General features: G+C 39.8%; 1 protein-coding gene and 1 pseudogene across 1 annotated transcript; one reads left to right on the top strand and one right to left on the bottom strand.

Annotated features, from left to right (window-relative positions):
* Positions 1–18,676: 18,676 nt before the first annotated feature.
* LOC137241764 (putative nuclease HARBI1) lies at positions 18,677–29,252 on the top strand (annotated as a pseudogene).
* A 26,094-nt stretch (positions 29,253–55,346) lies between these two features.
* LOC137242465 (uncharacterized) lies at positions 55,347–56,372 on the bottom strand. Its single transcript, XM_067769748.1, has 5 exons — positions 56,312–56,372; positions 56,065–56,243; positions 55,840–56,009; positions 55,630–55,780; positions 55,347–55,566 (listed from the first exon to the last, which is right to left on the bottom strand). The coding sequence occupies exons 2-5, from the start codon at positions 56,069–56,071 to the stop codon at positions 55,448–55,450; spliced, it is 447 nt and encodes a 148-aa protein (XP_067625849.1). The 5' UTR covers positions 56,072–56,243; positions 56,312–56,372; the 3' UTR covers positions 55,347–55,447.
* Between the last annotated feature and the right edge of the window lie 15,717 nt (positions 56,373–72,089).

Below are 72,089 nucleotides of genomic sequence, written 5' to 3'. Positions count from 1 at the left end.
AAAAGAAGGTAATTTAAAATTTTGCAAGCTGTAATTTGGCAGTCGTTGAAGGTATCATGATGAAATTTGGCAGGAACGTTACTTCTATTACTATATGTACGCTTAATAAAAATTAGCAAAATCGGAGAAGGACCACGCCCACTTTAAAAAAAAATTTTTTTAAAGTTAAATTTTAACAAAAAATTTAATATCTTTACAGTATATAAGTAAATTATGTCAACATTCAACTCCGGTAATGATATAGTGCAACAAAATACAAAAATAAAAGAAAATTTCAAAATGGGCGTGGCTCCGCCCTTTTTCATTTAATTTGTCTAGGATACTTTTAACAAAAATCAACGTATCTTTAATGAACTTAGTTCACGTGCTTACTTGAACTCACTTTATCTTGGTATGAAAAATGAACGAAATCCGACTATGACCACGCCCACTTTTTCGATATCGAAAATTACGAAAAATGAAAAAAATGCCATAATTCCAAATACGAAAAAGGGATGAAACATGGTAAGATAATTGGATTGTTTTATTGAAGCGAAATATAACTTTAGAAAAAACTTTATAAAATGGTTGTGACACCTACCATATTAAGTAGAAGAAAATGAAAAAGTTCTGCAGGGCGAAATAAAAAACCCTTAAAATCTTGGCAGGTATTACATATGTAAATAAATTAGCGGTATCCAACAGATGATGTTCTGGGTCACCCTGGTCCACATTTTGGTCGATATCTGGAAAACGCCTTCACATATACAACTACCACCACTCTCCTTTAAAACTCTCATTAATACGTTTAATTTGATACCCATATCGCACAAACTCATTCTAGAGTCACCCCTGGTACACCTTTATGGCGATATCTCGAAAAGGCGTCCACCTATAGAACTAAGGTCCACTCCCTTTTAAAATACTCATTAACACCTTTCGTTTGATACCCATATTGCACAAACGAATTCTAGAGTCACCCCTGGTCCACCTTTATGGCGATATCTCGAAACGGTGTCCACCTATGGAACTAAGGATTACTCCCTTTTAAAATACTCAATAACACCTTTCTTTTGATACCCATATTGTAGAAACAAATTCCAGAGTTACCCCTGGTCCACCTTTATGGCGATATTTCGAAAATGCGACCACCTATACAACAACCACCACTCCCTTTTAAAACCATCATTAATACCTTTAATTTGATACCCATATCGTACAAACACATTCTAGAGTCACCCCTGGTCCACCTTTATGGCGATATTTCGAAAATGCGACCACCTATACAACAACCACCACTCCCTTTTAAAACCATCATTAATACCTTTAATTGGATACCCATATCGTACAAACACATTCTAGAGTCACCCCTGGTCCACCTTTATGGCGATATCTCGAAACGGCGTCCACCTATGGAACTAAGGATTACTCCCTTTTAAAATACTCATTAACACCTTTCTTTTGATACCCATATTGTACAAACAAATTCCAGAGTTACCCCTGGTCCACCTTTATGGCGATATTTCGAAAATGCGACCACCTATACAACAACCACCACTCCCTTTTAAAACCATCATTAATACCTTTAATTTGATACCCATATCGTACAAACACATTCTAGAGTCACCCCTGGTCCACCTTTATGGCGATATCTCGAAAAGGCGTCCACCTATAGAACTAAGGTCCACTCCCTTTTAAAATACTCATTAACACCTTTCGTTTTATACCCATATCGCACAAACGAATTCTAGAGTCACCCCTGGCCCACCTTTATGGCGATATCTCGAAACGGCGTCCACCTATGGAACTAAGGATTACTCCCTTTTAAAATACTCATTAACACCTTTCTTTTGATACCCATATTGTACAAACAAATTCTAGATTCACCCCTGGTCCACCTTTATGGCGATATTTCGAAAATGCGACCACCCATACAACAACCACCACTCCCTTTTAAAACCCTCATTAATACCTTTAATTTGATACCCATATCGTACAAACACATTCTAGAGTCACCCCTGGTCCACCTTTCTGGCGATATTCGGAACGGCGTCCACCTATAGAACTAAGGCCCACTCCCTTTTAAAATACTCATTAACACCTTTCATTTGATAACCATATCGTACAAACATATTCTAAAGTCACCCCTGGTCCACCTTTATGGCGATATCTCGAAAAGGCGAACACCTATAGAACGAAGGTCCACTCCCTTTTAAAAATACTCATTAACACCTTTCATTTGATACCCATATCGTACTAACAAAGTCTAGAGTCACCCCTGGTCCACCTTTATTGCGATAACTCGAAAAGGCGTCCACCTATAGAACTAAGGCCCACTCCCTTTTAAAATACTCATTAACTTCTTTCGTTTGATACCCATATTGCACAAACGAATTCTAGAGTCACCCCTGGTCCACCTTTATGGCGATATTTCGAAAATGCGACAACCTATACAACAACCACCACTCCCTTTTAAAACCCTCATTAATACCATTAATTTGATACCCATATCGTACAAACACATTATAGAGTCACCCCTGGTCCACCTTATGGCGATATTTCGAAACGGCGTCCACCTATAGACTAAAAATACTCATTAACACCTTTCGTTTGATGCCCATATTGTACAAACAAATTCTAGGGTCCCCCTGGTCCACCTTTATGGCGATATCTCGAAATGGCGTCCACCTATGGGACTAAGGATTACTCCATTTTAAAATACTCATTAACACCTTTAATTTGATACCCATATCGTACAAACGCATTCTAGAGTCAACCCTGATCCACCTTTATGGCTATATCCCTAAATGGCGTCCACCTATAGAACTATGGCCCACTCCCTCATAAAATACTCTTTAATGCCTTTCATTTGATACACATGTCATACAAACACATTCCAGGGTTTCCCTCGGTTCATTTTCCTACATGGTTATTTTCCCTTATGTTTTCACCATAGCTCTCAACTGAGTATGTAATGTTCGGTTACACCCGAACTTAACCTTCCTTACTTGTTTGTTCCTAAAGTTAAAAATATAGGGAAAAAATACCTTTTCTTCTTAATAACGGAATGTTAAATATATTAAAAATACTCTAATTATGAAAGAATTACTATTAAAAAATTTTACTTACCTTCGAGCTTAGAATCCATCAAAAAAATTATGTAAAAGTGTTCACTTAAAAGAAATATGAATCTTAATATTCAACAAGAATTTTGCAAATTAATCAATGCATTTTACGGCCACTCCTGCCTTCTTACTTCAATTACTCAATATATATGAGCAAAAATCTCAAAAAAAAGCAAAAATCCCGTTATTTTGTTTGTTTTCTTTCATTTCTCATTACACTTTTCTTGGAATAAGAACTTTGTTTTTGTCCAGATAGCTTTTTCTACACGAAACACTGTGCGGCGTCACTAACAAAAAAAAAGACAGAGAATTGGGGTTTGTGCATCCATAATTTCACTATCAGGTATTGAGATCGCTGACGTTTGATGTTGTTGCATATGCAGTTGTAATTGCATTTGTTGTTGTTGATCTTGCCTAATTTGAAGCTGTTCCAATTCTAATACTTCATCCAATTGTTTCATTAATCAATCCTTATTGGCATGTCAATACTTGACGGGAATGCGTAGCGTCGTGTTTAAACTTTAAAGTATCGTATGTTCTTCAAGTGAATTTGGGGCAAGATCGTATGCACATTTGCTGAAACCAGAGATAGTTTAGCTGCACTTCTATTTTGGTATTGTATTGGTCAGTAGCTCTGCGATACGTAAAGCGCCACATTCAGCAATTGTATCACATATAGACTTATATAAATTTAGGTCCGTTGGTAGAATCGCCAATATAGAAAATAATAATTTTCTATTTAATTTTGATTAATATATTTTAAAGTTTATTTTTTTAAAAGATATTTTTGATGACTTAAAATATTTTCATTTTTTGATAATAAAAAATAAATAATATAATAAGAATAAATTTAAAATATAACAAGTATATTTGTTACAAGTAGATAACTCTACACATCTACTGTTAAAGATAATTTAGCATCTTTGTTAATTAGATCATAAATTTTGTTTGTAAATTCTGCTAGTTTTGGAATGTGTCTATGATAATAATTTACTATACCAATAAATGTCTGTGCCTACTTAACTGAGTTTGGACGTTCGAAATTGCGAATAGCTGATACCTTTTCATCGGAAGGTCGAATACCTGTTCCAGAAATGTTATATCCTAAAAAATTTATATTTGTTACACCAAAAGTACAATTACTTGGTTTAATGTTTATACCGTACTCTGTAAGGCGTTGAAAAAGGATACGTAAATCTTTTAAATGCTTTTCGTCTTTACTTGCAATAAGTAAGTCGTCGATGTAAACATATACAAAATCTAAGTCACCTACTACCTCATTTATGAATCGTTGAAAAGTTTGTGCAGAATTTCTAAGTCCGAAAGGCATTCGCATAAACTCAAACATACCGAAAGGAGTTGTAATTGCCGTTTTATAAATGTCTTCCTCAGCCATAGCAATTTGGTGATATGCTCTTACTAAGTCTAATTTTGAAAAAAATTTTTATTACGAATATTCATATTAAAATCCTGAATTTGAGGTAAGGGATAACGATCGGGAACAGTTACAATATTTAATCTTCTAAAATCACCACATGGACGCCAATCATTCAACTTTTTTTTAGTTACAAGGTGAAGTGGTGATGCTACTGAAGAATTCGAAGGCCGACAAATTCCTGTTTTAACTAAGAAATCAAACTCGGTTTTCGCAACTTTGTATTTTACCGGATCTAAGCGCCTGGGCTTAGAAAGTGGAAGACTATCTTCTGTTACAAGTCGATGTACTTTTGTATGTTTAATAGGTTTAGTATAATCTGGCTCTGAAATAAGTGACGGAAACTCTTCTTAATAATTTTGTAAATTTATTGTCAACCACAAATAATTTAGGTAATGGAATATCACAAAAGTAGGATACTGTATTAACTGAGAGATTGGTTAATGGATCTACTAAACGTTTATGTTTAATGTCTATAAGAAGACCATATTTACAAAGAAAATCAGCGCCAATTATTGGCTTGGCTATATCCGCAATCAAAAATGTAAAGGGAAATTCACGCCTTAAACCTAAATTTACGTTTAAAAGCCTTTCCCCGTAAGTGGCAACTGTTGAGCCATTAGCTGCAGTGAGAATTATGTCTGAACGTTTCGTATGAGGAAATTTAGACGCGGGTAATACCGAAATTTCTGCTCCACTATCAATTAAAAAATTTTGTTTGTTTTCTCTATCAAAAATAAATAAGCGACGCGTCGAAAATTCTAAATTTCCGTTGTTCGTCGCTGCAACAACGGAAGAATTTAGTTTGTTGAATCTTTGTTTTTGTTATACGAACACGGTTGTTCACACTTCCTGGCATTACTTCCATAATTGTAATGGAATCTACACAACCAATTTGGATTATTACGCGAGTTAGAACGATGCCTAAAAGAATTTCTAAAATTATTCCTAGAATTAGAACGCGACCTAGATTGATTCCGATACACTTCTGTTTTAATTTCTGCTAACTCCAAAGAAAGTTTCTGAAAACTTTCACACATTAAAGAAGTGGTTTTAACTAAATTTTCAACAATTTTTAACTTTTGTATCTGAATTTGTAGTTACTGAGAAAACTTCGTTTTTATTCATAACTTCAAAAATGTTATCTGCTAATTTTGTTAACTCATTAATATTATCACAACTTGAGCTAGCCAAAATGATATTTAAATTTTTGGGAAGTTTTCTCAACCAAATTTTCTTTAAAATATTTTCACTAAAATTTGAAACCGCTAACAAAATTAATGACCGATAAAATTCAGAGGGCTTTCGATCACCCATTTCTGAGTCACTTAAAATTTTGTCTAGTTTTGAATTTTCACTAAGTGGATGTCTTTCTATCAAAACTTTTTTAAGTTCACTAAACTTGTTAGTGAGGGGAGGATTTTGGATAAAATCTAAAATTGTTACTATTACTTCTTGTGGAAGTGCTGTTATAATATGTTCGTATTTTGTGTTCTCTTGTGTTATATTTTTGGTACTAAATTGTGTTTTAGCATGTATAAACCACGCTTCTGGACAACTAGTCCAAAATTGTGGAAATTTTACGAAGTTGCTGAAATTTCATTTTGATTATAATTATCATACTGGTTTGTAATATTTTGTTATAAAGTGTCATTTGGTATATTTATAAATGGATCATTTAAATTATTATTATAGAAAGTGTATTATGTTGTGGTGAACGAAACCTTTTGCATTAAATAAAAAGAGAGTTCACTAACAAAACAGTAAAATAAACTAGTAATTCTATAAAAAAGGAGTTTACAATATTAATAATATATTTATATTTTAATATACATACATACATAAAAGATGATATTATTATTCAAATACTTGCGAATATTTATTTTGTTGTCATAATTGATATTTATGCAATGGCTTTTGATGGTGTTGTGTTTGTAGTTGTTGCTGTTGCTGCTGCTTCCAGCTCTTTCGGCTGATATTTGTTTAATGATTGCTGCCTCTATTGTAGTTTTTGTATACGCTCTGACAGAGAATTTATACACAATGAGAAGGAGTTTTTGCTAGATTGCAACTTTTTTGGATGTGCACACTTCTTTCACTTCACCACACACGATCCAATTTCAATGTTAACCTGTTAACAGCAGAAAATTCTCTGTCAACTGTTTCAACTGGTGTTCATTTTCTCTTAAGATGATTTCTTTGTGGGAATATAGGTATTTAGTAGGATTAATTATATTTAAATTTTATTATGTGTAGTAACATATTTGCATGTTTTATGTTTTAATATGAATTTGAATTTAATTAAAATAATTCAGAAATTTTAAAAAAGGTAAAAAAAGCTTAATTTCAATGGTAAATGGAGGGTTGAAAATGGCCTTGCGGCGTTGCAACTACGTATACGCGGTCTAAGTAGCAGATAAGACCACAGGGAAATTGTAGTACGTTTGGCGCACGTGTTTTGCACTTGTTTGGAACTGCAAATGCTTCAGGTTCGAGCCTCAATAAAGCTTTTTTTTGTGTGTTTTTTTTTTTGATGGATTAAAATATCGAGTTATGAATTTTCGATAAGCAAAAGCCGAAAAGTCGATGTCATTTTGCTTATTATATTTGTTAATTATATTTATTAAGTGTGGATTTTTTTCTGTAGTTTGAAATAATATATCAAGTATACAGTTGTATAGCCTTTTTAATTCACATTAGTATATTCTTGCAAAAATTTTTGCTTTGATATTGCATTGTAAGAAAACGCGCGTATCGGCAAAATTTTGCTATTTTGGCGCATCCAGCATTTTTCTAATTTCAGCTAAAAAAAAAAAAATTTTATTTAACTCGAGAGGGATTCGAACCTATGAGAGCTACAACAATTCATTAGCCTATACAGCTGTGCCACAATAGCTTACAACGAATTATGGCCTAACAGGCAGTTATAAGTATGAGTTTCAATGAAGTGAGTGGAGAGTGGTGAGTTAATGCGTGGGACATATATATAACTAACGGACTTGGAAACATATTTATATATTGTACAAAGGAGATAGCTCTATTATCCTCTATGGTTTGTATAGTACTTTTTACTTAAGCGCCAAATACACGACACGAACATTTCCGCGAACATTCCGCAATCTTGTTCACAGCTTTGGCCATACACCATACGAACTTTTGGCCGAACATTAGTTCTCTTTCAGACAGCGATGAATACGGACAACAATTGTGCTGCAGCAATATTGCTCGCTGTGGCAATTAAGCGTAAAAATCTTTGCTTTTTACTTGCCACAATGATGGCAAAGATTTATACATTTCAATAAATTCACTCAGACATTTTTTATTGTCCATTTTACTTTTCCGCGCACGTCTGTTCCGTTCAGAAATTACTACCATTATGAGCTATTTCGCCATACACGCACGAACAGTTCGCGCAAATGTTCGCCAAAAATTAAAATATTTTGATTTTTGGCGAAGATTTGCGCGAACTGGCAAACACCACCATACACGACAGAAAAGGTCGCAGAAACATGACATAACGGGAATGTTCGCGGAAATGTTCGTGTCGTGTATTTGGCGCTTTAGCAGCATTCATTAGAGATGCGAAATGCAATTTATATTAACCAGTAACCCTACAAATTTTTATGATGGCCTGGTGAATCGGGCTCTTTTTCAAATTTTCTGCCTTCCTCTGTAGCTTATAAAAAGAAACTTTTTATTGATTTTTGATTTATTTTCAACCACCAAAGCAGAAAAAATATAAAAATAAATAAATATCATGGAGTCGACGCGGTAGTCGAACTCAGAGTTTATAAAAGTTGTGCGCGCAGCATAAAGCTGGAGACATTGGTGCTTTATCGGTAACCGTATCGGTAACCTTATAACAGCTGATTCGACCAATCTTATGAGAATCAATGCAATCGATTATTGGTGCCGCTAAGGTCGTAACCGTATCGTAGCCAACCAATTGGGTTTTGGTTTACCGTCGTAACGATAAACAGCTGAATACGTTAGGGATACGGATACAGCAATACGACATACGGCACCAATGACTCCGGCTTAAGGCATATGATTTCGTTAAATAATACGGAAGATGCGTTAGGGAGGAAGAGGGAAAGTAAAATTGTATGCAGATGAGGAAGATGAAAAGACAATATGGAAATGAGGAAATTCGATATGAATAAAATTGTGTCAGATTGTATGCAAATGAGTAAGACGGTAACATGAATTGTCTGCAGGTGAGGAAGATGACAATATGGAAATTCGATATTCGAAAGTTAGTTGAGGATGGGGAATTTGTAGTAATATTATTCGATCAAATATGTTGTTCCCTTTTTCTGATGGCCTGTTAAAATCGGCTCTTTTGGGAAAAATGGGCACCTTTCCTGATTCATGGTAATGAATGGATGGGACCAATCAACGAGCGGCATTTGAACCACAAGTTGAAGAAATAAAAAATAAATTGATACAAGTGCTTTACATCTGCACCAAATGATAAGTGTTTTTGTTTATTTGTTCCACTTTCCTCACGCTGCGTTTCTACACACCAACAGACTTCAAAATAATACGTCGTAGAGTTGCAGCACAAATAGCACCGATAATAGGCAGCGTTGGGTGACACACCTGCCGCAAAGACTTTGTTATTTTATTTTTTTTTTACGCTCACGCCGAAGCGTTATTGTTTAATTGTCTGTCTGTGGACCTCAACGCTATCAGATTGACTTTGTCACCCAGACACTGACAATATTAAATATTATTTTTTAAATTTACGTATTTGATTTGATGTTTGACTGATATTTAGTCTATATGAACCGACATTGTGGTGAGATCTCTGTTTGTTTTACCAGTTCTTTATGTATATGCTTGTAATATATAAAATTTTTGTAGATGGTTATGTTTTTTTTTTTTTGAGTAGTTTATTAATAACAATTTAGTCACTTGTAGCGTTAATTTAATTAGAAAGCAAGTAGCGAACGAATTGCAAATTGATGTCTACCTTCTCTCACTACTTATATATATAATATGCAGCTTCACACAATACTAAACAAATATTTCCAACTGACAAATACAGGAAAACCCAGCAGATACCACTCTGTTTATAGATCAATAACCAATAGTTCCAGCGACTTGATTTGCATTACAATCTGATTGGTTTGATTATGTCAGATTTTTATTTATCGTTGTTGTTATTGGATTCTCTTGCATATGTATTTACTTCTTCACTTTCTACTTCTGTTAAATTGCAATTGGGTTAGAATTTATGAAAAATCGTCAAATCGTTCAATATTTAATTTTTTTTTAAATTAGCCAAATTTTCGACGTTTGATTTGGGTTTCATCAAGTTGTTTCTACCGATTTTTTTATTCTTTCGCTCATCAATTTCACATTATTTTTAAATTCGTCCTTTCTTTTTTTTGGTTGATTGGAAATAATTCCTTGGTTTGATACTTAATTGCATTAAGCTGTAAAATTTATTATGCGTACAAATCAGCGTTCAATATTGCGACACAAAGCTCCTGGCAGGATCGCCAGTGTGGTGATTGAAACCACGTTTTAATTTATAAAAACTTTAAACTATATTTTTCAATACGCCTAAATGTATGCGTCTGTTTTGTTTTAAAATTTTCACAATAATGAAAATTTTTGAATTGAAATTTGAATTGAAAAATCAATATTGAAAATTAAAATATGGATAAAATATTTTAAAATTACAAAGTTCAAAGTAACTAAAATACAAAGTTAAATAAAAACAAGTAAGGAAGGTTAAGTTCGGGTGTAACCGAACATTACATACTCAGTTGAGAGCTATGGTGGCAACATAAGGGAAAATAACCATGTAGGAAAATGAACCGAGGGTAACCCTGGAATGTGTTTGTATGACATGTGTATCAAATGAAAGGCATTAAGAGTATTTTATGAGGGAGTGGGCCACAGTTCTATAGGTGGACGCCATTTAGGGATATAGCCATAAAGGTGGATCAGGGTTGACTCTAGAATGCGTTTGTACGTTATGGGTATCAAATGAAAGGTGTTAATGAGTATTTTAAAAGGGAGTAATCCTTAGTTCCATAGGTGGACGCTGTTTCGAGATATCGCCACAAAGGTGGACCAGGGGTGACCCTAGAATTTGTTTGTACAATATAGGCATCAAACGAAAAGTGTTAATGAGAGTTTTAAAAGGGAGTGGTGGTTGTTGTATAGGTGGTCGTATTTTCGAGATATCGCCATAAAGGTGGACCAGGGGTGGCCCTAGAATTTGTTTGTACAATATGGGTATCAAACGAAAGGTGTTAGTGAGTATTTTAAAAGGGAGTGGGCCTTAGTTCTATAGGTGGACGCTGTTTCGAAATATCGCCATAAAGGTGGACCAGTGGTGACTCTAGAATGTGTTTGTACGATATGGGTATCAAATTAAAGGTATTAATGAGGGTTTTGAAAGGGAGTGGTGGTTGTTGTATAAGTGGACGCCATTTCGAGATATCGCCATAAAGGTGGACCAGGGGTGACCCTAGAATTTGTTTGTACAATATGGGCATCAAACGAAAGGTGTTAATGAGTATTTTAAAAGGGAGTGGGCCTTAGTTCTATAGGTGGACGCCGTTTCGAAATATCGCCATAAAGGTGGACCAGGGGTGACTCTAGAATGTGTTTGTACGATATGGGTATCAAATTAAAGGTATTAATGAGGGTTTTAAAAGGGAGTGGTGGTTGTTGTATAGGTGGTCGTATTTTCGAGATATCGCCATAAAGGTGGACCAGGGGAGACCCTAGAATTTGTTTGTACAATATGGGTATCAAAAGAAAGGTGTTAATGAGTATTTTAAAAGGGAGTAATCCTTAGTTCCATAGGTGGATGCCGTTTCGAGATATCGCCATAAAGGTGGAGCAGGGGTGGCCCCAGAATTTGTTTGTACAATATGAGTATCAAAATAAAGGTGTTAATGAGTATTTTAAAAGGGAGTAATCCTTAGTTCCATAAGTGGACGCCGTTTCGAGATATCGCCATAAAGGTGGGCCAGGGGTGACTCTAGAATTCGTTTGTGCAATATGGGTATCAAACGAAAGGAGTTAATGAGTATTTTAAAAGGGAGTGGGCCTTAGTTCTATAGGTGGACGCCTTTTCGAGGTATCGCAATAAAGGTGGACCAGGGGGACTCTAGACTTTGTTTGTACGATATGGGTATCAAATGAAAGGTGCTAATGAGTATTTTTAAAAGGGAGTGGGCCTTCGTTCTATAGGTGTTCGCCTTTTCGAGATATCGCCATAAAGGTGGACCAGGGGTGACTTTAGAATATGTTTGTACGATATGGGTATCAAATGAAAGGTGTTAATGAGTATTGTAAAAGGGCGTGGGGCTTAGTTCTATAGGTGGACGCCTTTTCGAGATATCACCAGAAAGGTGGACCAGGGGTGACTCTAGAATGAGTTTGTACGATATAGGTATCAAATTAAAGGTATTAATGAGAGTTTTAAAAGGGAGTGGTGTGAAGGCGTTTTCCAGATATCGATCAAAATGTAGACCAGGGTGACCCAGAACATCATCTGTTGGATACCGCTAATTTATTTATATATGTAATACCTGCCAAAATTTTAAGGGTTTTTTTTTTCGCCCTGCAGAACTTTTTCATTTTCTTCTACTTAATATGGTAGGTGTCACAACCATTTTAAAAAAATTTTTTCTTAAGTTATATTTCGCGTCAATAAAACAATCCAATTACCTTACCATGTTTCATCCCTTTTTTCGTATTTGGTATAGAATTATGGCATTTTTTTCATTTTTCGTAATTTTCGATATCGAAAAAGTGGGCGTGGTCATAGTCGGATTTCGTTAATTTTTCATACCAAGATAAAGTGAGTTCAAGTAAGCACGTGAACTAAGTTCATTAAAGATATGTCGATTTTTTCTCAAGTTATCGTGTTAACGGCCATGCGGAAGGACAGACGGACGAATGTGTATAAAAACTGGGCGTGGCATCAACCGATTTCGCCCATTTTCACAGAAAACAGTTAGCGTCATAAAATCTATGCCCCTACCAAATTTCAAAAGGATTGGTTAATTTTTGTTCGACTTATGGCGTTAAAAGTATCCTAGACAAATTAAATGAAAAAGGGCGGAGCCACGCCCATTTTGAAATTTTCTTTTATTTTTGTATTTTGTTGCACCATATCATTACTGGAGTTGAATGTTGACATAATTTACTTATATACTGTAAAGATATTAAATTTTTTGTAAAAATTTTACTTTAAAAAAATTTTTTTTTTAAAAGTGGGCGTGATCCTTCTCCGATTTTGCTAATTTTTATCAAGCGTACATATAGTAATAGGAGTAACGTTCCTGCTAAATTTCATCATGATATCTTCAACGACTGGCAAATTACAGCTTGCAAAACTTTTAAATTACCTTCTTTTAAAAGTGGGCGGTGCCACGCCCATTGTCCAAAATTTTACTAATTTTCTATTCTGCGTCATAAGTTCAACTCATCTACCAAGTTTCGTCGCTTTAGCTGTCTTTTGTAATGAATTATCGCACTTTTTCGGTTTTTCGAATTTTTCGATATCGAAAAAGTGGGCGTGGTTATAGTCCGATATCGTTCATTTTAAATAGCGATCTGAGATGAGTGCTCAGGAACCTACATACCAAATTTCATCAAGATACCTCAAAATTTACTCAAGTTATCGTGTTAACGGACGGACGGACGGACGGACATGGCTCAATCAAATTTTTTTCGATCCTGATTATTTTGATATATGGAAGTCTATATCTATCTCTATTCCTTTATATATGTACAACCAACCGTTATCCAATCAAACTTAATATACTCTGTGAGCTCTGCTCAACTGAGTATAATAATAAGAACTCTACAATAAATAAATTTTTTGTACCTAAATTTCGAATTTTTCATTTTTTTCCTCATTTATTTAATTGTATTATACTAATATTTCTAGATTTTGGTGAATTATTTCGGGATTTTGGTTGGTGTTCTTACTGAAAATTATAGTTTCTTTCAAACTCATCCCATTTACAAAAAGAACAAGTAAGGAAGGCTAAGTTCGGGTGTAACCGAACATTACATACTCAGTTGAGAGCTATGGAGACAAAATAAGGAAAATCACCATGTAGGAAAATGAACCTAGGGTAACCTTGGAATGTGGTTGTATGACATGTGTATCAAATGGAAGGTATTAAAGAGTATTTTAAGAGAGAGTAGGCCATAGTTCTATGGATGGACGCCATTTAGGAATATCGCCATAAAGGTGGACCAGGGCTGACTCTAGAATTTGTTTGTACGATATGGGTATCAAATGAAAGGTGTTACTGAGCATTTTAAGAGGGAGTGGGCCTTAGGTCTATCAGTGGACGCCCTTTCGAGATATCGCCATTAAGGTGGACCAGGGGTGACTCTAGAATGTGTTTGTACGATATGGGTATCAAATGAAAGGTGGTAATGAGTATTTTAAAAGGGAATGGGCTTTAGTTCTATAGGTGAACGCCTTTTCGAGAAATCGCCATAAAGGTGGACCAGGGGTGACTCTAGAATATGTTTGTACGATATGGGTATCAAAGGAAAGCTGTTAATGAGTATTTTGAAAAGGAGTGATCCTTAGTCCATAGGTGGCCGCCGTTTCGAGATATCGCCATAAAGGTGGACCAGGGGTGTCTCTAGAATGTGTTTGTACGATATGGGAATCAAATGAAAGGTGTTACTGAGCATTTTAAGAGGGAGTGGGCATTAGGTCTATAGGTGGACGCCTTTTCGAGATATTGCCATTAGGGTGGGCCAGGGGTGACTCTAGAATGTTTGTACGATATGGGTATAAAACGAAAAGTGTTACTGAGCATTTTAAGAGGGAGTGGGCAATAGGTCTATAGGTGGACGCCTTTTCGAAATGTCGCCATTAGGGTGGGCCAGGGGTGACTCTAGGATGTGTTTGTATGATATGGGTATCAAATGAAAGATGGTAATGAGTATCTTAAAAGGGAGTAATCCTTAGTTCTATAGGTGGACGCCTTTTCGATATATCGCCATAAAGGTGGACCAAGGGTGACTCTAGAATGTTTGTACGATATGGGTATCAAACGAAAGGTGTTACTGAGCATTTTAAGAGGGAGTGGGCATTAGGTCTATAAGTGGACGCCTTTTCGAGATATCGTCATTAGGGTGGGCCAGGGGTGACTCTAGAATGTGTTTGTACGATATGGGTATCAAACGAAAGGTTTTACTGAGCATTTTAAGAGGGAGTGGGCATTAGGTCTATAGGTGGACGTCTTTTCGAGATATCGCCATTAGTGTGGGCCAGGGGTGACTCTATAATGTTTGTGCGATATGGGTATCAAACGAAAGGTGTTACTGAGCATTTTAAGAGGGAGTGGGCATTAGGTCTATAGGTGGACGCCTTTTCGAGATATCGCCATAAAGGTGGACCAAGGGTGACTCTAGAATGTTTGTACGATATGGGTATCAAACGAAAGGTGTGACTGAGCATTTTAAGAGGGAGTGGGCATTAGGTCTATAGGTGGACGCCTTTTCGAGATATCGCCATTAGGGTGGGCCAGGGGGACTCTAGAATGTTTGTACGATATGGGTATCAAACGAAATGTGTTACTGAGCATTTTAAGAGGGAGTGGGCATTAGGTCTATAGGTGGCCTTTTCGAGACATTGCCAATAGGGTGGGCCAGGGGTGACTCTAGAATGTTTGTACGATATGGGTATCAAACGAAAGGTGTTACTGAGCATTTTAAGAGGGAGTGGACATTAGGTCTATAGGTGGACGCCTTTTCGAGATATCGCCATTAGGGTGGGCCAGAGGTGACTCTAGAATGTTTGTACGATATGGGTATCAAACGAAAGGTGTTACTGAGCATTTTAAGAGGGAGTGGGCATTAGGTCTATAGGTGGACGCCTTTTCGAGATATCGCCATTAGGGTGGGCCAGGGGTGACTCTAGAATGTGTTTGTACGATATGGATATCAAATTAAAGGTATTAATGAGGGTTTTAAAAGCGAGTGGCCCTTAGATGTATATGTGAAGGTGTTCTCGCGATATCGACCAAAATGTGGACCAGGTGATCCAGAAAATCATCTGTCGGGTACTGCTAATTTATTTATATATGCAATACCACTAACAGTATTCCTGCCAAGATTCCAAGGGCTGTTGATTTTGCCTTGTAGAACTTTTTCATTTTCTTCTACTTAATATGGTAGGTGTCACACCCATTTTACAAAATTTTTTCCAAAGTTATATTTTGCGTCAATAAACCAATCCAGTTACCATGTTTCATCCCTTTTTTCGTATTTGGTATAGAATTATGGCATTTTTTTCATTTTTCGTAATTTTCGATATCGATAAAGTGGGCGTGGTTATGGTCGGATTTCGGCTATTTTTTATACCGAGATAAAGTGAGTTCAGATAAGTAGGTGGGCTAAGTTTAGTAAAGATATATCGGTTTTTGCTCAAGTTATTGTGTTAACAGCCGAGCGGAAGGACAGACGGTGGACTGTGTATAAAAACTGGGCGTGGCTTCCACCGATTTCGGCCATTTTCACAGAGAACAGTTACCGTCATAGAATCTATGTACCTACCAAATTTGAGAAGGATTGGTAAATTTTTGTTCGACTTATGGCATTAAAAGTATTCTAGACAAACTAAATGAAAATGGGCGGAGCCACGCCCATTTTGAAATTTTCTTTTATTTTTGTATTTTGTTGCATCATATCATTACAGGAGTTGAATTTTGACTTAATTTACTTATATACAGTAAAGATATTAAATTTTTTGTTAAAATTTGAATTTAAAATTTTTTTTTTTTAAAAAGTGGGCGTGTTCTTCATCCAATTTTGCTAATTTTTATTTAGCACATATATAGTAATAGTAGCAGCGTTCCTGCCAAATTTCATCATGATATCTTCAACGACTGCCAAATTACAGCTTGCAAAACTTTTAAATTACCTTCTTGTAAAAGTGGGCGGTGCCACGCCCATTGTCCAAAATCTTACTAATTTTCTATTCTGCGTCATAACGTCAACCCATCTGCCAAGTTTCATCGATTTAATTGCCTTTGGCAATGAATTATCGCATTTTTTCGGTTTTTCGAAATTTTCGATATCGAAAAAGTGGGCGTGGTTATAGTCCGATATCGTTCATTTTAAATAGCGATCTGAGATGAGTGCCCAGGAATCTACATACCAAATTTCATCAAGATAGCTCAAAATTTACTCAAGTTATCGTGTTAACGGACGGACGGACGGACGGACGGACGGACGGACATGGCTCAATCAAATTTTTTTTCAATCCTGATTATTTTGATATATGGAAGTCTATATCTATCTCGATTCCTTTATATATGTACAACCAACCGTTATCCAATCAAACTTAATATACTCTGTGAGCTCTGCTCAACTGAGTATAAAAAGGGAGTTTCGAGCGCCACAGTGCTATTTCGTTAACAAGTTTGAAATTTTTAGCGGCAAAAAGTTTACGATACCTGTATGCTACTTAAGTTTTACGCAATTTTTAGTAAATTTGGATTATAAAAACACTGCAGCACTACGTGCATTTTTCGGATTTCGTCCAAGTCTTTAATAATCCAAAGTAAATTTTTTCATCCAACAAATTAATAAATAATGGAAAGTTTCAATCAATTGGTTGAGTCTTTGATAGATCCTGAGCCGGACTTTCGTGAAATCGAAAACCCCAATCAATCCATCATCGAAACCCAAAGGGAGGAGGCTAAAGAGCTGTGGAACAAAATAAAACGCAGCTATAGTGAGTTTCAGGGGTCAGATGTTGCAACATCTTCCAAAGATGCTACTGCAGCGAGGAAAAAGTATAAGTTAGCGTACACGACTTTTATGAAGTGCATAGAGGTGATAGGTGACCTAGCTTCAAAGCAAAAAGATAAAACCTCTGAAAAATCAAACGACGACTCAGTTAGGGAACGCAATATTAGGCATCCGCCTTGTGAGACCGAAGTTTTTAAGGGAGATTATTTGTCATGGCCAACATTCCGTGACTTATTCACGGCCATTAACATAAAGAATCAAGAGCTCGCCTCAGTAGAAAAATTATGCCATTTAATAAAAAAAAAACTGAGGGCGAAGCAAGAGAAATAGTAAGCAAATGTCCCATTACAAATGAAGCTTTCGAAACCGCGTGGAAAAACCTGACCGATCGTTGCGAAAATAAATGAATACTAGCCAATTGAAGATCCTCTTCAACCTCCCCACGTAGGAACTGAATCTGGAAGTGCAATCAAACAGCCTCAGCGGGGAATAAATAATTGCATTTCGGCACTCCAGATTCACAAAGTTGACATATCAAATTGGGAAGCGATCATTTCGTACCTCTGCTCCACAAAACTTCCGGAAGCTACGCTTTCGTTGTGGGAGCAATCGGTTCAAGATAAAATCGAGATCCTAAAGTGGAGTGACATGGACAAGTTTCTGACAAGTCGGTTCCAGAATTTGTTAACTGTTGATTTGCGAGGCTCACAGCCGACCAAATCTCAACCTTCTAAGTCACATAACGAGGGGAACAGCAAAAAATTGAATACTTTTCAGGCAAGCGTATCAAATGCGAAATGCAAACTCTGTAGTCGTGACGCTCACCACGATTCCGAAAGATGACTCCGTCTGATCGCAGTAAGCATGTGAGAAGGAACAATTTGTGTCTGAACTGTTTATCTTCCGGACATGGTGTGCCGAAATGCAACAGCGCCTACAACTGTTCAACTTGCCACGCGCGACATCACACTCTCCTGCATTTGAATCCAGTTCAGGCCACCTTCTCGTCCAAACAGCACTCTTCGAGCTCAACATCGAGTGGTACCGGAACTACTTTCAAACGCCCACTTCTGAACATAGTCGCAATCAGGCCAACAGTGACTCTCCTAGTCAAGTCCAATCGTGTTTTTCGAATACACATAAAGGGATCCTACTGGGAGCAGCTCAAATCCACCTGCGATATAGTGATACCGTATACTCGGCCCGAGTCTTAACAGACTCCGACTCCGAGTGTTCATTTATTACGGAACGGCTTCGCCGACGTATCGGGCTTCCAGCTAAAAAAATGAACCCTACAGTGTCAGGTATCAACAATACGGTGTCTGTTCATTCCACCCTAACTTACCCTATCCATATAGGCTCACCCCTTGACACAATGGTATCCATCAGCCCTACGGCTTTAGTATTACCTCAATTGACAGGCAATCTGCCAACCGTCGATATTGACCCTGCTATGCAACGAAACTTCCCGGGAATTAATCTAGCGGACAGCCGATTCTTCGCGAACGAACAAGTTGATCTAGTGCTTGGAGGTGATGTCTATCCGCAAATCATGTTGGAGGGTATTCGGAAGGACTTGACGAGTAATCTTCTCGCCCAGGAAACGGTATTCGGATGGATACTTACGGGACGGATGCACCCCAACAAAGAGGCGACATCCTGTGTCTCTTTCTACAATGAAATCTCTTTGGATCAACAACTGGCAGCATTTTGGAATTGGAAGATATCCCAAGGAACGCGATCCGTACGGCCGATGAGGAATACTGCGAGGAGATTTACAAAACAACTACGACGCGAACGGAGATGGGGAGATATGCGGTCTCTCTAACCTTTCGAAAAAATTTCCCAGCAGATATTTCCCTAGGGTGTTCACGTAAAACTGCGTTTTCGCAATATTTTCGTTGTGAAGGTAGGCTAGCCAAAAACCCTTCTTTACGAGAGGAGTACACGAGAGTCCTTAAAGAATATGATCAGTCAGGCCAAAATCTGAAATCTGACCAAGCCTGTCCGAAAATCCGCCCGAGTCCTACTACTTACCCCATCATGGGGTAAGCAAGCCAGAAAGCACTTATACGAAGGTGAGAGTTGTGTTTAATGCTTCGTGTCCCTCGGACAATGGTGTGAGTTTGAACGATACCCTGCTTCCTGGTCTTTCAAAGCGATCTTACGATCTTGATTCTAAGATAGAGACTGTTTAAATTCGTATTTAGTAGCGACATCGAGAAGATGTATCGTCAAATATTTGTCCATCCTCAACAGAGGAAATTTCAAAGGATTCTTTTTCGTGAGTCCACAGATGAACCCATCCGTCAATTCCAATTAAATACGGTTACTTTCGGCATAAACTGCGCTCCCTACCTAGCAATAAGAATATTGCTTCAATTGGCGGACGATGTTCAAGACTCACATCCGATCGCCTCCACCATTTTAACTCGACATATGTACGTCGACGACGTCCTTGCAGGTGGGCATGGCTTAAAATCCACCACCAAAGCGCGGGATGAATTTCCGGGGCTTTGAGTTCGGAAGGCTTCCCAATTAGAAAGTGGACTGCCAATTGCAAGCAAGTTTTGCGCAACATTCTTGTTGCCCACTTGCTTAACCAAGATTTTTTTCATTTCGAGCAGCAAGCAGCGTTAAAGCCCTTGGCGTCCGGTGGAATGGCTGTTCAGACCAGTTCTATTTCACCGCTACAGACGCGATCAATGCCAAGAAATGACAAAACGCAAGATTCTGTCGGCCATCGCGAAACTATTCGATCCTCTCGGATGGCTGACTCCAATAATTATAGTAGCGAAAATGTTGATGCAAAATGTTTGGTTAGAGGGAACAGGTTGGGATGAACAAGTGTCTTCGACCACCTTGGAGTGTTGGCATAAATTCTCCACGAATTATTCTGCAATTGACAACATCCGGATGCCACGATGGATTAAGTTCTCTTCATCCTAAAAAATCGAACTCCACGGGTTTTGGGACGCCTCGGAAAAGGCCTACGCAGCAGCCATTTATATGCGCGTGGAAGAAGGCGAGGAGGTCAACATAAATCTGCTGTTAGCCAATACTCGAATAGCTCCAGTAAAAATAATATCTCTTCCGCACTTGGAATTGTGTGGAGCAGTACTCTTGGCCGAAATGATGGAATCAGTCGTCACTAACCTCGATCTTCGATCCCTGCGGGTTTATCTCTGCACTGACTCCACTATCGTGCTCGCTTGGCTGAGAAAACCACCATGCTCCTGGTCAACCTTCGTGCCCCACAGGGTTACCAAAATCATCGACAAAGTGGGGCAGCACCACTGGTATCCAGCCGATTTAGCCAGCCGTGGAGTAACAGCTCCGGATTTAACTGACAATTCTTTGTTATGGCAGGGCCCTTCTTGGCTGAAAGAAGGCAAGTCAGAATGGCCAAAACAAGAGTCGGTCTTCAAAACCGACGAAGAGGGAAAGCGCGTGCTCTCCCACACAACGAAAGTCGTTGAAGTGTCGGATATACTCCAACGCTTTTCTTCGCTTCCAAGGGCTTTACGAGTTCTATCGTACGTCTTTCGTTTTATTCAAGGGACCCACCCCACTCAAAAATCAATATTTCCGGAGGAAATAAGAGGTAAAACCCAGAAAATAATTGCCCTCTGCCAGTAACATTTTTCAGCGGAGGTTTCGAATTTAAAATCTGGACTTGCGATAAGCGCTAAAAGCGAAATTCTAACCTTAAACCCATTTATCGACTCAAGCGGAGTATTAAGAATCGGAGGTCGTCTCGGAGTATCGCGAGACCTCAGTTACAAAGAACGGCACCCAATCCTTCTGCCGTATAACTGCCATTACTCACGCTTGTTAGTGAAGTTTATCCATGAAATATCACTTCATGGAGAACAGCAGTTAATGTTGCGACTTATTCGAGCACAATATTGGATCCCTCGGATCAAAGTTATGATCAAGTCAGTCATTCACAATTGCAAGGCATGAACTATATACAAAAAGCCAACGCAATTTCAAATCATGGCATCCCTACCTTCAGAACGCACGACTTTCTCTAGGGCCTTCACAAACACCGGCATTGATTTCGCAGGACCTTTCGAAATAAAAAACTATAGAGGTAGAGCTTGTGTTATTACAAAGAGGTACGTATGTCTTTTCGTCTGTTTCGCAACGAAGGTCATTCATCTAGAACCCACAAATGACCTTAGTACTCCCACCTTTCTAGCAGCCTTTTCTAGATTTATTTCGCGTAGGAGATGTCCTAAAACATATATTCAGACAAAGGAACTAATTTCGTTGGAGCCTCAAGATCTCTTAACGCTGAATTTAAGGCTGTTTTATCTGATTCTCGTACTGCACTTCTTTTGAAGTACTTCTATGAAGAGCTTTCTTGGCATTTCATACCCGCAACAGCTCCTCATATGGAGGGCTTATGGGAAGCTGGCGTGAAGAGCTTTAAAACCCGTTTTCGAAAAGTAGCATTTGGACTCAAATATACGTTTGAGGATTTTTCAACACTTTTATGTAGAATTGAGGCTTGTCTCAACTCAAGACCCCTAAGTCCTGCTTCAAATAACCCATCGAGTTTATAACCATTGACTCCTGGACACTTTCTTATAGGCGCTCCTCTGTTATCTCCCCCGGAGATTGAGGTTAGCGAGAATCCAGCATCAGTGATCAACCGATGGCAAAAGATGAAAGCATTGCATTATTCATTCTGTCAACGATGGAAGATTGAATACCTTACGGCGCTGCAGAAGAGGACTAAGTGGAAGCGACAGCAGCCGGACATGAAAGCTGATGATCTCGTCGTGATCCGTGAAGAAAACGTGCTTCCAAACGAATGGCGACTTGGCCGAGTCGTCGATATACATCGCGGCTCGGACAATCGCGTCTTAGTAGTGAAAGTTCGGACCGAGAAAGGACTAGTCACCAGACCAATCGTGAAACTGGTCCGACTACCATCGGAGGAATCCGGAAATTAGTTTACAAAATACTTCGCCTCCATGCTCATCACCCACCCGTCGCAACTACTTTCAAATTCATTTTGTTCTCGATTAAAACGACTTTTTTTCATTGCAGAATGTCTCTCTTTGTCGCAGCACGCAACAGGTCGGAGCAAGGTTCGCATTCCTTCCCGATTCCATGCCGTCTATGCCACAGCCACCACGGTATAAGGCTATGCCCGCAATATCCTGTTAAGTCACCGGAGGAGAGGCTGCGGTTGGTACTCATCCACAAGTACTACCCCAACTGTTTGTCACCATTCTATCGCATGGAAACGTGTTCGAGCACGGCACGTTGTTATTATTGTGGTGAGAAACACCACACCACTCTACTCAATAGGTTCAGGAAGAGGAATTGGAGCAAGGTGAGGCAGTAGGCGTTCTTCCAATAGAAGGCAGTGGCGCGGCATAAAAATACTTTCCGCCCGTTGCTCCAACACGAAAGGCGGTCGCGCGACTTGACATCAAATACTTGCCAATCGCCGATTCCACGAAGCCTTACAGGTAAAGACTTTCGCACACCAGTCCACCAACGTTTGAGAAGCTCAGTATCTCGTCCTACTCCGCAGAAAAATTGGCGACAGGGCGGCTCGGCATCAAATACTTTCCGACAGTCCAAACGCGCAATCATCACAGCGCCCCTCACACCAGCACACCGTATATGCGGAAAGAGCCTAATCAAGCTGAGGAGAGCAACCTGCTTCTGCAACCGACCATATTCGGTTTGGTCATTTCTGTTGCCACGACAGGATAGCAGCAGCAACATCGTTCATCTTTTGTCATTTTAAATTGTCATTTTAAATTTCGAATACTTATGTAAATATGTGCAAATTTTAGTTGACTAGTTTCGTAAGTCAAGTTTGCTGTTTTAAAATTTTCAAATTGGTAAATTTTAATTTATGCAAAGATTCATTTCATAACTTCTTATGGTAAATTTTTTCTTTTTTTTTCAATTTAATGTTCATTGCATAATTTCAAGTCAAACGTTGAACCGGTTGGTGTTGGCATTTCTAATATTTCCCATGGTAAGGGGCCGGCATGTTTAGGCCGGTGGCCTAAATAATTTCCTACCGGGTAGCCACCTCCGACTTAACTATCTTTTCGTTTGTCAGCAAGCAACGGCCAACTTCCTTCCAATCGTCCTCTTGATCCAGCATTTTCTTTCGTTAAGAGAGAAAATTCGGGGTTCGGTAGCGATTTGGAAGTTGCCGTCGTCTCTGATTTAGTTTGCCTGCCAACGAATCACCAACTTATTCGATTTTGGAGTATTTCATACAAACAAAAACGTAAGTTCCTAAATTCCATTATCGTGATATTTTATTAATACGTATTGACGAAATAAAGACATTTTATAATTACTATACATATTTCTATGTACAAGTACTAATTATTGTGTTTTTATTTCTTCTCGCAAAACACAATTGGTTTCATTCCCACCAATTGTGTTCCGCCTTCCTTACTTGTTTTTTATTCGATTCTGCATCCAAATAAAAAATATTTTTTATTTGTTATACTCGTATGATTCTTAAGCCGAATCAAATATACATTTTATGTTTTATTTGATTCGGTATCCAAATAAAAAATATGCATCACTAAGCATCAACCGAGATCAAATTGTTACCGTTGATGAAGTTTTAGATGAAATGGCAAAAAATAAAAAATATTTTTTATTTGTTATTTTATTTTTCAGCCAATTCAAAGATATTTTTTATTTGGATTCTTTTTACACCTTTCATGAAAATGAATTGTTACATTAAGCTTGTTCCGAATCTCAAAATTGTAAGTTCTTAAAGGAAAACAGATAGACCCACCGATAAAAATACGGATATAATCAGGCTGATGATCTGAATTGATTTAGCCATGTTCGTCTATCTGTTCCGACGCAAACTGACAAACAATTGACGCCCAGGCCTAGATAAAAATAAGAAAATTCTCTTGGGCCTGAGATTTTGCTAAGTTATCGAATTGCAAAAAAAAAAAAACCGGTTTTTCGTACTACACAGAAAATACCCTGTTTTTATATGGAACTGCGAAATGGGGTTTTACCCCATTAAACATTGTAACTAATTTTGGGAAATTCCGTTTATTTGAAACCTACTAACGTTCGAATCGCTAAACTGTTGACTAAATCACTCCAATATTCAGTTTTGCAAAGTGGTCTTTATTTAGATTACTTTGGGACAGGGGCGGGATTTGGGGTTTAAACCCGCCCCCACCCCTTGCCACAGGATCATTTGATTTTTTAGGTCGTTACAATTCAAATATTTGATGTTTTTATGTCTATGTTAATAAATTTCCTTATAAATGTGCTACGTATTTACTTTGTTGGTGATATTAAATTTTTAATATGCAAGCATATGTATGTACGAAGTGAACACTTATATTTTAATCATATTCTGTTTCATAATAATTCTGCAATTTATTAAATATACAAATGTACATGTTAACTTTAACTATAATTTCATAAAGAAGTTTCCTTTTAAATTTGCCAAACGACCATCTACATACATATCAGAGAACAGCAAAAATCGAACACAACAACGTTCGATTACATTCGGCAACATGATCGTGTTCAATGGTCCAAGTTGCTTAAACGAACATAATCGACATTGATTTAAAATCAACCATCTTATTGCATACGTGAGTATAATCAATTCAGGCGTTTGCTCGTTTGCCTCAACCGTGATTACATTGATCGGAATGAAAAGGCAAATATGAAAACTCCAATGATTCTTCTGCCCTTACGTCATGGCGACAAGCTACATATAAACATTGCTTACGGTTCTGTTTGTTTGCCGAACTAAACGATACTAATTCTCGTGCTTTAATTTTATTCTCCACTTTAAATAATGTTAAATTTACAGCATTTTTTTAACTACACATTTCCTATTTTGAAATATAATGCAAATTTGACATTATTTTCCATGTGGAGAACACATTATTATAATGTAATATCCACATTTTTTTTCATATCAAAACACATTTCAAAAATGTAAAATTCAAATTATTTGATAAATGAAAAAATAATGTGTTTTTCACATTTTAAAATGTAAAAAACACACTAGATTTTTTCCCGTGTAGATATGACTTTTTTAAATAAAATTTTTTTCCAAGCGATCAGTTTCTTTCTTTTGAATTTTATATACGTATACGTTAGATCTCATACATAGGCCCAAAAAGCATGAATTCTACTTATTCCTGAAGGAGGTACTTCGTTTTTTTTTTATCAATTTATCTATGATTAATATTACAGGAATGCGATTCTGTGGCTTTTCCTAATGTTCACATGTTTTTGAAAAACTTGTGTACGCTTCCAGTAATAACGGCAACGAACGAGAGACCTTTTTCAACTCTTAGACTGATTAAAAACTATTTGAGAAACACGATGAGTGAAAATCGATTGAATGGCTGTGCATCACTAAGCATCAACCGTGATCAAATTGTTACCGTTGATGAAGTTTTAGATGAAATGGCAAAGAAAAGCCGACGCATGCGCTTGGGTTTTTAATGTAACCTTTTTCATATCATATTCTATATACACGTACTTTAATGTTAAAGCTAAAGACAACATTTTTTTTTTATTTATTTAACTGAAAAAAAAATTTTTTTTTTTTTGAACCCCCCCAAGGCAATTTTCTGGCTATGCCCCTGCTTTGGGAGTAGTACTTCCCAATTATACTTCACAACCAATAGCGTGTTTAAATCAAAACTGATTAGTCATTCCTCAGCTTGAGCTGCTCTTATACTCTCTGTTGCCTCGTCCGCATATTTCTCCAAAGGTCCACACGTTTCACCTTCTAGAATTGTTGTATCTTCTGCTAGGTAATTTTAGTTATATGCGTGTGTATGTGTGAGTAAGAACTTCGGCTGATGACTACATGTGTGTGTGTGTGAGATACCTCTTCACTTCGAGCTGCTGGTTATGTGTGTGCTTGAACTTCTCGTCGCCTTCCATGTATGTGTGTACATGATGATTAAATTGATGTGTCCATGTACACAAGAGTGGAAGCTTGCTTTATTGTTGTTGTGCCTTTATTTACTAACAACATAAGGCTGATTACATTCAGCACGGCGTCTACAGACCCCAAGATTACTTTGAAAGCGGAAGCCACCAATATAAATTACAGAAAACAGTAGCGAATAAAATAGAAAAAACAATATTAATTATGTTTAAAAAAAGGCCAAAAGGATGATTTTAACTTTTATTATCTGTTATTTACTTCTATTTTAGTTTTTATTGACAAAACAAAAAGGACGCCACTCACTGTTGCTTCCCAAAAATAGAATTAGGTTTAATCTGGCTACAACGGCTTTGGTGATTGTCCTGCTGTTCTGTCGCGCCGAAAATAACGACACTCATAAGAACATGTGTAAAAAATATGACAGATGTGGCGGCTACACCGTCGTCGTGAATGTAATCAGCCCTATAGTGATGCTAAAATTCGCCACAATATCTTATGTCGCCTAACACCACGCCTTATAGTGTTTTTAAGCAGACAAAATTGAGCTTCATTAAGGTTCGTATAGTATAGTATAGTAAAAAAAATGCATCAATAAGGATCAAGTGTTTGGTTTAAATGTTTCTGTTATATTAAAGCTTAATAATATTTTTTCAAACAATCAACAAATCGGTTAAAAATGGCAAAGTTATAGCAAATTTGGTAAAATTATATAGCTACATTAAACATATCCACCCTGTACAAAATATCCATCCAGAACTTGATACATAAAACCTACGCTAGCATTCGTATGAAATATACATATATATAACTTTACTAAAATTGCTATAAATATGCGATTTATGGCCCAATTTGAAATTGGTTCACATCAATTATATGTAAAAATAAGTGAGCTTAGCTATCCCGCGAAAATAAAAATCAAATAGTTACTTTTTATTATTATAACATATCACAAGACGATTCGGAATTGTGCTCTACTTCGCGCATACGTCTCATAAACTGTTGGTCTGATTTAAAGACATTATATGGCTGGATGCTAGGACGACATAACGTCTTTAATGGGGTGAGAATCGTTTTTGATGCTCCCTATAAAGAACTGGAGATTTTTTAATACGACAAAAATGACATTTTCTTGTTTTTTGAAGGTCGATAACTTCGCGAAGTCAAAACAGTTTTTTTTTAATTTTAATTAAATACCTAACGTTATTAATTTTTTTTTAATAAACTGTTGCATCCTTATATATTTGTTTTGAAAATTTGCAAAAAAGGTGTATATAACGGACGGCTTAATGAACACGGTTCGGATAACACTCGGAATTACGGGTTTTATTGAGTTGCTCCCCCTAGATACCTCATATTCGATAAAATAAAGCATGAGACACGTGTATTAGGTCTTGGGCTTTAGAATAGCCCCTGTTTCATGAGAAACTTGACCCTGAAAAAAAGAGGAAAGGGGTAAGTATTTTTGACTTCGCTGTTAGAAAATAATCACAACAACAAAGCAAGCTACACTTATGTACATGTACATATAAAATGCGACGAAGAATATCTCACATACACATATATAAGGGGTTTTTTTTTTTACGCGAGCTCTAAAAAAATGCTCCATCTAGCTAAACAATTTTATTATGTTGCTTCACAGCACTGGTGTCAGGTGTCAAAATAAATGTTGCGTTTGTGAAAATTTTAAAAGAAAAACGAAAAAAATGAGAATCCTGTCGATTCATTGGTAAATATTTGTATTTAATTGTAAATATTAAATAAAGAGTGTTTATTTATTGTCTAGTTTGTTTCCCTGCCCATTGGCCAGCAAAATGATGTATGCGAAGTGGTGAACGAAATATTGGAGGCCGTATATGCTAGCTCCAGTTCATCCTCCGAAGATTCGGAAAGCGAAAATGAACAGCATGAGAGGTGTAACAACTTCGAAGGCACGCTTGATGCGATGAGGGGGATGGATTTCAAAGCGCACATGAGACTCAAGCGTGAAACAGTGGTGCATCTTACCAGTAATAACAAAAACTTTTTTAATTAGTAAATACATTTATAAACTAAACAAATATTTGATTTCTCTAGCGAGGTATTCCACATCTTCTTTTGTTGCTGACCAGTCTGGTGTTGGAAGATCACGTATCACACCCAAGAAATCCATTTACATGTATATATGGTATATTAGCAACAGCGTGACATTTCGGCAACTAGGCAATTTGTTTGGTGTAGCCACATCAAGCGCATGGTCCGTTGTCCAAGGCGTTTCTCGCTATTTGGTATATATTAGTGATGAATATATCAAGTGGCCAGAAGGCATTGAGCTACAAAAAACGACTGAAAAGTTTTACCAAAAACAACGTATCCCTGGTGTTATTGGAGCTATAGACTGTACGCACATTGGTATTAAAGGCCCGAAGGATCAAAAAGAAATGTACTTCAATCGTAAAAAAGAACCTATAGTATAGTGCTGCAAGCTGTAGTGGATGCCGATAAAAAGTTTATTGATGTAACCTGTGGCGAGCCTGGGTCACTTCATGACTACAGAGTTTTGAGAAGATCCAAACTCTTTAACGATGCCGACAGACTACACGAACAAATGTTTGCAGGTTCATATTTTATAATTGGGGACTCGGCTTATCCGACGACGAATTGGTTGGTGTCTCCATATAAAGACTACGGAAATTTGACCCAAAGTCAGCGAAAATTTAACGAAATCCATTCTTCAACGAGAATGGTTGTTGAAAATACGTTTGGACTTTTTAAAGAACGTTTCCGAAGACTTATGAAGTTTACGGAACAAACAGATTTGCAGACGATTACCAACATCGTTGTCAGTGCGTGTGTTTTGCATAATATTTGCATCACCCATGACGATTTGTGTGACGCTGAAGAAAATGAAATGGACGATGCAGTTTCCTTCGATATTGAAGAGGAAATAGAGGAGTCGAATTCCAATTCCAACTTAGATAGAAGGGAAAATCTTTTTACTTATTTAAGGCAACACAATTTAATTTAAAATAACCTTTTGACTTTGAAGAATAAATTATTATAAAAATCTGAAGATAACACGTTCATTTTCCTTCGACCAATGCTTGTAAGTATAATGGGATGCCAGAAAATTTCCCTCATTACCAAGGTGCTTTATGCGATTCGATGAGGGACTCGTAAACCTAACGGCAAACGCAGATGGCGTTGGAATTGTCATAAGTGAAAGTGTCTTCCAACGATTAGCTCTTTGATGGATCGGGCGCTTCGGGATATTCATACCTGGACATCAAATGTCGGGTTGAAAGTCAACGCGGATAAGACGGATATGGTCTTGTTTACAAAGAGGTACAAAGTCCCAAATTGGACCAGGCCTAAGTTAGGAGGGGTGACCCTACAATAGAAACCTTGCACAAAATATCTAGGAATCATCCTAGACATTAAGCTGTCATGGAAGCTCAACGTGAGGAGAGTGTGAGAAGGCCTCAACGGCTTTTTATGCATGTAAAAGAATGCTGGGGTGTACGTGGGGCTTATCACCCTCTCTTTGTCATAGCATTTACATTCCAACCAGGCTCGGTGCCTCGGGGCAGCTTGAGCGCCGACCATGCGGCCATAGTAGTATAGCGTCATCAATCACAAGACGAACAGACTACCTGATTCCCTGTCTGCGCTTCAAGGGAGATGTTAAGGCCACAATAGAGGTGGACGGTGGGCGCAAGGGTGCTCAAATGGTTCCAAAGTAGTGGAAGAAGAAGGGTCTGTGGCACACTGTGCTGAGATGCGCGGGGCTGTAAAGTGTCGAAGATTATGTGTAGGTCTTACAACCTTAGACTAACTGAGTTGAAATCTTCAATCATTCGATTTTCAGTATATATCGCACCCTAAATTAAAAAGAGTCAGAACTCTAAAACATTTTATATAGATTTATTAAAGTTAATCCATTCAAGTTAATATTCCTTAACTATTAATTAGTCCCATCTGACCTATTGAAAATCAATTTTTCAGTAAAGTTCAAAGTTAATAAATAATGTTTGATTTGAAAATTGTTTGCCGATATGAGAAAAATCGAATACAGGTGAAAATTGCAAAACCAAGCATTGAAAAACGTTTTCAAAAAATTGCAAAATTTAAAGTTAAGAGTTTTTTTTAAACGGATGACTTTTGCGGTTTTCACCTAATTTTACTTTTTTATAAAAACATGTACAAACAATGGATATAAACGAAAGCTCATGCATCTTACTCAAAATTCGAATTCTAAACACGAATCCTCAGTTAAATTTAAAATTTGTTACTAAGATTTTTTATAATTCTTCTGAGTTTGCAGTTTTGTATTTATTTATTGAATTTAAGTATGACAAATTGTTAGTCCTAATGCAAAAAAAGTCTACTGTTTTTTGACACCTTTTTTTCCACTCAGCTGGAGCAATTTCTTCCCTATAAAGAGAATAAGTTCAAAAGAATATACTCAACTCAGCTGAAAAAACTGTATACTCAGAAATAATCTAAAAATTCTTAGTGACTCATTTTTAAATTTTACTGAAGATGCTTATTTCGAATACAAATTCTGCGTAAGATCGTGAGCTTAACTTTATATCGACTTTGTTACGTGTTTGTACATGTTATTACGATATCCGATTTTGACTCGGAACAAAGTCGTGTCAAACCTATCACACAAATCTCTTTATAAATTCGAATACAAATCGAAAGAAATGAAATAAACGAAATTAGAAATAATGGTAAAAATTTACAAAGCGGGTGGATTGCAGAAAATGACCTAGAAGGTTCAATGTAGACATATCATATCGTTTTCGAGATAGTCTCACTTATTCACCCATTTTTCCATTAATTCCAATTTCCTCTGCTCCATCTGCGCATCCTTTTCAAATTTTTCCCTCACCAATTCTTTGAAATACTGCAGGGATTCGTCTCGCGATTTCACTTTTTCTTCTGCCATTTTTTTCTTCAGCTCAAATTTTTTTTCATAGTACAGCTCCCGTGCGGAACGCTTTTTGCGTGATGATGTATTAGCTGACGCAGATGGCACTGGCGATGGCGATGCAATTGGTGGAGGTGTTTGCGTTGATGATGGCATGATCGGTGATGGCATTATTGGTGAAGCTGTTTGTGTTGGTGATAGTATTGCTGATGGAGAAGGTGATGGCGATGGCACCAACACTGTCAGTACTGCTGACGTTGATGAGGGAGGCGATGGTGAAACTACCGACGACTGACACGTTGATGATAGTGGTAGTTGCAGTTTTTCAACTGGCCTGCAGCCAACGTGGACGGTGTGGGTATTAGAAATTATTGGGCTTTTCCCAAATATCTCGTCCATAATTTCCATATATGGAGTAAAGCATGGAGTAGCGCCAGTTCTGCGGTTGTTGTCTTTTGCTGCTTTGTATGCGTTAAGCAACGTACGCATTTTCGCTTCCAAACATAATGGTGTCATATCCGCATCCTAAAACGAATGTTTATTAATTTGATATGCCATGTAATTTATATGATGGTTAAATATGTTTTCTAACATACCCCAATACCAATGGACACCATATCTTCCAATACATTTGAGAAGATAGACCTCTTTTTTTTTGGATGCAGGAACTCTTCCTTCCGTGCAAGGTAGCATCTCAAGAATCCTGCGGTTTGTTCCCGGCTCCACTTTCTCCGTTTTTTTTCCTGAAATCTATAAAACAATTGCTAATTTAATATTTTTTTTATAAAAAACTCTAGCGCATATTTACTTACGTTTGCTCCATTTTGTTTCACTTTATTTTGTTATTGACGTTTATCTGCACATTTGTATGTTCATTTCATTCGCTCGTTCACAATAGTGCCCTATTTTTGAATATGCAACACTATACAACACTATCAATCAGGTTGACAATTACCTAAGCGGTTTCAACTGAAAGCGCTTAGCCAACTCAACTCGACAAATTTTTATTGCTGCTTTCCATGCAATTCAGTAAGCTAGCTAGTGTTTTAATTGTACTCGGTAGCAACGAAATACAGCTGTAGTCATCAGCTAAGAGCAGAAGTTGATACATATACACATGCATATGGCTAGTAGAAAAGCATTAAAACTACAAATATATATGTATATAGCTGGTAACCAAACATGAGATACAATTGTTCTCGGACACATTTTCGCGAAATGACTAGACCTTAGAAGAAATGGGTGAACAAGAAAACCGAGAGCATAAACGCAGCGTAAGCTGAGGAATCAGTAATCAGTTTGATTTAAACACGCTTTTGTGAAGTACGTGATATTGAAATATAATTGTACTACTCCTAAAGTAGTCTAAATAAAGACCATATTGAAATAATGAATATTGGAGTTATTTATTCGACAGTTCAGCGAAACGAACGTTAGCAGAAGGTGCATAATAACCTGGATTTGCCTAAAGTCGTTAAAATTGGTGCCAGAAGAGGAATTGTTGAATAAATTCCAGAGTTGCAGAGCACAAAGAAGACATGGCAAAGATGAGTGAATTGAAGATCCAGCAGCTGAAGAAGAAGTTGGAGAGCCGTAGATTGAACACAACCGACAATAAATCCGAACTTTAGGCACGACTACGAGAGTTTATGGAATCGGAAGAAATCGACATCGATGAACACACTTTTAGTCCTGTTGTGGAAGAGTCGGGGACTAAAATGAAGGAGAAGAAAAAAAGACGAATCCATTGGCAAATGTAGACACTAGCGCGATGCAAGCAGTGCTGAAGCAAATGTCGTCAGAAATAGTAGCCGAAATGTCAGCACAGCTCGAAGTACAGGAAAAATTTTTAACATCCAAGATGGACGAACAAAAGGCAAATATAACATCTCAACTGGAAGAAGATATATGTCGTTATGGCATCTCAACTGGAGTCGCTGGACGCCCGTATAACAACCAAGGTGGAAAAACAACTGAAAGAACAGGAGGCATGCCTAACATTACATCTCGAAACACAAGAGGCGCGTATATCATCACAACTCGAAGCGCGCATGGACGAAAAAATAATGCCGTTGGAAGAAAAAATCGAGGCGGATGCTTAAGAGGTCGTATACAGGAGCTGCAACTAAATCGCCCATCTTTTGACGGCTCTGTTCCTTTCCGGGTATTTCTGGTTCAATTTGAGAAGCCGTCAGCAGTGAACAACTGGAATACTGAAGATAAAGTTGCTGCACTGTTCGTGGCATTGAAAGGGCCTGCAGCTGAAATCTTACAGACTATTCCAGAGTACGAACGGAGCAGTTATGATGCATTGATGGCCGCTGTCGAGAGGAGATACGGAAGCGAGCATAGGAAACAGATATATCAAATTGAGTTGCAAAACCGCTACCAAAAAGTGAATGAGACTTTGCAGGAGTTTGCGTCCGATGTTTAAAGGCTGACTATCTAGCAAATGCGGATGCACCCGTGGAATACACCGAGAGGGTAAAAATTGTTGCGAAAGATGTGTTTCGACCTTAACGGTCAGTCAAAGAAAAAGTTTTGAAGTCCGATGCAACCTTGCGCGTGATTGTCAAATTCAGGGCAAATGGTTTCCGCGACCAACTTAACTCTGCCACTTCCGGCCTTTTCAACTCCAACCACCAAGCAGAACACACGGCGAAGAATAGAGTAGGTAAGATTTGCATTCAAAATTAGAAAAGGGAAGCAGATTCTCATGAACGGCATCTCCTCCAACAGATTTGATTCCATCGCCCTACGTGAATAGCAATTTACAAGAAAATACTGTAAAAGGTCGACGAAATACAGCGTAAAACATCAGAGCACGAGGCAGAGTGTCTCAGCAGCAAGGTCGGCAGAGGAGTCACAAAATTTCAGCCTCGCACTGGCAAGGCATCGAAGCGTTAAGAAGCTTGGAATATTTCTACGGCTATTTGGTGTTGAATACGCATGTACACAAGCCAGCGCGAGGAAAGAATCGACGAACACCAAATAAAGGAGCAGAGCAGCGTGGAAAGAAAGTAGGCGCCAGCACAACAGTTCGATCGTCACAGCGATTCAACAACAAGAACTCAGCACACGAGAGCAGTATATACAATCAGGTATTTAGTTTTAAACCACAAATCCTGCTGGGGCCATGCGTTGCTAATCAGCTCGAACACACACTTGCTACAAGCAGCAAACGCTAGCGCAGGCAGAAAGGCTTAGTTGAGCGCCCAGCACGGAGTACTCGCGAACAGTGGCCACTCGCCCGAGCAGCATAATAACAAACACATATATGTGCATAGGGAGTGGGGCGGTGCGCTGATCAAAGGGGGTGATTTTTGTGAGAAGGAAAAAGACAAACGCGAATCTATTCGTCAAGAGCAACAAACGTGTTTATGTCCAGCGCAAAGAAGCTGGATAGCCAAAGCAGTGGATGAACGACAGAAAATAAAGAGCGTGTACAACAGTGAAAATATTGCTGATTAACTATTGTTGTTGTTATCTAAGAGCTCGATATAGAAACATAGTAGTAAAGCGCAATGAGCGCTATATACCCCGTTTCTAGTTGCCAAAGGCGCCTTAGGATAATCAGCTGGTGAGGTTTTGTTTGTTTGCTTGGGTGTCGGTGCCAAGAGATTGTGTCTCGCAGTTGTCGCCCCACTCAATCCCTGTCTGTTTCCCCTTTATTTATACTGCTACTACTATTTGTGTGCGTTCGCATGTTTATATAATTCACACTGGTACATTTCACATTTTCATATCCTGGGTGACACTTGAAACGAATGGATGAACGAAATATGCGGCCGTAGTGTTGTGCACGCCTGTGCAAGAGTGCGTGGATCAACGCAAGGTTATTTAGTTCAATTAAAGGTCCAAAAGGTGGACGGTCACGTATTTCGTTAATTCAAAGTGAAGAGCTAAGTGCAAGGCGTTCGAGGATGGAATCGTAGGAGCATTTCATCGTAAGGGCTAATCATGGAGGCGCGCGCCCTTATTCGTGCTGATAGTTGTTTGTTATCTCATTTCGTTTGTTGAATGTCGGTAAATGATTCCCTGCTCAAATGCCTTCGCTTCAGGCTTTTGTTTAAGCCAAATTGGTTTAGATCAAATATCATTTTCCTTAACCACGATATTACACTACACGTATATACATACATTTGAATTTGTACATATTCGTTCTCAAACGCGGAAGGATGTAAGTTGAGTTAATGCACTGATGAAAGTAATCGGGTGTAGTAGTAACTGAAGAATCAGAGAATTTAGCATAGGTTGATTTAGTTGTATAAAAACATGGCTGATGCATGCCGCACAATGTGCATTAGGAATATAAGCTATTAGGTGCGATGACACCCGTAAATATGAAATTTAATGTTGTCGTAGATATAAGCGCTATTGCTAAATAAACAATGAATTGCTAAAGATGAAGATGTAGTGTGTGGTGAATGGGGGATGTCGGGGTGACCTGCTGGTGATGGAGAGACGGACATAAGGACAGGTATCGATTATGGGGCCAGCCAGTGGTGGCCATGGCGGGCAATGGTAGGGGGGAGTTGTAAAGGCAGATGGACCTGCCTCGATTGTATGGAGGCGAACTGCCGGGACGACGACGACGAGGTATCATGGTTGCGGTTTGGTGAGTAAGGGGGTTGTGTTTGTGGCAGCAAGGGGTACGATTTTTTTCTTATTGTTTCTGCGGTTTACCTATATGGTCTTTTAACACCTATGATGATCTTAACACCCACCCCATCCGGCGAGCTAAGTCGAAAATGCAAGCGTACCCAGCGGATCATCGTGCCCTGCTTTTCCCTCTGGGGGAATGTGAAGGCGGCAACCGGGGGGTAACAATAGAAAATGGCGTCCAACTTGGGGCCCGCGTAAGTGGCTTCCACATATTCCAAGTTAGAACGAGTTGACCAATCCCATGATGCATCGCTCGTTTGGACAGGGGCGTAGATAAAGAGGGGTGAACAATGTTGTCAGCTTACTAGGCTGTGGTTTGTGCCTTATAAATGTGTCAACACTGTTATATAAATTTTCTTATTATGTTCTTGAGTGGGGATCGGCTACTAACTATCGGGGTATTATTCGATTTTAAGAGGTAGATCCTTTGGTAGAGTAGGCGCTAGGAGGGCGAGGCGGCTACTACCTATGGGTTATGTAAAAATGCGTTCGTATGAGGTAGCCTCCCAGGGGCACGCACTAGTAGGACCTCTTGTCCAGCCTATTAGGAGGGGGTTCAAGTCCTTCTGGTTGTGGACACTGGTGCTGGGGAGACGATGTTTTCAGAGATTGGGGAGGGGTAACGTAACGCGACGGGAAGAGTAGTCGAGACGGGTCACCCTAAACTAAGTTCATCACACACACACATATTAAGCGCGGCTATTTTATTGCAAGAATTGACATATTAAAACGATTCTCAAATTTTTATAAAATTACTGCGCAAGAGTGTTGATAAACGGCATTTGAGTTGCATTTAACAAAATTTGATTATGCCCAAAAAGGGTAGGAAGAAAAGGGAGGTGACGAGAAGCCAAGTGGATGCTTCGAAGTCGGTGGAGGAGATTGAGTCGGAAGACGGGAGCAGTTATCCTCGAACAAGGTCAGTCCAGGGGCATCGGGCTCAGGGAATTCGAGACAAAGAATGATCGTCGTTGGGGACGTTGCTACTCCGGAAGCGACTATACTAGATAAAGTGGGGGGCGAGCTTTTACAAAAGTTCGAATCATTACTCTTCCAATATCAGACGGAAGTTAATCGCACAACGGCTGAAGCCATGAACGGGATGCGAAAGGAGCTCAAGTCACTGGGGGAACGAGTCTCGAAAGTCTAGAAACCTTGCGAGGGCTCTCGGGCAGATGCGAATTGTGGTCTCCCGGAAACTGGCGTTCTTTCCACATCGGCGGGATGCGAAAAAACAAGGGGAGAAGGAGAGAGAGAGACAGTGGACCAGGTGGAGCTCACCGACCGACGGCTCTTTACTCCATCTCCGCAGAAAAGACATCCTTACTCGGCTAGTAACAAGAACAAGTTCAAAACCATCAGGGACTGGGGGTTGAAGTACGACGGTGGTGCCAAGTCAATCCCTATAGAGCGGTTTCTGTTTAGAGTGGAGACTCTAAAAAGGCAACACGCAGTCTCGTCTGAGGATCTACATGCCAACTTTCACCTGCTGTTGAGCGGAGCTGCCCAAGAGTGGTTTTGGCTGTATATGGAGGGACACGCTGGTCTGGAAGGAGATGCTTTTGCTCACCTGCGTGAGGCACTCGTTGAGCAGTTCCGCAAGTCGGACTGTGACGAGGAAATTCGTCAAGCGATGAACGAAAGGAAGCAGGATCATAGCGAATCATTTGACGAATTTTACGCGTGCGTGAGGGGCATGGCGTTGACCATGAAGACCCAGATTCCAGAACGGAGTTTGGTGAGTCTCATACGCAAAAACTTGAAGGCGAAGGTGAAGAATATCGTATTTGGTTGTCACATAACAACGCTTGCGGAGTTGAAAACGGAGTGCAGACGTGCAGAGAAACATTTCGCGGATCATGAGCCAAAGTTTGAGACGAGAAGGGGCGTCGATGAGATTGACCTAGTCCGGGAAGAGGTCGGCAAGGACGAGGATCGGCGAGCAGTAGAGGCACTGGAAAAACGAGGACGCGCGATGAATGCAAGGGAAAGCTCAGCAAGGCTATCAGACGCGGCCAGGCGGAAATATGATGAACAGGGATGTGACTCACACTTCCACGAACTGCGGTGTTACAAATGCGATAAGACAGGTGCTAGGCTAGTACTGTGCGAGAAGTGCGGGGAGGAAAACCGTCTTCCTGGCGGAAGCACCGGGTCGTCTCGCCAGGAAAAGAAGATCCCGGAGACCCAGCAGCAGTCAAGTCCATTTTAAAGGCAGTTACCTCAGCACCTAAGGTGGAATGCAAACCGGCGGTGACGCCATTCAAGACATTGGAGGAAAGGAAGAAACAGTACCGAGAAGCAAGAAAGAGGATATTTGGGACTGTGGGACATAGCGAGAAGACGGAGAGTACCGGAGCCGTAGGGAGGAATGCGAAGAAGAACAAGGCATTGCGTAAGAAGGACGAAGAACGAAAGCGGCTGAGAAAGGCGATGACGTCGACGGAGACATTCGGATGCGCGGACTGTTAGACAGCGGGGCTTCAGTCAGCTGTCTGGGAGGACCCGCTATCGGAAGATTGCACATGGAGGGCGTCGTTGCTATGGATGAGCAGCTTAGAACAGCGGACGGAAAGGGACAGGCAGTTGTGGGAAAAGTGAGGCTGAAGATAAGCTGGCGTGGCAAGTCAAAGTGTCTTGATGTGTACCTGGTGCCCAGCTTAAAGCAGGAATTATACCTAGGGATAGATTTTTGGGAGGCATTTGGATTATGGACGTCGGAAATAGCGGAAATTGGCATTGATAGTTCAGGTATGGTGGAACTGACCCCAAAACAAAAGATGGAATTGCAGCGGGTAAAGTCATTATTTCCGTCATCGGCAGAGTTGGGATTGGGGAAAACCCACTTAAAGGAGCACACTATCGAGGTACGTGACGAGACCACACCTATCAAGAAACGCTATTACCCGATGTCTCCGGTAAAGCAGAAACTGGCCTATCAGGAAATAGACCGAATGCTGGAGCTCGGAGTAATAGACGAAAGCGATAGTGCTTGGAGTTTGCCTATAGTGCTTGTCCAAAAACTCGGAAAGAACCGACTTTGTGTAGATATGCGGAAGTTGAACGAATACACGAAGAATGACGCTTACCCGACCCAGCATGTCGAGGGCATCCTTAGTCGGCTACAGGATACGTACTTCATAACGGGGATCGATCTGAAGGATGCCTTTTGGCAGATCCCGTTAGCGAAGGCGGCACGCGAGAAGACGGCGTTCACAGTTCCCGGGCGTCCACTGTATCACTTCAAAGTGATGCCATTCGGGCTGTGTAACGCCAGTCAGCGACTTTGCCGACTAATGGATCGCGTCATTCCCTCAAGGCTGCGAGAAAATGTTTTTGTGTATATTGATGATTTGCTGATATGCTCGCCGGACTTCGAGATGCATCTGCAACATCTCGCGGAGGTTGCGGAGTGTCTATCGAAGGCAGGGCTCACCATCAATCTGCCAAAGTCGCATCTCTGCCAAAAGGAGGTAAAATACTTAGGTTTCATAGTAGGCCAAGGAAAGGTGAAGACGGATCCAATCAAAGTGCAGGCTATGTTAGATTTTCCGGTTCCGAGTACCACCAAGCAGCTGCGACGATTTTTGGGCTTGACAGGGTGGTACAGAAGATTCATCCCGAACTTTCCACCGAAGACCGCGCCACTTACGGACTGCCTGAAGAAGAAGAAGGAGTTCGAGATGACGGCCGAGGCCGTAGAGGCTTTCGAACAACTCAAGCTAGAGTTGACATCGCCAAAGGTGCTCATGAATCCAGATTTCGGGAAACGTTTTTATGTCCAATGTGACGCATCCACCACGGGCGTAGGAGCAGTGCTGTTTCAGCTGGACGAGGAAGGCAATGAGCGCCCTATTTCATACATCTCGCAGAAGTTGAACGCGGCCCAGCGGAATTATACAATTACAGAGTTGGAATGTCTGGCTGCGGTTAACAGTGTGAAGAAGTTTCGTCCCTATATTGACGGGACTCCATTCACTATCATCACAGACCACATGAGCCTGAAATGGCTCATGGGTCAAAAGAATCTGGCAGGTCGTCTGGCGCGCTGGTGTCTCAGGCTGCAAGCGTACGATTTTGACATCGTGCATCGCAAGGGCACACAGAATGTGGTGCCGGACGCGCTCAGCAGAATGCACATGGACGAAATCGACGGAAGAAGCTTTTCGACGGACATCTCGCTAGAGGACGCCGAGTTCAAATCAGACACCTATCGGGACTAGGTAAGAGTCACGAGTTCCAATGCAGAGAGACTGCCTGACGTGAAGGTCATACGCGGTATAATTTACAAGAGAGACGGGTTCAGGAGAGAAGAGGATGATGAGGAGGCCCTCTGGAAGATATGGGTACCGGAAGGTCTTCGCGAGACGCTGCTGAGGAAGATGCATGATGGACCGGCAGCCAGTCATGGAGGCATAGCCAAAACGCTCAGGCGCTTGAGGGCCAGATACTATTGGCCAGGAGTGGTGACCTCGGTCAAAAGCTTCGTGGGAAACTGCGACGTGTGTAAACGCTGTAAGGCCTCGAACACCACAAGCCGACCTCTCATGGGCGGACGAACAGTGACGGGCAGAGCGTTTCAACGTCTGTAAGTGGATTTTTGCGGACCTTATCCGCGATCTCGAGACGGAAACAGTTACGTGTTTGTGGTGCTGGATCACTTCTCCAAGTTTCTGTTCCTGAAGCCCATAAGGAGTGCCACGGCGAAGGAGGTGGTTCGTTACCTTGAGGCGGATGTCTTCCATGTATTCGGAGTACCCGAGGTTATCCATTCCGACAATGGGCGTCAGTTCGTATCGGAACTGTTTGCGAGCTTTCTGAATAGCTATGGCGTGAGACATGTGCGGACGGGGGTGTATTCCCCACAAGCGAATGCCTCAGAGAGGGTGAACAGATCGCTATTGGCGATAATCCGGTCATACATTGAAGAGGACGACCAGAGGCCTTGGAACAGGCAGGTGTCAAGGGCAGCTTTTGAACTGCGCAGCGCGGTGCATGGGGCGATTGGAGCAGAGCCATACAGGGTTGTTTTCGGGCAGAAAATGGTCCAACATGCGGAAACCTATCCGATACTGCGAGCTTTGGGCGAGACCGCTGACTCGGAGACTGTGATAGCTCCGAAGGATGTGAGGCTCAAGCTGCTAAGATAAAAGGTGACCAGGAACCTGAGGCTGGCATACGAGAAGGGTCAAAGGGCCTACAACACACGAGCCAAGCCGAGATCGTTCCAGGTGGGTCAATTAGTCTACCGAAGGAACTTCCGCCAAAGTGAGGCAGCACACGGTTATAATGCGAAACTGGCGTCGAAGTTCATTAGAGCGTTGGTAACAAAACGCGTTGGCAAATCCTTGGACCAGTTATCTGACTTCCATGCCAAGGATCTTAATATCTGACACAGGGACGTGGGTTCGAGCCCCATACGCGCGGGCGTGCAACAAAACATCTTCCTGCCTTTCGAGCTCATCGAATCCCCGTAGCATCTCCGATTAACTCGCCCTGTTGCGAAAGATGTGTTTCGACCATAACGGTCAGTCAAAGAAAAAGTTTTGAAGTCCGATGCAACCTTGCGCGTGATTGTCAAATTCAGGGCAAATGGTTTCCGCGACCAACTTAACTCTGCCACTTCCGGCCTTTTCAACTCCAACCACCAAGCAGAACACACGGCGAAGAATAGAGTAGGTAAGATTTGCATTCAAAATTAGAAAAGGGAAGCAGATTCTCATGAACGGCATCTCATCCAACAGATTTGATTCCATCGCCCTACGTGAATAGCAATTTACAAGAAAATACTGTAAAAGGTCGACGAAATACAGCGTAAAACATCAGAGCACGAGGCAGAGTGTCTCAGCAGCAAGGTCGGCAGAGGAGTCACAAAATTGCAGCCTCGCACTGGCAAGGCATCGAAGCGTTAGAAAGCTTGGAATATTTCTACGGCTATTTGGTGTTGAATACGCATGTACACAAGCCAGCGCGAGGAAAGAATCGAAGAACACCAAATAAAGGAGCAGAGCAGCGTGGACAGAAAGTAGGCGCCAGCACAACAGTTCGATCGTCACAGCGATTCAACAACAAGAACTCAGCACACGAGAGCAGTATATACATTCAGGTATTTAGTTTTAAACCACAAATTCTGCTGGGGCCATGCGTTGCTAATCAACTCGAACACACACTTGCTACAAGCAGCAAACGCTAGCGCAGGCAGAAAGGCTTAGTTGAGCGCCCAGCACGGAGTGCTCGCGAACAGTGGCCACTCGCCCGAGCAGCATAATAACAAACACATATATGTGCATAGGGAGTGGGGCGGTGCGCTGATCAAAGGGGGTGATTTTTGTGAGAAGGAAAAAGACAAACGCGAATCTATTCGTCAAGAGCAACAAACGTGTTTATGTCCAGCGCAAAGAAGCTGGATAGCCAAAGCAGTGGATGAACGACAGAAAATAAAGAGCGTGTACAACAGTGAAAATATTGCTGATTAACTATTGTTGTTGTTATCTAAGAGCTCGATATAGAAACATAGTAGTAAAGCGCAATGAGCGCTGTATACCCCGTTTCTAGTTGCCAAAGGCGCCTTAGGATAATCAGCTGGTGAGGTTTTGTTTGTTTGCTTGGGTGTCGGTGCCAAGAGATTGTGTCTCGCAGTTGTCGCCCCACTCAATCCCTGTCTGTTTCCCCTTTATTTATACTGCTACTACTATTTGTGTGCGTTCACATGTTTATATAATTCACACTGGTACATTTCACATTTTCATATCCTGGGTGACACTTAAAACGAATGGATGAACGAAATATGCGGCGGTAGTGTTGTGCACGCCTGTGCAAGAGTGCGTGGATCAACGCAAGGTTATTTAGTTCAATTAAAGGTCCAAAAGGTGGATGGTCACGTATTTCGTTAATTCAAAGTGAAGAGCTAAGTGCAAGGCGTTCGAGGATGGAATCGTAGGAGCATTTCATCGTAAGGGCTAATCATGGAGGCGCGCGCCCTTATTCGTGCTGATAGTTGTTTGTTATCTCATTTCGTTTGTTGAATGTCGGTAAATGATTCCCTGCTCAAATGCCTTCGCTTCAGGCTTTTGTTTAAGCCAAATTGGTTTAGATCAAATATCATTTTCCTTAACCACGATATTACACTACACGTATATACATACATTTGAATTTGTACATATTCGTTCTCAAACGCGGAAGGATGTAAGTTGAGTTAATGCACTGATGAAAGTAATCGGGTGTAGTAGTAACTGAAGAATCAGAGAATTTAGCATAGGTTGATTTAGTTGTATAAAAACATGGCTGATGCATGCCGCACAATGTGCATTAGGAATATAAGCTATTAGGTGCGATGACACCTGTAAATATGAAATTTAATGTTGTCGTAGATATAAGCGCTATTGCTAAATAAACAATGAATTGCTAAAGATGAAGATGTAGTGTGTGGTGAATGGGGGATGTCGGGGTGACCTGCTGGTGATGGAGAGACGGACATAAGGACAGGTATCGATTATGGGGCCAGTCAGTGGTGGCCATGGCGGGCAATGGTAGGGGGGAGTTGTAAAGGCAGATGGACCTGCCTCGATTGTATGGAGGCGAACTGCCGGGACGACGACGACGAGGTATCATGGTTGCGGTTTGGTGAGTAAGGGGGTTGTGTTTGTGGCAGCAAGGGGTACGATTTTTTCTTATTGTTTCTGCGGTTTACCTATATGGTCTTTTAACACCTATGATGATCTTAACACCCACCCCATCCGGCGAGCTAAGTCGAAAATGCAAGCGTACCCAGCGGATCATCGTGCCCTGCTTTTCCCTCTGGGGGAATGTGAAGGCGGCAACCGGGGGGTAACAATAGAAAATGGCGTCCAACTTGGGGCCCGCGTAAGTGGCTTCCACATATTCCAAGTTAGAACGAGTTGACCAATCCCATGATGCATCGCTCGTTTGGACAGGGGCGTAGATAAAGAGGGGTGAACAATGTTGTCAGCTTACTAGGCTGTGGTTTGTGCCTTATAAATGTGTCAACACTGTTATATAAATTTTCTTATTATGTTCTTGAGTGGGGATCGGCTACTAACTATCGGGGTATTATTCGATTTTAAGAGGTAAATCCTTTGGTAGAGTAGGTGCTAGGAGGGCGAGGCGGCTACTACCTATGGGTTATGTAAAAATGCGTTCGTATGAGGTAGCCTCCCAGGGGCACGCACTAGTAGGACCTCTTGTCCAGCCTATTAGGAGGGGGTTCAAGTCCTTCTGGTTGTGGACACTGGTGCTGGGGAGACGATGTTTTCAGAGATTGGGGAGGGGTAACGTAACGCGACGGGAAGAGTAGTCGAGACGGGTCACCCTAAACTAAGTTCATCACACACACACATATTAAGCGCGGCTATTTTATTGCAAGAATTGACATATTAAAACGATTCTCAAATTTTTATAAAATTACTGCGCAAGAGTGTTGATAAACGGCATTTGAGTTGCATTTAACAAAATTTGATTATGCCCAAAAAGGGTAGGAAGAAAAGGGAGGTGACGAGAAGCCAAGTGGATGCTTCGAAGTCGGTGGAGGAGATTGAGTCGGAAGAGGGGAGCAGTTATCCTCGAACAAGGCCAGTCCAGGGGCATCGGGCTCAGGGAATTCGAGACAAAGAATGATCGTCGTTGGGGACGTTGCTACTCCGGAAGCGACTATACTAGATAAAGTGGGGGGCGAGCTTTTACAAAAGTTCGAATCATTACTCTTCCAATATCAGACGGAAGTTAATCGCACAACGGCTGAAGCCATGAACGGGATGCGAAAGGAGCTCAAGTCACTGGGGGAGCGAGTCTCGAAAGTCTAGAAACCTTGCGAGGGCTCTCGGGCAGATGCGAATTGTGGTCTCCCGGAAACTGACGTTCTTTCCACATCGGCGGGATGCGAAAAAACAAGGGGAGAAGGAGAGAGAGAGACAGTGGACCAGGTGGAGCTCACCGACCGACGGCTCTTTACTCCATCTCCGCAGAAAAGACATCCTTACTCGGCTAGTAACAAGAACAAGTTCAAAACCATCAGGGACTGGGGGTTGAAGTACGACGGTGGTGCCAAGTCAATCCCTATAGAGCGGTTTCTGTTTAGAGTGGAGACTCTAAAAAGGCAACACGCAGTCTCGTCTGAGGATCTACATTCCAACTTTCACCTGCTGTTGAGCGGAGCTGCCCAAGAGTGGTTTTGGCTGTATATGGAGGGACACGCTGGTCTGGAAGGAGATGCTTTTGCTCACCTGCGTGAGGCACTCGTTGAGCAGTTCCGCAAGTCGGACTGTGACGAGGAAATTCGTCAAGCGATGAACGAAAGGAAGCAGGATCATCGCGAATCATTTGACGAATTTTACGCGTGCGTGAGGGGCATGGCGTTGACCATGAAGACCCAGATTCCAGAACGGAGTTTGGTGAGTCTCATACGCAAAAACTTGAAGGCGAAGGTGAAGAATATCGTATTTGGTTGTCACATAACAACGCTTGCGGAGTTGAAAGCGGAGTGCAGACGTGCAGAGAAACATTTCGCGGATCATGAGCCAAAGTTTGAGACGAGAAGGGGCGTCGATGAGATTGACCTAGTCCGGGAAGAGGTCGGCAAGGACGAGGATCGGCGAGCAGTAGAGGCACTGGAAAAACGAGGACGCGCGATGAATGCAAGGGAAAGCTCAGCAAGGCTATCAGACGCGGCCAGGCGGAAATATGATGAACAGGGATGTGACTAACACTTCCACGAACTGCGGTGTTACAAATGCGATAAGACAGGTGCTAGGCTAGTACTGTGCGAGAAGTGCGGGGAGGAAAACCGTCTTCCTGGCGGAAGCACCGGGTCGTCTCGCCAGGAAAAGAAGATCCCGGAGACCCAGCAGCAGTCAGTCCATTTTAAAGGCAGTTACCTCAGCACCTAAGGTGGAATGCAAACCGGCGGTGACGCCATTCAAGACATTGGAGGAAAGGAAGAAACAGTACCGAGAAGCAAGAAAGAGGATATTTGGGACTGTGGGACATAGCGAGAAGACGGGGAGTACCGGAGCCGTAGGGAGGAATGCGAAGAAGAACAAGGCATTGCGTAAGAAGGACGAAGAAACGAAAGCGGCTGAGAAAGGCGATGACGTCGACGGAGACATTCGGATGCGCGGACTGTTAGACAGCGGGGCTTCAGTCAGCTGTCTGGGAGGACCCGCTATCGGAAGATTGCACATGGAGGGCGTCGTTGCTATGGATAAGCAGCTAAGAACAGCGGACGGAAAGGGACAGGCAGTTGTGGGAAAAGTGAGGCTGAAGATAAGCTGGCGTGGCAAGACAAAGTGTCTTGATGTGTACCTGGTGCCCAGCTTAAAGCAGGAATTATACCTAGGGATAGATTTTTGGGAGGCATTTGGATTATGGACGTCGGAAATAGCGGAAATTGGCATTGATAGTTCAGGTATGGTGGAACTGACCCCAAAACAAAAGATGGAATTGCAGCGGGTAAAGTCATTATTTCCGTCATCGGCAGAGTTGGGATTGGGGAAAACCCACTTAAAGGAGCACACTATCGAGGTACGTGACGAGACCACACCTATCAAGAAACGCTATTACCCGATGTCTCCGGTAAAGCAGAAACTGGCCTATCAGGAAATAGACCGAATGCTGGAGCTCGGAGTAATAGACGAAAGCGATAGTGCTTGGAGTTCGCCTATAGTGCTTGTCCAAAAACCCGGAAAGAACCGACTTTGTGTAGATATGCGCAAGTTGAACGAATACACGAAGAATGACGCTTACCCGACCTAGCATGTCGAGGGCATCCTTAGTTGGCTACAGGATACGTACTTCATAACGGGGATCGATCTGAAGGATGCCTTTTGGCAGATACCGTTAGCGAAGGCGGCACGCGAGAAGACGGCGTTCACAGTTCCCGGGCGTCCACTGTATCACTTCAAAGTGATGCCATTCGGGCTGTGTAACGCCAGTCAGCGACTTTGACGACTAATGGATCGCGTCATTCCCTCAAGGCTACGAGAAAATCTTTTTGTGTATATTGATGATTTGCTGATATGCTCGCCGGACTTCGAGATGCATCTGCAACATCTCGCGGAGGTTGCGGAGTGTCTATCGAAGGCAGGGCTCACCATCAATCTGCCAAAGTCGCATCTCTGCCAAAAGGAAGTAAAATACTTAGGTTTCATAGTAGGCCAAGGAAAGGTGAAGACGGATCCAATCAAAGTGCAGGCTATGTTAGATTTTCCGGTTCCGAGTACCACCAAGCAGCTGCGACGATTTTTGGGCTTGACAGGGTGGTACAGAAGATTCATCCCGAACTTTGCAACGAAGACCGCGCCACTTACGGACTGCCTGAAGAAGAAGAAGGAGTTCGAGATGACGGCCGAGGCCGTAGAGGCTTTCGAACAACTCAAGCTAGAGTTGACATCGCCAAAGGTGCTCATGAATCCAGATTTCGGGAAACGTTTTTATGTCCAATGTGACGCATCCACCACGGGCGTAGGAGCAGTGCTGTTTCAGCTGGACGAGGAAGGCAATAAGCGCCCTATTTCATACATCTCGCAGAAGTTGAACGCGGCCCAGCGGAATTATACAATTACAGAGTTGGAATGTCTGGCTGCGGTTAACACTGTGAAGAAGTTTCGTCCCTATATTGACGGGACTCCATTCACTATCATCACAGACCACATGAGCCTGAAATGGCTCATGGGTCAAAAGGATCTGGCAGGTCGTCTGGCGCGCTGGTGTCTCAGGCTGCAAGCGTACGATTTTGACATCGTGCATCGCAAGGGCACCCAGAATGTGGTGCCGGACGCGCTCAGCAGAATGCACATGGACGAAATCGACGGCAGAAGCTTTTCGACGGACATCTCGCTAGAGGACGCCGAGTTCAAATCAGACACCTATCGGGACTAGGTAAGAGTCACGAGTTCCAATGCAGAGAGACTGCCTGACGTGAAGGTCATACGCGGTATAATTTACAAGAGAGACGGGTTCAGGATAGAAGAGGATGATGAGGAGGCCCTCTGGAAGATATGGGTACCGGAAGGTCTTCGCGAGACGCTGCTGAGGAAGATGCATGATGGACAGGCAGCCAGTCATGGAGGCATAGCCAAAACGCTCAGGCGCTTGAGGGCCAGATACTATTGGCCAGGACTGGTGACCTCGGTCAAAAGCTTCGTGGGAAACTGCGACGTGTGTAAACGCTGTAAGGCCTCGAACACCACAAACCGACCTCTCATGGGCGGACGGACAGTGACGGGCAGAGCGTTTCAACGTCTGTAAGTGGATTTTTGCGGACCTTATCCGCGATCTCGAGACGGAAACAGTTACGTGTTTGTGGTGCTGGATCACTTCTCCAAGTTTCTGTTCCTGAAGCCCATAAGGAGTGCCACGGCGAAGGAGGTGGTTTCGTTACCTTGAGGCGGATGTCTTCCATGTATTCGGAGTACCCGAGGTTATCCATTCCGACAATGGGCGTCAGTTCGTATCGGAACTGTTTGCGAGCTTTCTGAATAGCTATGGCGTGAGACATGTGCGGACGGGGGTGTATTACCCACAAGCGAATGCCTCAGAGAGGGTGAACAGATCGCTATTGGCGATAATCCGGTCATACATTGAAGAGGACGACCAGAGGTCTTGGAACAGGCAGGTGTCAAGGGCAGCTTTTGAACTGCGCAGCGCGGTGCATGGGGCGATTGGAGCAGAGCCATACAGGGTTGTTTTCGGGCAGAAAATGGTCCAACATGCGGAAACCTATCCGATACTGCGAGCTTTGGGCGAGACCGCTGACTCGGAGACTGTGATAGCTCCGAAGGATGTGAGGCTCAAGCTGCTAAGATAAAAGGTGACCAGGAACCTGAGGCTGGCATACGAGAAGGGTCAAAGGGCCTACAACACACGAGCCAAGCCGAGATCGTTCCAGGTGGGTCAATTAGTCTACCGAAGGAACTTCCGCCAAAGTGAGGCAGCACACGGTTATAACGCGAAACTGGCGTCGAAGTTCATTAGAGCGTTGGTAACAAAACGCGTTGGCAAATCCTTGGACCAGTTATCTGACTTCCATGCCAAGGATCTTAATATCTGACACAGGGACGCGGGTTCGAGCCCCATACGCGCGGGCGTGCAACAAAACATCTTCCTGCCTTTCGAGCTCATCGAATCCCCGTAGCATCTCCGATTAACTCGCCCTGTTGCGAAAGATGTGTTTCGACCTTAACGGTCAGTCAAAGAAAAAGTTTTGAAGTCCGATGCAACCTTGCGCGTGATTGTCAAATTCAGGGCAAATGGTTTCCGCGACCAACTTAACTCTGCCACTTCCGGCCTTTTCAACTCCAACCACCAAGCAGAACACACGGCGAAGAATAGAGTAGGTAAGATTTGCATTCAAAATTAGAAAAGGGAAGCAGATTCTCATGAACGGCATCTTATCCAACATATTTGATTCCATCGCCCTACGTGAATAGCAATTTACAAGAAAATACTGTAAAAGGTCGACGAAATACAGCGTAAAACATCAGAGCACGAGGCAGAGTGTCTCAGCAGCAAGGTCGGCAGAGGAGTCACAAAATTGCAGCCTCGCACTGGCAAGGCATCGAAGCGTTAGGAAGCTTGGAATATTTCTACGGCTATTTGGTGTTGAATACGCATGTACACAAGCCAGCGCGAGGAAAGAATCGACGAACACCAAATAAAGGAGCAGAGCAGCGTGGACAGAAAGTAGGCGCCAGCACAACATTTCGATCGTCACAGCGATTCAACAACAAGAACTCAGCACACGAGAGCAGTATATACAATCAGGTATTTAGTTTTAAACCACAAATTCTGCTGGGGCCATGCGTTGCTAATCAACTCGAACACACACTTGCTACAAGCAGCAAACGCTAGCGCAGGCAGAAACGCTTAGTTGAGCGCGCAGCACGAGCAAACATGTATACGTATGTATATAGATAGGCGAATATTCTCTTCTACTTTTTGATTAACTAGAAATGTGGGCCAATGACCTTATAACGAACCAGCTGGGGTAGGTTAGGGTTCGGTGTTCTAGTTACTGCCAAAAAAAAGGTGTGTTATTATTAGAGTTAAAGTTAGTACAGTAAAAAGAAAAGTTAACAGAAAACAAATTATTGTAATATTATAAGTTGTTAAAGGACTAAGCGAATAACTGTAATATATATTGAGTTGAAATCTAAAAAAATAAATAAGATAAAGGATTGCTAATTTTATTATATAGTTGGTTTGATGGGAAAGGGAGTGAAGGTTGTCTAATGGGGCATTATTACCATCAGCAATGCCATGGAAGGGCGAGTGCACAGCAGCCAACAAATGCCTATATACATATTTATGTATGTATTGTGACGAATATTACCATCTCTAAGCTGTTACTAAAAAACACAAGGAAAGCTAGACGTCGAAAAGCTTCAATCACAACAGACTGCCAATGATTTCGTAACTCGACTCTCACACCTGCTCTCTGAGAGCACAACTCAGCCTGAAGGAATACAGGAGCAGGGGGAGCATATCTCCAAAGCACTTCGTACTGCCGCAGAGGAAGAAATTGGTTTCCAGCGGCCACGAAAAAACGACTGACACGATGAAGAATGCCGCGTTGCAACCGAAAGAAAAGACGCTGCCTACAGGGCTACGTTAAAAGCGAGTGCAACAAGAGGAGTGTGTGAGCGCTATCTTGAGTTGAAAAGGGAAGCGAGGCGCCTTTTCAGGAAGAAAAAAGCAGAAGCAGAAAGGCGTGAGTGCGAGGAGCTTGAGCTGCCAGCCACCAGGAATAACGCCCCAAAATTTTACCAAAAAATACGGCTACAGACGGAAGGTTTTAAGACCAGGGAAAACTCCTGTAGGAACGAAAACGGCGACCTTGTAACTGATGTCCAGAGAGTGCTTAGATTATGGAGGGAACACTTCTCTGCTCTCCTAAATGGAGGCAGCGATTCACCGCGCAGAGGTGACGAACCCGATCCCGCAATCGATGATGATGGAATATATGTCCCCCGCCCGATTATGACGAAGTAAGAATAGCAATAACTAGATTGAAAAACAACAAGGCCGTGGGCGCTGATGGATTACCTGCGGAGCTATTCAAGAACGGCGGCGAGGAGTTGGTAAGGCGCATGCAGCAGCTTCTTCGCAAAATAAGGGCGAACGAGTGCATGCCCGACGATTGGAATCTAAGTGTCCTTTGCCCAGTCCACAAGAAGGGGGATACTGCAAAATGCACCAACTATCATGGAATCAGCCTTCTTAATAGCGCATATAAGGTCCTTTCAAGTGTATTGTGCGAACGATTGAAGCCCACCGTGAACCGGCTGATCGGACCTTATCATTGCGGCTTCAGACCTGGTAAATCTACCATCGAACAGATTTTTAGAATGCGCCAAATCTTGGAAAAAACCCGTGAAAAGAGAATCGACACACATCGCCTTTTCGTCGACTTTAAAGCCACGAAAAGGAGCTGCCTATATGCCGCTATGTCTGAATTTGGTTTCCCCGCAAAACTTATACGGCTGTGCAAAATGAGGTTTCAGACAGGGTGACCCCATATCTTGCGATTTCTTTAATTTGATGCTGGAGAAAATTATACTAGCTGCAGAACTTAACCGCACTGGAAAAATATTCTATAAAAGCGTGCAATTACTGGCATATGCTGATGACATTGATATCATCGGCCTAAACACCCGCGCTGTTAGTGGGTTCGAGCCCCATACGCGCGGGCGTGCAACAAAACATCTTCCTGCCTTTCGAGCTCATCGAATCCCCGTAACATCTCCGATTAACTCGCCCTGTTGCGAAAGATGTGTTTCGACCTTAACGGTCAGTCAAAGAAAAAGTTTTGAAGTCCGATGCAACCTTGCGCGTGATTGTCAAATTCAGGGCAAATGGTTTCCGCGACCAACTTAACTCTGCCACTTCCGGCCTTTTCAACTCCAACCACCAAGCAGAACACACGGCGAAGAATAGAGTAGGTAAGATTTGCATTCAAAATTAGAAAAGGGAAGCAGATTCTCATGAACGGCATCTTATCCAACAGATTTGATTCCATCGCCCTACGTGAATAGCAATTTACAAGAAAATACTGTAAAAGGTCGACGAAATACAGCGTAAAACATCAGAGCACGAGGCAGAGTGTCTCAGCAGCAAGGTCGGCAGAGGAGTCACAAAATTGCAGCCTCGCACTGGCAAGGCATCGAAGCGTTAGGAAGCTTGGAATATTTCTACGGCTATTTGGTGTTGAATACGCATGTACACAAGCCAGCGCGAGGAAAGAATCGACGAACACCAAATAAAGGAGCAGAGCAGCGTGGACAGAAAGTAGGCGCCAGCACAACAGTTCGATCGTCACAGCGATTCAACAACAAGAACTCAGCACACGAGAGCAGTATATACAATCAGGTATTTAGTTTTAAACCACAAATTCTGCTGGGGCCATGCGTTGCTAATCAACTCGAACACACACTTGCTACAAGCAGCAAACGCTAGCGCAGGCAGAAACGCTTAGTTGAGCGCGCAGCACGAGCAAACATGTATACGTATGTATATAGATAGGCGAATATTCTCTTCTACTTTTTGATTAACTAGAAATGTGGGCCAATGACCTTATAACGAACCAGCTGGGGTAGGTTAGGGTTCGGTGTTCTAGTTACTGCCAAAAAAAAGGTGTGTTATTATTAGAGTTAAAGTTAGTACAGTAAAAAGAAAAGTTAACAGAAAACAAATTATTGTAATATTATAAGTTGTTAAAGGACTAAGCGAATAACTGTAATATATATTGAGTTGAAATCTAAAAAAATAAATAAGATAAAGGATTGCTAATTTTATTATATAGTTGGTTTGATGGGAAAGGGAGTGAAGGTTGTCTAATGGGGCATTATTACCATCAGCAATGCCATGGAAGGGCGAGTGCACAGCAGCCAACAAATGCCTATATACATATTTATGTATGTATTGTGACGAATATTACCATCTCTAAGCTGTTACTAAAAAACACAAGGAAAGCTAGACGTCGAAAAGCTTCAATCACAACAGACTGCCAATGATTTCGTAACTCGACTCTCACACCTGCTCTCTGAGAGCACAACTCAGCCTGAAGGAATACAGGAGCAGGGGGAGCATATCTCCAAAGCACTTCGTACTGCCGCAGAGGAAGAAATTGGTTACCAGCGGCCACGAAAAAACGACTGACACGATGAAGAATGCCGCGTTGCAACCGAAAGAAAAGACGCTGCCTACAGGGCTACGTTAAAAGCGAGTGCAACAAGAGGAGTGTGTGAGCGCTATCTTGAGTTGAAAAGGGAAGCGAGGCGCCTTTTCAGGAAGAAAAAAGCAGAAGCAGAAAGGCGTGAGTGCGAGGAGCTTGAGCTGCCAGCCACCAGGAATAACGCCCCAAAATTTTACCAAAAAATACGGCTACAGACGGAAGGTTTTAAGACCAGGGAAAACTCCTGTAGGAACGAAAACGGCGACCTTGTAACTGATGTCCAGAGAGTGCTTAGATTATGGAGGGAACACTTCTCTGCTCTCCTAAATGGAGGCAGCGATTCACCGCGCAGAGGTGACGAACCCGATCCCGCAATCGATGATGATGGAATATATGTCCCCCGCCCGATTATGACGAAGTAAGAATAGCAATAACTAGATTGAAAAACAACAAGGCCGTGGGCGCTGATGGATTGCCTGCGGAGCTATTCAAGAACGGCGGCGAGGAGTTGGTAAGGCGCATGCAGCAGCTTCTTCGCAAAATAAGGGCGAACGAGTGCATGCCCGACGATTGGAATCTAAGTGTCCTTTGCCCAGTCCACAAGAAGGGGGATACTGCAAAATGCACCAACTATCATGGAATCAGCCTTCTTAATAGCGCATATAAGGTCCTTTCAAGTGTATTGTGCGAACGATTGAAGCCCACCGTGAACCGGCTGATCGGACCTTATCATTGCGGCTTCAGACCTGGTAAATCTACCATCGAACAGATTTTTAGAATGCGCCAAATCTTGGAAAAAACCCGTGAAAAGAGAATCGACACACATCGCCTTTTCGTCGACTTTAAAGCCACGAAAAGGAGCTGCCTATATGCCGCTATGTCTGAATTTGGTTTCCCCGCAAAACTTATACGGCTGTGCAAAATGAGGTTTCAGACAGGGTGACCCCATATCTTGCGATTTCTTTAATTTGATGCTGGAGAAAATTATACTAGCTGCAGAACTTAACCGCACAGGAAACATATTCTATAAAAGCGTGCAATTACTGGCATATGCTGATGACATTGATATCATCGGCCTAAACACCCGCGCTGTTAGTTCCGCTTACTCCAAACTGGAAAAAGAAGCGGTAAAGATGGGTTTGATGGGGAATGAGGACAAAACGAAGTACCTGCTGTCATCGAGCAAAGAATCGCCGCATACGCGCCTTGGCAACCACGCTACTGTTGGCAGCCATAATTTCGAAATAGGAAAAGACTTCGTTTATTTGGGAACCAGTATCAACACTAGCAACAACATCAGCACTGAAATCCAGCGAAGGTTCAATCTTGCCAATAAATGCTACTTTGGACTAGGTAGGCATAGAGGAGAGAAAAGTTCTTCGAAAGATCTATGGACCTCTACGCGTTGGCGATGGCGAGTACCGAAGAAGATTTAATGATGAGCTGTACGAGCTATACGCAGACATCATAGTCCAGCGAATTAAAACGCAGCGGCTGCGCTAGCTAGGCCATGTTATGCGAATGAAAGATGATGCTCCGGCCAAGAAAGTGTTTCTATCGGAACCCGTCTATGGAAGTAGAGGTAGAGGGCGGCCCCCACTCCGTTGGACGGACCAGGTGGAAAACGATTGAAACTTCTTTGGTGTGACCAATTGGCGCCGGTTGGCGGAGCACAACAACAAAAACAACGCAAGCTACCTAAACACATTAATCATCATTTACCCACATACATAAAAGGCAACGAAGAGATTACTCACGCACAGTTGTAGCCCTGCAAAAAGTGAGTCTGGTCTAAGACTGTATAAAAGACAGTCTTTCGTTGCCTTACTACTGGATCAAGTCTAGACCAATCTCATGTAAAATCATGGGACCAATTTACACGGAGCATGTCCTAGGCTTGGTCTACCATTATACCATTCATGCCGTGTATAGTCCAGACCAAAGATAGACGGTTTGGTCTATACATAATACAGTCAGATGCTAGACCAAATGGACTATACAAATAGTGCCTATTCTGGTCTATGCATAAGACAGTCTCATTGATAGACAAATCGAACTGCATAAAAGATATTTACTTTGGTCTATGCAATTGACTGTCTTATGCATAGACCAATCGGACTGCATAATACCTACCTACTTTGGTCTGCAATATATATTTTTCTAAAAATGAAAATTGCTCGTTTTTTATTTTGGTTTTCTTATATTTTGATATATATATACCTATACGGTTTTTGATTTTATTCATCACCTTTCGTTTAATTTAAACATTTAAAGTCTTCTCATCTAAAAACTAAGTATAATTTATCATAATGATTTAAAAAAAAAAAATTCTCAGATAATGATTTCAAAAATTAAAGGAAAAAGTAATCACATTTTCAGAAAGGAAAAAGATGTTTTTATAATAAAAATAGATAAAAAGTCTATAGTGTTAATTATATTAATTATTTCCGATTTTTAGTTTATTAACTGTGGTCAATCTATACAGCCTTTTTTTAACAATGTGGAGGCATTTCGATAGTTGCTTATCAGGCTTTACTGACGTCGCCCACAGTCCACCTGTTATTAAAAATAAAATAAATTGAAGAATATATTTAAACAAAAATTAATTTATATACGTACTTATAATAGCATCATACAAGGAAGTATATTTTTTTAGGCAAATCTTGCCATGGACGCCGCCTACATTGACTTCGTTGCACATAGATCTGGAGATAATTTCCTCAAAGTGCTTTTCAGGTTCCCCCTTTAATAAGTGTTTTATTGCGTTAATCTGAAATATTAATTCATAATTATTAGTGGAATTTACAATAAATCAATTATTAAACTTACATATTCATTGATGTTCACCTCATTTATGGCGTTATTGACGCTTTCCATTTCCTCAATGGTTTTTATAGGGAATAGTTTGCTCAAATTCCTCAAATCTGCGTCCTTATTAGCAAGAACGCTTAATTGGGCGCCTTGCTTTGCCTGAACTTCCATCATTTTTTTTTGGTAATCTGGAAAATAATCATTTTTAAAATTATTTGCATCAAAATTTTATTAAAAAAATACCTAGCATGTTGTCAAATTTGGTGTTCAAATCGTCAATTTTAGCCTGCAAAATTTGCACCTTTCACAAGTTTTGTCAATGCTATTGCTGTTGGGGAAGTTGGTATTGTTATTGGTTTTGAGGTAGTTGTTGTTATTGCTGCCGCCGCTATAGTTGTTTTCGCGTTGAATTTGCGAGTCATCTATAGAATTATTTTAAAAATTATCAATCAGTTATGAAGAGTTAGAAACAAAATATTATAATACTCACAAAATATTATTTCATTCTCTTTGAAGTCAAATTGTCTTATCTGATTTGGTTGTTGCTGAGTCATTTTCATATATTTCGTTTTTTTATATTATATTTTTTTTATATTATTTTTTTTATATTATATTTTTTATATTATATTTTTTTTTATATTATATTTTTTTTATATTATATTTTTTATATTACATATTTTTTTATATTATATTTTTTTTATATTCGTTTTGTTTTTTGTTATCTATTAAAATGTGCAGCTATTTAATAAAGGCAATAGTAGAAAATTTTGTGAAGAAGGAAGCAACATTAATTTATGTATATGCTACAGCATCCGCTTTAAATTCTTCAATTTCTTCAGATAATGAATCCGAATGTGCTATTCCTAGAGCTAGTGAAGTGAATGGAGCTGTAAAGAAAGGATGGACATTTTTAAACCGGACTGCTTCCAATATTATTTCTCCTGCATTTGACTTTTTAATTTTTTTAATTGAAAGACGTATATCTGGCCAAATAACGCAGGCATTATCTGGTATCTTTGAACTTAAATAAACATTTTTCATCCTATAACTTTTAATTATATTATTTTTTTCTTTAATTTGTATTTTGCTTTCATTGAAAAAAAATTCTGAAAATTCATTTATATTTGCCAATTGTTGAAGAATTTGTGTCGGCTTCCTGACATTTCTTTTAATTAATTGCAAATGATTTTCAAAATCATATGCTGAAAATGTGTAAAGACAACACAATTCTTCAACACAGTCGCAAATATGGAGTAAACCATGGACGTTATACGATACAGACTCCGGGCCAAATATAACTGCAAAATTCTCAACAAATAATTGTAACATATGTAGCTTTGGCTGTACTCAAATTTCGTAAATAATTAGATGCCCAAGAAAGAAGCCTGCACGCGCAGTGAAGAAGCAGAAATTCATAATAAAAATCTTCGTGCACGTGGTTTTTTAACAATAAGATTCCAGTGTAAAGCAGAAATTGTCGAAATTCTGTTGCTTTCGAATGGTGAATTTCTTTGAAACTCCTTGGCAATCTAACAAACTCTTTTGGAATATATTTCTCTGTCAATTCAAATTGCGATGACATTTGTATTTGTCTACTTTTGCTAATTTTGAACTTTGATTTTTTTTCAATAAGGCAATCAACATTTTCTTGGTAACACCCATAAATTTATTTTTTCCAAAGGTGATTGTGAAGAGATAAATTTATTCAAATGATGATCTTTATATTTTCTTGCAGCAAAATCAGCATTTGTAATTAAGTTCCCAATTTGAGTGGAATACGCTAATTTATTATACTCAGTTGAGCAGAGCTCACAGAGTCAAAATAATCAGGATCCAAAAAAAATTTTATTGAGCCATGTCCGTCCGTCCGTCCGTCCGTCCGTTAACACGATAACTTGAGTAAATTTTGAGGTATCTTGATGAAATTTGGTATGTAGATTCCTGAGCACTCATCTCAGATCGCTATTTAAAATGAACGATATCGGACTATAACCACGCCCACTTTTTCGATATCGAAAATTTCGAAAAACCGAAAAAATGCGATAATTCATTGCCAAAGGCGGTTAAAGCGATGAAACTTGGTAGATGGATTGACGTTATGACGCAGAATAGAAAATTAGTAAGATATTGGACAATGGGCGTGGCACCGCCCACTTTTACAAGAAGGTAATTTAAAAGTTTTGCAAGCTGTAATTTGGCAGTCGTTGAAGATATCATGATGAAATTTGGCAGGAACGTTACTACTATTACTATATATGTGCAAAATAAAAATTAGCAAAATTGGATGAAGAACACGCCCACTTTTTAAAAAAAAATTTTTTTAAATTCAAATTTTAACAAAAAATTTAATATCTTTACTGTATATAAGTAAATTAAGTCAAAATTCAACTCCAGTAATGATATGATGCAACAAAATACAAAAAAAAAGAAAATTTCAAAATGGGCGTGGCTCCGCCCATTTTCATTTAGTGTGTCTAGAATACTTTTAATGCCATAAGTCGAACAAAAATTTACCAATCCTTTTGAAATTTGGTAGAAGTATAGATTCTATGACGTTAACTGTTCTCTGTGAAAATGGGCGAAATCGGTGGAAGCCACGCCCAGTTTTTATACACAGTCCACCGTCTGTCCTTCCGCTCGGCCGTTAACACAATAACTTGAGCAAAAACCGATATATCTTTACTAAACTTAGCCCGCGTACTTATCTGAGCTTACTTTATCTTGGTATAAAAAATGGCCGAAATCCGACCATAACCACACCCACTTTATCGATATCGAAAATTACGAAAAATTAAAAAAATGCCATAATTCTATACCAAATACGAAAAAAGGGATGAAACATGGTAACTGGATTGGTTTATTGACGCAAAATATAACTTTGGAAAAAACTTTGTAAAATGGGTGTGACACCTACCATATTAAGTAGAAGAAAATGAAAAAGTTCTACAAGGCGAAATCAACAGCCCTTGGAATCTTGGCAGGAATACTGTTAGTGTTATTGAATATATAAATAAATTAGCAGTACCCGACAGATGATTTTCTGGATCACCTGATCCACATTTGGTCGATATCGCGAGAACGCCTTCACATATACATCTAAGGGCCACTCGCTTTTAAAACCCTCATTAATACCTTTAATTTGATATCCATATCGTACAAAAACATTCTAGAGTCACCCCTGGCCCACCCTAATGGCGATATCTCGAAAAGGCGTCCACCTATAGACCTAATGTCCACTCCCTCTTAAAATGCTCAGTAACACCTTTCCTTTGATACCCATATCGTACAAACATTCTAGAGTCACCCCTGGCCCACCCTAATGGCGATATCTCGAAAAGGCGTCCACCTATAGACCTAATGCCCACTCCCTCTTAAAATGCTCAGTAACACCTTTCGTTTGATACCCATATCGTACAAACATTCTAGAGTCACCCCTGGCCCACCCTAATGGCGATATCTCGAAAAGGCGTCCACATATAGACCTAATGCCCACTCCCTCTTAAAATGCTAAGTAGCACCTTTCGTTTGATACCCATATCGTACAAACATTCTAGAGTCACCCTTGGTCAACCTTTATGGCGATATCTCGAAAAGGCGTCCACCTATAGAACTGAGGATTACTCCCTTTTAAAATACTCATTACCACCTTTCATTTGATACCCATATCGTACAAACACATTCTAGAGTCACCCTGGCCCACCCTAATGGCGATATCTCGAAAAGGCGCCCACCTATAGACCTAATGCCCACTTTCTCTTAAAATGCTCAGTAACACCTTTCGTTTGATACCCATATCGTACAAACACTCTAGAGTCACCCCTGGCCCACCCTAATGGCGATATCTCGAAAAGGCGTAAACCTATGGACCTAATGCCCACTCCCTCTTAAAATGCTCAGTAACACCTTTCGTTTGATACCCATATCGTACAAACACATTCTAGAGTCACCCCTGGCCCACCCTAATGGCGACATTTCGAAAAGGCGTCCACCTATAGACCTAATGCCCACTCCCTCTTAAAACGCTCAGTAACACCTTTAATTTGATTCCCATATCGTACAACTAGAGACACCCCTGGTCCACCTTTATGGCGATATCTCGAAACGGCGTCCACCTAGGGAACTAAGGATCACTCCTTTTCAAAATACTCATTAACAACTTCCATTTGATACCCATATCGTACAAACATATTCTAGAGTCACCCCTGGTCCACCTTTATGGGGATTTCTCGAAAAGGCGTTCACCTATAGAACTAAAGCCCATTCCCTTTTAAAATACTCATTATCACCTTTCATTTGATACCCATATCGTACAAACACATTCTAGAGTCAGCCCTGGTCCACCTTTATGGCGATATCCCTAAATGGCGTCCATCCATAGAACTATGGCCTACTCTCTCTTAAAATACTCTTTAATACCTTCCATTTGATACACATGTCATACAACCACATTCCAGGGTTACCCTAGGTTCATTTTCCTACATGGTGATTTTCCTTATTTTGTCTCCATAGCTCTCAACTGAGTATGTAATGTTCGGTTACACCCGAACTTAGCCTTCCTTACTTGTTTTTTATTATTTTTGGCTATTTGTGTACATTTGGAGCAGCCATGAGCTGATGAATGATGGGCAATACCACAAACAAAAGATTTTGCTGGTGCATCACATATCACAGCTCGTACATTCAGTGGAATAAATTTGCCATTAATGGCAACTCCATTACTTAATAAAATTTCCAATTCTGCAACAAAACTCTCTAAATATACACAAATATCATCAGGTTTAGTTTTTCCTTCGTAGATTGCCACAGGAAATACAACACAACTATTACAATTAACCACTTTCACTAAAATTGGCCATAATTGTTTTTGTGAAGATTTGAATAGAGGTAATCCGTCAATATTTATGTCCACTGTGATTTGAAGTAAACTCGAAATTCCTGGAATTTTTTTATTTGGTTTTGTACACCAAAATATATTAAGTCACCAGGAGATACATCTTTTGTTGATATTTTTTCCAAGTTTACTTGCATCAAAGTAGACGGACTTAACGGAACATCTAATCCACTTTCATTTAAAATTTTCAAAAGGGCACGCAGATTTTCATAGGATATTCTTGCATCTAATTGCCGTTTCCTAATTTTGTCAAGGAATGTTTTTTCTTTCAGAATTTCGTCATGATTTTGCAGGGTACATGCACAAATTTAGTCACATTGGTCTAGATAAAAACTAGATTTTTCTATCTATCTTTATACCACTAATTTTGTGTTATAGGACCAATGCTTTTTGCAGGGAGTTAGTCATCGGTCGAAGTAGTACTCACATATACACGCGCATATGGCTATGCAAGAGGCTATAAATGTGTATCTGTAGTTTATAGCTGGTAACCAAGTAGAAAATTCTAGCAGAAGAAACGTCTAGACATTTGGGCAGATAGTATAAAAGCAGCAGAAGCTGAGTAGTCAGTAATCAATTTGATTTAAGCACGCTATTGGTTGTGAAGCTAAGTGTTATTGTGAAGTACTTTCAAAGTAGTCTAATAAAGACCATTTTTGCATTATTGAATATTGGAGTTATTTATTCAACAGTTTAGCAATTCGAACGTTAGCAGAAGATTTGGAATAAGCGGAATTTTCCTAAATTCGTTACAGTTAGTCTGATTATGGGCAAAATGTGATACGTTGTGTTGGAGAGGAATGTATATAGCTTCCCGTGTGCAAATATTATACTATCTTGTTACTTTCTAGGGTCGGAGAGAAAGGCCTAGGTCTCAGGACTATTTACCCGAACCTACGAAACTGAAGCTCCGGGTAAAAGCCAGTGCACACAACGTAGTGGTTGGACCCTTTACAAGCACAAAACACAATGCCGGAGATGGTCTTTGGCAATTTACAGTGATGCCTTTTGGACTTTGCAATGCACCAGCTACTTTTGAGAGACTCATGGATCAGGTATTGAAAGGACTACATTGGAAAACATGCTTGGTGTACCTGGACGACATCATAGTATTGGGAAAGAACTTTGATGAACATCTCAAGAACTTGGAGGAAGTTTTCCAGATAGCTCGCGCTGGTCTGAAACTAAGTCCCAAAAAGTGTTCACTCTTTATAAAGGAAGTAAGTTATTTGGATCACAAGGCAACAACAGAGGGCATTTGCACAGCGAACGAAAAATAGAAGCTGCAAAGGACTGGCCAAGATCACAAAACCTGCATGAAATAAGAAGTTTCCTTGGGCTATGCACATATTACCGCCGATTTGCACCAAATTTTGCCAGCGTAGCTGTAGTGTAGCCAAAATAAATGCATTCATACCTACATGTATACTAGGCCGGGTCGATTTGTGGGGAGGCAAAAAAATCGCCCATTGCTCTGTGAAAATCATATTCTAGGGATCAAAATAAGAAACTTTGCCGAAGGAACCATACCTCTAAAACAAATTCTGATGTCCCCCCCTTTGGGTCGTAGGGGCAAATTTTGAAAAATCCCACTTTGAAATGCCTATGTTTTTCTTTTTGGAGTTTATTTTTCTCTTTAGAAATTTATTTAGTCAGAACATATGTAATTAAAAAAATGAATTTAACTTAGTAATAGAAAAGAAATTAAAAAAAAATATTAGAAATTAGCGTTTTTACAACCCCCTTTTAAAACCAAGGCATCACTGTGATGCATTTGCATGTCGTAAACATAGTTGTGTGGGTTTTTTATTCAACCGTTTTAAAAAATGAAGGTATCACTGTGACACAATTGCAGATCGTAAAATTGCTTGTGTTGTTTTTTTTAAGCCACCACAAGACACAGCAGGTAGAATTGAAATTGCGCCTACCCAAAATTTCGACCCAAAGGGGGGACATCAGAATTCGTTTTAGAGGCATGGTTCCTTCGGCAAAGTTTCTTATTTGATCTCTAGAATACGATTTTCATAGAGCAATGAGCGATTTTTAAATCGGCCCGCCCTATTGTACTCTTACAAAACACTTAGCACGCGTGGCTTTTGAGCTGCTCGCTGATAACGCAAACAAAACGAAGCCAACTAAAATTGTTGCTGAGTTTGCGTATTCATGTGTACCAGCAAGTTCTCACGCTTTGCAACTATATGCATGTATATGTGAATGTGCATGCGTACGTTTGGCTACATGCTGTTGTTAGGCTTATACTATTTTCACACACACGGCTTATTGAATTATAAAGGCAGTTTTCTACATTAAGGCGCTTATTGAGCTCAATCTTCCCTACAAAATTCGAATCTATAATTATTTCATTAGTGACTAATCGAATGCCTAATGAAATTAAAAGCCCAATGCAACTCTGTTGGCCGCGTTCAGTTTCTTAGTTTTTGGTGTGTTCAGTGCTTAAAAATGTCATTTGTCAAAGTAAATGTCATTGTCTGTCATATAGCATTGTCATTTTAGTCGCTTGACATTTCATCCTTCATATTAACCGAGCAACAAGTTCTGTGTAAAAGCAAAAAATTTACGATTTCATTAAAAGGTGAAATGAGATCATTAAGTTTCTGTGTGAAAACAGTAGGGGGACTCATGTAACCGTATAAATGCCTTATAAAAATTTATCTAGTGCGTAAACGAGCTGTCAAATTTTGTATGAAAAATCATTTACACAATTTGTATAAATTTACGCGCACATTTCATTGTGTAAACGCGGTAAACTCAAAGAAATGCAACCTTGCAGACATTACAGCAGGCATTTTCATCAGAAATCTCCAACATCAGCAAGTAAATGCATTTTAGTTTTGATTTTTCACTTAGTCTTGGCATTTTTTAATTTGTATAACAATCAAAAAAATTTTGTTCGGCAATAATACAGCTGATAAACAATCAAGTTTATCAAGAGTATTATTAGGTGCGTTCATATAACAGCGTGTGTAAATGGATATAATTTTACACCTTATAAGTTTATATGCTTTCATGAGTCCCCCTAGTATTAGAATCAAAGTAACTAAGTTTACTATGTAATACATAAGAATTTGTTTGTAATATTTCAGTATAAATAGACCGAAAATATTTTAAATTTTTTTCTTGGTGCCGAACGACGGCATCACTCGAACTCTAATTTATTTTATTTTATTTTACTTTACATGGCGATCCTGCAAAATCCGCCTAACTGAAAAGGCGGAGTCACTAAAAATACTTTGAGCTGCTGAAATTAAAAAAACTGACTCCCTTTTAAATCTTTTAAAAATTCTCCCAAAGGCTGCTGCTTGTAGTAAAGGCAGACCTATTGTAAAGTCCTCCAATATTTTATTAAACTGACAAAAATAATGAAAAAACAAGTAAGGAAGGTTAAGTTCGGGTGTAACCAAACATTACATAATCAGTTGAGAGCTATGGTGACAACATAAGGGAAAATAACCATGTAGGAAAATGAACCGAGGGAAACCCTGGAATGTGTTTGTATAACATGCGTATCAAATGAAAGGCATTAAAGAGTATTTTATGAGGGAGTGGGACAGTGGACGCCATTTAGGGATATAGCCAGCCATAAAGGTGGATCAGGGTTGACTCTAGAATGCGTTTGTACGATATGGGTTTCAAATGAAAGGTGTTAATGAGTATTTTAAAATGGAGTAATCCTTAGTTCCATAGGTGGACGCCGTTTCGAGATATCGCCATAAAGGTGGACCAGAGGTGACCCTAGAATTTGTTTGTACAATATGGGTATCAAAAGAAAGGTGTTAATGAGTATTTTAAAAGGGAGGCAGCCACCGTGGTGTGATGGTAGCGTGCTCCGCCTATCACACCGTATGCCCTGGGTTCAACTCCCGGGCAAAGCAACATCAAAATTTTAGAAATAAGATTTTTCAATTAGAAGAAAATTTTTCGAAGCGGGGTCGCCCCTCGGCAGTGTTTGGCAAGCACTCCGTGTGTATTTCTGCCATGAAAAGCTCTCAGTGAAAACTCATCTGCTTTGCAGATGCCGTTCGGAGTCGGCATAAAACATGTAGGTCCCGTCCGGCCAATTTGTAGGGAAAATCAAGAGGAGCACGACGCAAATTGGAAGAGAGAAGCTCGGCCTTAGATCTCTTCGGAGGTTATCGCGCCTTACATTTATTTATTTTTTAATCCTTAGTTCCATAGGTGGACGCCGTTTCGAGATATCGCCATAAAGGTGGACCAGGGGTGACCCTAGAATTTGTTTGTACAATATGGGCATCAAACGAAAGGTGTTAATGAGTATTTTAAAACGGAGTGGGCCTTAGTTCTATAGGTGGACGCCGTTTCGAAATATCGCCACAAAGGTGGACCAGGGGTGACTCTAGAATGTGTTTGTACGATATGGGTATCAAATTAAAGGTATTAATGAGGGTTTTAAAAGGGAGTGGTGGTTGTTGTATAGGTGGTCGCATTTTCGAGATATCGCCATAAAGGTGGACCAGGGGTGACTCTAGAATGCGTTTGTACGATATGGGTATCAAATGAAAGGTGTTAATGAGTATTTTAAAAGAGAGTAATCCTTAGTTCCATAGGTGGACGCCGTTTCGAGATATCGCCATAAAGGTGGACCAGGGGTGACCCTAGAATTTGTTTGTACATATGGGCATCAAACGAATGGTGTTAATGAGTATTTTAAAAGGGAGTGGGCCTTAGTTCTATAGGTGGATGCCGTTTCGAAATATCGCCATAAAAGTGGACCAGGGGTGACTCTAGAATGCGTTTGTACGATATGGGTATCAAATGAAAGGTGTTAATGAGTATTTTAAAAAGGAGTAATCCTTAGTTCCATAGGTGGACGCCGTTTCGAGATATCGCCATAAAGGTGGAGCAGGGGTGACCCTAGAATTTGTTTGTACAATATGGGTATCAAATTAAAGGTATTAATGAGGGTTTTAAAAGGGAGTGGTGGTTGTTGTATAGGTGGTCGCATTTTCGAGATATCGCCATAAAGGTGGACCAGGGGTGACTCTAGAATGCGTTTGTACGATATGGGTATCAAATGAAAGGTGTTAATGAGTATTTTAAAAGAGAGTAATCCTTAGTTCCATAGGTGGACGCCGTTTCGAGATATCGCCATAAAGGTGGACCAGGGGTGACCCTAGAATTTGTTTGTACATATGGGCATCAAACGAATGGTGTTAATGAGTATTTTAAAAGGGAGTGGGCCTTAGTTCTATAGGTGGATGCCGTTTCGAAATATCGCCATAAAAGTGGACCAGGGGTGACTCTAGAATGCGTTTGTACGATATGGGTATCAAATGAAAGGTGTTAATGAGTATTTTAAAAAGGAGTAATCCTTATTTCCATAGGTGGACGCCGTTTCGAGATATCGCCATAAAGGTGGCCCAGGGGTGACCCTAGAATTTGTTTGTACAATATGGGTATCAAAGGAAAGGTGTTAATGAGTATTTTAAAAAGGAGTAATCCTTAGTTCCATAGGTGGACGCCGTTTCGAGATATCGCCATAAAGGTGGAGCAGGGGTGACCCTAGAATTTGTTTGTACAATATGGGTATCAAAAGAAAGGTGTTAATGAGTATTTTAAAAGGGCGTGGGGCTTAGTTCTACAGGTGGACGCCTTTTCGAGATATCGCCATAAAGGTGGACCAGGGGTGACTCTAGAATGAGTTTGTACGATATGGGTATCAAATTAAAGGTATTAATGAGAGTTTTAAAAGGGAGTGGTGGTAGTTGTATATGTGAAGGCATTTTCCAAATATCGACCAAAATGTGGACCAGGGTGACCCAGAACATAATCTGTTGGATACCGCTAATTTATTTATATATGTAATACCTGCCAAGATTTTAAGGGTTTTTTATTTCGCCCTGCAGAACTTTTTCATTTTCTTCTACTTAATATGGTAGGTGTCACAACCATTTTATAAAGTTTATTCTAAAGTTATATTTCGCGTCAATAAAACAATCCAATTACCTTAACATGTTTCATCCCTTTTTTCGTATTTCGTAAAGAATTATGGCATTTTTTTCATTTTTCGTAATTTTCGATATCGAAAAAGTGGGCGTGGTCATAGTCGGATTTCGTTCATTTTTTATACCAAGATAAAGTGAGTTCAAGTAAGCACGTGAACTAAGTTCATTAAAGATATGTCGATTTTTGCTCAAGTTATCGTGTTAACGGCCATGCGGAAGGACAGACGGACGACTGTGTATAAAAACTTGGCGTGGCATCAACCGATTCCGCCCATTTTCACAGAAAACAGTTAACGTCATAATATCTATGCCCCTACCAAATTTCAAAACGATTGGTTAATTTTTGTTCGACTTATGGCGTTAAAAGTATCCTAGACATATTAAATGAAAAAGGGCGGAGCCACGCCCATTTTGAAATTTTATTTTATTTTTGTATTTCGTTGCACCACACCATTACTGGAGTTGAATTTTGACATAATTTACTTAAATACTGTAAAGATATTAAATTTTTTGTTAAAATTTTACTTTAAAAAAATTTTTTTTAAAAGTGGGCGTGGTCCTTCTCCGATTTTGCTAATTTTTATTAAGCGTACATATAGTAATAGGAGTAATGTTCCTGCCAAATTTCATCATGATATCTTCAACGACTGCCAAATTACAGCTTGCAAAACTTTTAAATTACCTTCTTTTAAAAGTGGGCGGTGCCACGCCCATTGTCCAAAATTTTACTAGTTTTCTATTCTGCGTCATAAGTTCAACTCATCTACCAAGTTTCGTCGCTTTATCTGTCTTGTGAAATGAATTATCGCACTTTTTCGGTTTTTCGAAATTTTCGATATCGAAAACGTGGGCGTGGTTATAGTCCGATATCGTTCATTTTAAGAGCGATCTGAGATGAGTGCTCAGGAACCTACATACCGAATTTCATCAATATACCTCAAAATTTACTCAAGTTATCGTGTTAACGGACGGACGGACGGACATGGCTAAATAAATTTTTTTTTCGATCCTGATTATTTTGAAATATGGAAGTCTATATCTATCTCGATTCCTTTATATATGTACAACCAACCGTTATCCAATCAAACTTAATATACTCTGTGAGCTCTGCTCAACTGAGTATAAAAACCGGACACATTGAGGAATTAGATGCAGCATTAAACGTTGCAGTTGAATGAATTGGTATACATTTGAGGAATTGGATGCAGCATTAAACGTTGAAGTTCAATGAATTGCTATACATTTGAGGAATATGCTCAGCATTTAGACGCAATTGGGCAAAATATTTGGCACAAATTGACATGAGCGGATCCAAATTAACATCGCATAACGGAGTGGATTATATAACGATTCCGGCCTGAGCACTAATCCCGTAGCAAGGGTAAGCAAAACAGGGAAGCAAATTCAACCGTATCCCGCAGCAAAAGAAAGCATACGGGAAGCAGTCAAATCCCACAGCAAGGGACATACTGGACAAATAACATAGCAAAATTGAGCAATACCTCTAGCATTTAAGTATCTATGTATATTTACTTTTCCTTTTAGAAGCATATGGCAACCTAACGGCTGCCAGTTAAGAGCAAATAGTAGATTTCTGCCAATAAATTTAAGAAAGCTTTTTTTCTTTCTCTAAATTATGTTCACAACAGAATACTTTAAAAACCCAAAAACCTGAGAGGAAGAAACAATGAGGATGTTGAGAATGGTTTTTCACAAATAGAGAATAAAAGTTAAGTAACAAACAAAAAAAAAAAAACAAAAAATTCATTTAAATCAAATTTTGTGAAAATTTGTTTAACTAAAAGAACTTAGGCAGATCAATGAATATGAAGAAAAAGAAAAAAAAAAATATGAAGCCCAAAGTGGCATAGAAAATGAAATAGAAATAAAAATAGCATATAAATTAAAATAGTACATAAATAAATTTTCAAATTCCAATATTCTGTAAAGTTTGTTAAGTAAGAAAAAAATAAATTATGATATTTTGAAAAAAATAAATATTTTTAAAGAGACAAATTTTTACAAACAAGAAAGTTGTAAAATAAAATTTTAAGTAAGTTGGAATACCTAGAATAAAGAACAAAATCAATAATTTTATTAGACCTAAATTAGTCCTTTTTAATATTCTTAGTCCTTTTTTTTTTTTTAACAGGAAAGTTATTAAAGGAAATTTTTATTTTTCACAATGTCTTGGTGGAAAAATTGACAAACGATATTAAGATAGCCACAGCTGGTTATGAGATAGGAAAAGAAAACTCAGGAATTTCGGAAAACAAGGTATCAGAAAACCGAATAATTAAATATGAGCCACCAGTTGAAGAAGAAACCAACAAACAACATTCAAAACATCCCCGACGTTTGGTTAGTCGTTTTATTTTTCGCATTCATACTATTGATCATTGCAATAGCTATGCTGCTCAAAAATTATATCAAAATTTAATTTAGACAGCAAAAAAGCATTCAAGAGTATATTTATAAACAAAAACCTTATCTATATTATATATATTCCAAACAATAACCCTCAAAATGCTTCAATTAACAATACATTTTCTTGAGACAGCTTTATCAGCACTGTCTAAGTTCGATAGCAAACCAAAAATTTTAATAATCTCTTTAGATGCTCATGACATCTTTGCAAAAGTTTTGATGGACAATTTTAAAAAAAATGCATGTACTTAATATTCTTCTAAATAATTACATACCCATTATAAAAATAACGAGTTTGATATTTATATCACAATTATTGCTTCAAAGAGTACATAGCTAGAAAGGAAAATGTCAGTAGAAGCATGCAAATCTCTAAAAAAAAAAACCAGCCAATAACACTATTACCAACAGTAATGAAGAAACTAAGAGTTACAAATAGAACCTTATTATAAATAAAGCGCTTAATAAATAAATAAATTTGCAATTAGATATGTCGCGGTCGTTTTCATCCAAAAGGATAGTAAATTTGTAGCATAATAAATACAAGCAACCGAATTGTTGAGGAAGAGAAAAAGTCCCTTAGGAGACAAATTGGTCAAAAATACTGAATACTCGAGGAAGCATATTTAAAAATGAAAATAAAATAGGTACCCAAGTTCTCAAAGATCTAATATTTGCATTAACCCCAGAAGTTATGCATGTGACAAATGTCGACAGAAATTAAAGAAATTCTTCATAAATATCATGACGATCCAATCTGGGAAGGCCACCCAGAAACCGCATGACACATAAGATCTAATAAAAAATATTGCTGGAAAAATTAAAATTGTATGAAAAATTCTTGCATCCACTGTACCCATTGGTTTAACCACTTATCACTATATAACTACTTCTTGCCCAAGCAGCAACTGAATCTACCCAATCTACTGTATATAATACGCTCAGAGATACTGCTTTTCGATCAATGTCAATTTTCAACCAATGATGACTGTAACCATTATCTTATTCTATACGTTTCAATAATTTGAAGTGGACTACCAATACAAAAGCTTTGTTTAACCGTTCTCATCTAGGAGGTCATAATTTTAGATGCTAGGATTTTTGGATCTAGATAAATAGATAGTAGATATATAGGGACCTGTAGAATAGGAAAAATAATTTTATTAATAAGCTGAAATAAATTATTTAATAGCCCACTTGAAAATGAAGTGAACAAAATCAAAACTTTGTAATCACTTGACACCAAAGAACAAAAAGAAAATGTAAGTCATAAATTCAAAAGCAATAGATGTAATAGAATCACTAACGTGACTCTTTTTGAAAACGGTGATGTAGTGTTGCCAAAATAAATGCATTCCATATATGTAATACTTCCATATCACTACTAATAAACTGTGCAGACTGTCAAACATTACAGTACAGATATATATACAACGAGAGAAGGAGACAAAATCTCAGGGCTGTGGTTAAATTTTTGTATAAAAGGGGCTTAAATATATGTATATTTCAACAAGCCGTCTTGCTTCTATCAATATTTGTTTTTTTTCACACGCGTATACGTTTACGTTTGCGCGTAGAAAAACCCTTATCCTCGCTTAGATAATGCTTAGGAGACCCATCTAGCGGCAGTGTTTAAATAAAGAGCTACAGCACATGGTGTACCGAAAAGCCGAGACACACCCCTCTGATGGCCATAGGGTATAACATATAGCTGAATCAGTTGTGATGAATTGTGGACACTCATAGAATACATAGAATAAGTGTAGAGGGTGAAACATAGAAATTTAGTAGGACAAATTTTATGCGCAGCAATTTTAGAGGTGTATTTAAAGTTTATCGCTTAGCAGTCCATACAAAGTTTAAGCGTAAACGTATATAGAAATAAAAGAAAACACAGTTATTGTACATTAAGACTGTTTCGTTCCCCAAATGAGAAGTAAGCTTTTGTTTTCCATTAGTATTATAACATTTTTATTGGTTAAGAACTCCGCAGAATAGCATTACCGGTTTGTGCTGAGTGCGCAGATATACGTATGTAAATGAGCCCTTAGTGACCAAAAAGCGACAAAAAAGCAAATAATGCCAACTGACAACAACGAATTTCTCATGCATAGAATTAACAGTTACAAAATATGCGTAGGAGCGACGAATGGCATGAATTGAAAACAAATCTAGTTAGCGGTCGTAAGATTTTCAGCTGTTATAAGTAAATTTAATATCAAACATGTCGAAGCGTTGTTTTTTGTGTGATAAAAAGAGAGACAAATTTAATAATATAGGCTTGCATTTGTTAGTATTTTGCAGAAAGTGAATTAGTTAAATTATGCAATTATTGTTTTAAGTTGTTATTGGGATTTTTATTTTAACCCCAGCTTTCCAAACGATGCAGAAACTTGCGAGAAATGGGTTGAGGTATGCGTTCTAACCACAAGTGATAAATCGAAAAATATGGGTATTTGTAGCAACCATTTCCAAGTGAATGACTTCAAGGCCGGGTCAAGCAATAGTATAGGTAGATTAATGATATTAATGATAATGATTCATGTTATTTCAACACCAATAGCAGCAAGTGTATCACTCATATTTTGTTTACTTCATCAAAAAATTACTTATTAAAAAACTCAATATAAGTAAAATTTTGAAAACCTTTATATATGGTGTTGGAGCGACTGGCGCAGGCGTCAACCACCAACTCATTTAGTTTACCTAAATTAGTCTTAAGAACATTGGATTGATAAACAATTTTTAATTATTACACGCTTCAATATGTATTATTGCATATGTTCTATTGAATTTAAACCTATTTTGAATTTAAACTTATATTATTATTATACGTTCAAATATGTACTTTATTACATATTTTATACTTTTATATTATATTTGAACTACTCCTGAATTACTTAGAATACGTATAACTATTATACGTAACACTCGTGTTAAACTCGGATTATCACTTATAAATTGTA

This window comes from Eurosta solidaginis, chromosome 2, assembly GCF_040869045.1.
Source record: "Eurosta solidaginis isolate ZX-2024a chromosome 2, ASM4086904v1, whole genome shotgun sequence".
Lineage (NCBI taxonomy): Eukaryota > Metazoa > Arthropoda > Insecta > Diptera > Tephritidae > Eurosta > Eurosta solidaginis.
The sequence above is the reverse complement of the archived record's forward strand: the minus strand, read 5'-3'. Positions and strand labels throughout refer to the sequence as shown.

Excerpts from the sequence above, each read along its gene's own strand:
- LOC137242465 (XM_067769748.1), bottom strand. Across the intron at positions 55,781-55,839 it reads AGGTGAACATCAATGAATAT|ATTAACGCAATAAAACACTT; the intron begins GTAAGTTTAATA and ends TTAATATTTCAG. Across the intron at positions 55,567-55,629 it reads CTTGTATGATGCTATTATAA|GTGGACTGTGGGCGACGTCA; the intron begins GTACGTATATAA and ends TTTTAATAACAG.